Genomic DNA, 72,089 nt, shown 5'->3' with positions numbered 1-72,089 from the left:
GCAGTGCAGAAAGCTCTCCTCAGCTTGAAGTTTGAAGCTTTTGGAGAGGAGTTTTTTACTGCTACAGTCCACGCAGTTATTCCCTGGTGTGCTCGCTGCCGTTGTCCTTCCCAAGCCATGGCATTGTCACAGCACTTTAGAATTGATGGATGATCGCCAGCAACAGTGGGAGAAGAATGCTTTTACATGCAAAAAAAAAGTAAATCATGTTTGCTCTTCTGTTCACATCTTCCCTCACGGGAGATGGGAGAAGGAAAACTGGAGTTCTTGAAGAGGAACAGCTAATAGGGTGGATGATCTACTTGGGGATATGGTTTAATGGCGATTAGGGATAGTTGGACTCGATGATCTCTAAGGTCTTTTCCAACCTAGAAATCTATGAATCTATGAATGAACAGGGAGCCCTGGACCCTGCCAGGGTAGTACTTTTCACCTGGGAACTTACCCACTGTAACTCAGTGAGTGCTCTTCTTAGCATGCTGCTAACTGCTGGCAGATGAGCAGTCTGTGCTGTGCAGTGCAGACTGAGAAAAGCTGAGAAAGAAGTAGCTTTCTAGTTAATTCTCAGAGAGGGGCACTGGGAATGGAGGGTTCATCTCCCTCTGAGCAGCACTGTGTGTTGATGCAAAGGGCAGTGCTGTGAAAGATAATTACTTCATCAGGTTCATGCCACAGGAAAGGTCTGAGAAGCCTGTTTGGGACTCTGTGTTGAGATAGTTCCTGCGGTCGTAGAAGCAGCTTCTCAGTACAGCAAAGTTCAGCATAATCTGATCTGGAGGAACCAGCATGTTTGAAAGTAGCCGGTACATCTCTGCATTGCATGGTGCTGACATGCCCTGATGCACCTAGAAGGAAGTTCAGATACAAATGCTTAAACCACAGCTGTGGTTTAGCTCATCTCACTACAGCCCATTACACCAAAGGCAGCATGAAGACATAACAAGATTTTTCGTAACGTTCTTGTTTTCATAAGATCACTGCATTAATCGGGCACCTCTCATCTCACACACAGAGATGTCTCCTTGTTCTATACTTCTACAGCACAAAGGATTCTTAGATGCTAAAGGAGAAGTGAGCTGTAAACTCAGTCTAGTGCCTCAAGAAGTCTGGGTGGAAGCTACATTTCAGAGAACTAAACAAACACAGACTGCAAACTCAGTGAATAATATGACTACAGTTCTCACATTAGTAGAATATTGCATCCATTTGGAGCATGTTTCCAAGTCCACAGCTTCCAACCTTTATTTGTGACTGCAGGCTATTGGTCTGAAGTCTACATGCTTGTGTTGGAGAAGGAGCTAAAACTGGAATATTCCAGAATATCCTTGAAACTGGAAAATTCTAGAAGTGGAATAAAACAAATATCTTGACTCTATGTGTGGATCAGCCTTTTGCACCCATATTTGGCACAACACTTGGACTCTGCATGGAGAGGGCCCACTGCAAGGTTGAATGCAGCGATGATGTGAGGGAAGGCCTGTGAAGACACAGAGCCGTTCCCTTTTCCTCTCTCCTAGTACATATGCTGTTAGGCCTGGGTGAAACTTCAGGTGCCAAATGAGGCATTAAATCATCCTCGATCAGAAAGGTTTGTAACAGTTGTAATTGTAAGCAAAACCTCACCTGATCAATATTCCAGGCCAGCCAACACATGAATCAGGTACATCGCACAAATTGCAAATGGCTTCAGTCCTTTTGTCTGTGTTCCTCCAAATGCTCCCACTGCACTGTGTTAGTGTGAGCCAAACCCTGGTGCTTTTCTGAGCCATGAACTAAGTCTATACGAGCAACGCAGAAAGTACATTAGCCTTATTTCCTCCACATGTAAAGGTCTCTAGTGCACTTGAAGTCCAGAACTTGAGCAGTGGTCCAGGGATACTCAGCCAGCATCCGAGGCAGGAATCTTGACTTCATGGATCATAAAAATTACACAGATCATTTGTTGGTCATGTTTTGTTGTGCAGAAGGTGACAAGGCAAATGCTTGTTGTCGTTCTCTTTCTCTCTCAGGAAGCAAAAATACTCTCAAGCTGCACTCATCACAGTGTCCTCATCATAGACACAAACCTGTGCAAACTCTCTCTCTTTCTCTCTGTGTCTTTAAAACACTCTCTACTTATTTGGTTTTCTAAAAGGTCACCAGGAAGATTTGTCAACAATTCTTTGCTGTGGAGACAAAAAGGGAGGAAAAACTGACCATTAGCACTTAAAAGCAACTGCAAACTAGGCAGGCTAGAGTCAGGCTAACCAATCAGCTTGTACATGAGGTTTAAGATGTTGTTTCCCCATCTTTCTCCCTGCTCCAGCTGCAAACAGATATGCAAGCTGGATTAATCTTTGTTATAAAAATAGTGAAGTCTGGCGGGGGTCCACAGACTAAGGACCCTTGCACTCTCTTTGGACTGAAGCATCCTGGATTTGATTAGCTCAGTTACACATGGTGAAAGGTTCTTAATGGAAAGATTTTTGCAGAAGGCAGAGATTGCCTTTTTTGAAGGTGAATGAAGAAATAAAAAGATTATGCTGCAGCTCTCCTTGATTCTCTGTGTGCCCATTATCCAGGATGGATATTAACTGTGCAGAGTCACCTGTGGATGCTCTGCATGAACAGCTACACTATTTTCACATCCAAAGAGGACATCTGCATGATACTGCACAGTCCCAAGTGGGACATTGTCTCCGCTGGACATTGCCTTGAGCATATCTGCACTGACACGGTCTCTCAACACATCCTCTTCTCTGTTGTATCCTCCCTGTATGCTCTCTACTCTATTTCAAACGCGTTCGGTGCCAGCTGTCTTACTGCTTTTTGTAAATTGTGTTATGCCATCTGTATCGCTATTACCTTGCATTATCAAGAAAAAACAGTCCTTGGCTATGTATGACTCTCTGTTTATGTGCGTGTGTGCAATTTTTTTGCTGCTGTGTAGCTGTGATGTATTAAGGTGGAGCCAACTGAATATTTACCCATTTAGCTTATTATGTCTGAGGTGGATTTTTATTGGAATGTGATATTTCTATTATAAACTATAAGCCCCAAGTCCAAAATGGGCATCTTCAGAATTCTTGAATTCAAAATACAGTCTCAGAAAATTAATATTTCAGATGCATTTGGCAGTTCTAACACTTGGGGATTAATGAAAAAGCACAGACATGCTGCAAGCCTGATCCAGCCATCATTTCAATCAAAGGAACTTTTTATTTGGCTTTTGTAGGAGACAAGTTGGGCCCTGAACATGCAATGTTTCAACTTTTTTAAAATATTTGAGTGAAACTATAGATCTTCAAGTATAAGCAAGAGGATGCTTGAATGTGGCATTCGAATTCCTTGGCAGTAGAGTTTTGTTTGTTTAGTACAATTTCTAAATAACCAATGCCAGAATATGAAATGGGATCTAGACGTAGTTCCTGTGTCACTATTGTTAGTCAAGTGACAGGTTACATGTATCGTTAACTGAGCACTGATTTAAAGGTGGCAGATTTGGAGATGTAAAAATAACGTGAATTTGCACTCCATATTCTTCATAGTCTCTCAAAGGAGTAAAAGAAACTTTTTATTTAAAATAGAAAGTGATGGGTAATTATAAACTGATTCTTAACCTCATCTCACCTCTACCATTAGTGTACTAGCATGTAAATGAAATTTAGAAAAGTATTTACAAAAGAAAACTACCAAAGCTGAGAATGACTGTCTTGTGCATTCACCTAGTCATGTCAACAGTATAGGGATGGTCATTAGTATGTGATGTCTGCAGGGAAGTTCCTATGGATAAAGCACATACAAGGCTGTACCTCCCTTTGCAGAGCCAGAGAAACAAATCTACATGATTCCCAGGACATATTAATGCACAGGCATGTGCCTGGGGCTCCAGCTCTGCTTTGATGACAACGTCTCTATTTTCATTATTGAGAAATGCTTTTAGCCCTCCTGGCCATGAAGGAAAGCTAGAAATGGCAACCTGTGTGTTAGGGATAGAGCAACATCTGCTTGAATCTGCTGTCAGCGTCCAGCAGAGCGAAGGGCTGTACCTAAAGCTAAATGGAAATTACAGGGACTTTCATTTTTTCCCTAAATAAATAAAGAAGACAGAAACTATTTTTCATTTTTTAAAAATGTGTTTTCATGAATTTCATAAAAAGAGCACTGACGATCTGAAAATGTTTTCATTTTTCAAAACTTACTCCCACAATAATACAGCTAAAAGGAATATTTCAGCCAATTATTTTTAATTTTGGCATCCTAAACTATGAATAAGCTGCAGTATTTGGTCAGAAAAGAAACTCACTGCCCTGTTACATTACTACTAGTGTAGGCAGGGGTGGGAGGAAAGGGAGAGACCCTGCACCAGCTGCCCCTAACAGCCCTCACCCACCCTTGACCAGATTTCTCTTTGGCTATGCAAGGGGGCTTCTCGGTGCCTTGCTTTGGCCATGCACAGCTCAGTTGCTCTGCACTCTGTTGACGTGTGGTGGGGGTAAATTTTCATTTTCTCCTCAGAGTGGGCTGTGGAAATGTTTACTGGATCCAAAAATAACACTACTTTTGTAGTCCTTTTCAGTGCCTCGCCAGTCAGTGACTGAAAGCTCCTCACCAAAGGAGGCTGGATGAGCCGGGAACAAACCACAGAGAGGGGTGATTTACCTAGCAGTTCCTGTCTCTTGCCTTCTGGGCTGAAAAATGCCCTTTGGTCCTTCTCAGAGGTTGTCTGAACCAGGCAATTCTCATTTGCCACCGCTTCCTCCTCCTCTTGCCCCTGCCTGCAGCAGAGTGCCGTGCCACGTGCCATAGGCACCATCGGTTTAGTACCTACTGGGAGCTGTGGAGGACATAAACCATGGACCAAATAGAGCAGAGGAAGGGGGGTTGGGGGCCACAGTCCAGGAAGAAAGAGTTCATGTAAATGAGTCACTTCTCAGGTAATTAATTCATCAGTCCGGCTTGTGAGACAGATCTTCCCACCTTCTGCAGGAGTCTGACCATCTACAAAAACTTTTAGGATGTCCTAATGCATCTGTCTCCTTAATATATGAGCAGAAGCAATCTCAAGTCTAGCACTGCCTTAGCTTTCCAGTACTTGACTCTGCAGCCTCAGCTAATAATGCTCTTTAGACAGACTTTCTGGTATGTGCTTTTATGCATAAAAAGCAGACAGTGCACTTGAAGAGAGGCCAGGTTGGCACACAACTACAGAAAGATTGCTTTCCTGCTAAAAACTGCAAGGGAAAAAATTAAAACCCCAGCTATTTAGCCCAAACAATTTTCATAGCCTGTGGCAGCAGCACATCAGAAAGTACAGAAATATGTTTAAAATGTCTGTGGTTATAAAAACATAAGACAGCTTCTTGCAGGAAATTTATCTGAAGTACGTGAAAGCGACTCTGTTAGGTATCACCCAGAGGAACCAAACTAGGGCTTTTGTGCCTCAAGGCATAGGCGGCTTTAGCAGCTGGAGCTAAACTTTGGCTCAAGAGTGTGTAGTTTGCGGGCCAGACCACAGAAGGACCTGCAGTCAGCTGCAGGTCAGAAATGTCCATTTTCCTGCAGCCTGAGTTCTTGTGCCACGACATGAGTGGAAATGCCATGACTCAGAGAGCAACTTAAGAAGGAAAAACACCCAAACCATACTTTTGCCCTGTAATCAGACAATTTGTTCCAATATGCAACTCAGCCTCCCAGCAGACCACCGTATGCCTGTGTAGCTTTGGAGATGTCCTGCCCTTACCTCAAACCCTAGCGATGACTTGTTGCTCCCATCCAAACATCCCGTAATTCCCTGAGCCACCAGAGCCTCTCTCTTCTCCTGCCTCTGCCACTTCAGCACTTGGCGTTTCTCTGGAGGGATGCAGCAAGGAAGCTCTTAATGGGCCCCCGTGGGACATCACAGGGAAGTCCAGGAGCGAGGAAAAACATCAGGCACATAATTCATGACCTGCCTCAGGCAGAAGGGGGCAAACAACAGCAGCAGCAACAACAACGAAAAAGCTCTTCTCTCTAGAGTGGGTTAAAAGGAGCTCCCGCTGGAGCCCATTAAAACAAAACAAAATGCTGAAAGCTTAGGAATATTGTGCACTTCATCATTTTCTCAGGATCCCCAGGGACAGGATGGGGAAAGTTGCGATGCTATCGAAATGGAGGGAAGGAGCCTGGGAGAAGGCTGGCTCGGGAGGGGAGGGCACTGCCAGGCAAAACAGGCTCATGTCTCCTCAGCAAGTGGATGAATGTCTCCTTTGTGTGCCTGCAGGTGATATTTTTGCCTTCTCTAGTCTGTACACAGATATCTTGTGCTCTCCCAAGATTTTTCAGGGCCTCAGAGGAAAGTTTGCTTGTTTTGCCATTCCGCCATCTGGCCAGCCTGACACAACTGTCCCTGGCAGAGGTTGAAATTTTGATGTATTGTCTAAATTTGGAAGTGACATTTTCTCAAAGTTTTGTAAGCAGAACCAATGAATCACTACAGGTCAATCTCTTGTACTCTCCCTTCATGGAGCTTGACCTGAGTTTTAGCACTGATGAAGATGATGTGTTGATAACACATTGCAAAGACAATATCTCCCAGTCTGCTCTGCTGATGTATCTTGCTCCTGGCCAGTATCTTCTCCTGCTGTCAAGACATTGTTGTCTACTTCTCTCACTCCTCTCACTCACAAAGAGTTTATTCTCCTCTTGGGACTCTCTTTGTATGGCTCTGAGGACACATCTGCATGCCCTCCTGCCATTCCCCTTCAGGACCTATGGAGATATTCAGTAACACAAACCATCCCAGCTCATCCTGAAGTAATACTTAAGGTCTCGTCAGGGAAGAGGTTGCTTGGCCCAGCAGGGCCTGGATCAGGATCAGTTCACTCCCTACGCTTTGTGTGATAAGTAGGGTTTTGGGGTATTCGACAAGAAAAAGCACCAATGATTGCAACTTTTCCCATTATTAATTTCTTTAAAACTGTGTGTCTAGGTGCTGGGAAGCCTGAAGTTTAAAAAAGACAAGTCAACTTTCAGTTTCTTTTGTGCTTTCTAGAATAACTCACCTGAAAAAAAAGGGCTTTAGTGACCAGCCTTTAACTGATTTTAATTTACTGGCTTTCTTTATAGATATTGTGTGCTCTCTGCAGCTTCCTGAGGAGGGGAAGTGGAGAGGGAGGTGAGGTGGTGATCTCTTCTGCCTGGTATCCAGTGATAAGACATGTGGGAAAGGTTCAAAGCTGAGCCAGGGAAGGTTTAGCCTGGACATTAAGAAGCATTTTTTTACCGAGAGGGTGGTCAAAGACTGGAACAGGCTTCCTAGACAGGTGGTCAATGCCCCAAGCCTGTCAGTGGCATTTGAACATAATAACATGCTCTAACTTAATCAGCCCTGAACTGGTCAGGCAGTTGGACTAGATGATCATTGCAGGTGCCTTCCAACTGAAACAATCTGTTCTGTTCTATTCTATTCTATTCTATTCTATTCTATTCTATTCTATTCTATTCTATTCTATTCTATTCTATCCAATTTCTGCTATTCTTTCCCACCCTGCAAAGCTGCAGAAGCCCATATGTGCAAAAAATCAAGGTTGCTCTTGGTGTGTAAACCATGGGGTTTACTGTGTCAAGTAACTGCAGGAGAACCTTTGCATGGAAACCAGGTGGATAAGAGTATCACTTCACATTCTGTGATGCCTTTTCACCATGGGGATGACTTGACTTAAAGTGGAAGACAAGGATGTAAGACAATTTTCCCTTCCCCAACTGGGCTGTTGCAGCCTCGGTGGGCTGTCCCACAGGACATGCTGTCCTTTCCTGCTTGGCTTTGAGAGGTGGAAATGGTTCAAGCAGTGATCACCTAATACAGGCTCTGTCAGCCTGAACATTGGATTAATTACTGGTAACTAAAACACTATTTCACAATACTGTTTGCAAAGCCAATCATGTGAAAGGTGTTGACTGGTTAAAATCCATACAGGGTGTCAGAGTCAGTTGGGAACTTTATGACATGGTAATGCTCTTTTCTTGTGGAAGTCAAAGCAATTTTAGAGAAAGGTAAGGTTGGCAAACTGATACACACTGAAATCTGTGACCATCTCAGACAGATAAAAGCCCTGTTATGAATACAATATAGAATTTCTTTATTCCCACATAAATTATCTATGCAATAACTGCTTTCCAGGATACCTCACAGACTGGAATGCTGGATTTGAGAAAAATAGCTATGGAAATAGAGGAAAAGCCTTTGAAAAAAAGTGGGTTTAACAATATAGTATGACTAGGTAGTTAACTATGTCTTCTGTTAATCAGGACAGACAGCAGAAAAGCATACATAATGTAACTTTTCCTGAATGTTATTTGGCAAACAGTTCATTTTCCAGTTGCATCTAGAAGACCAGGAAACTGAGTCAGCGGCAACACTTGCTTTGCACACGCAGAGTACTACGCCACCAGGCTGGTGTTGTTTAGATTCACTATTCATTTTTTAAAAAAAAAACAAGATTATGAAAATTCTTCCAGTTCTTGAAACATGCTGTTCCAATAGTTTTTAAAAGGTTGTTTTTCCATGTTTGAGATTACTTCTTTATTTAAAAATAAATTTATGTCAAAAAAATAATTGAAAATTCAATAGCAAGACAAAACATGTTTTTATTGAGCTGAGACTAATGAACTGAAAAACCTCATTGTTTTTTTTTTTTTCTTGAGTCCTTGAGAGGTTGACTTTTTGTTCTGGTTTGGTGTAGGACCATCTCTTGAAATTTCAAAATACTCCCAGCACAAGAAGGCTACTTCCCATGAAACCGTACCCAGGAGGTAAATGACTCCAGACCAGTCTTCTCAGGAAGGGGACAATAGCTGGCAGCTCCACCCTACCAGTATGGCATAAACGTTTCCCATACAGCCAAGACACTGATGATCAGCACAGCCTCTCTGACTTCTGCCTACTGCTAGGCTCACTTGGCTTGTTTGCACTTTTTTTCTTATAAGCACATAGAAAAAAGCTGTCTGCCAAAACAAAACAATCCAGTGTACATGTGGTTAAGAACACAGGATGGAAAGGTCAGTCTCACGCTCCCAATCTGTGCATTGCATGGTCAGATCGAAGGGCGGGATGGCATTACCATACTCAAGGCACCTAACTTCTAGATAAGTGATCTAAACTACTTCTTGAGGCTTTCTCTCTTGAAAACTGAGAGAGACAAGTGCCTCCTGAGGAAGGTTAGGAACACCTCTCTCAGGTGTTTTCCTGAGGATAGCTTGAATTGCACGTTTGGAAGTGCCAGCCTCCTCCCCATTGGCAAATGAGACAGCTTGCCATGGCACTGCTTAAAAGATTATCTTCTGCTGAGCATCTCCATAATGGAAAATGCAGCAAAGGCCTAATTCTTTAATTACAAATACCTCTACAAAACAACAGCTGTCCAGCAAAGCTAGATTCCTGGGAGGATTCAGTGCCTTCTCCACATTTGGGTGATGAAGAACCATTCTGGGACACAGGAAGTTCGTTTTCATGCATCACTACGGACAATTATTCACTACCAAATTGCAACCAATTTGAAATAATCAGCTAGAGGTCATGGAGTTTCTGCTTTACTCTGTTATTGATTCTTGGAGTTGGTTTTGCCCCCCTGGAGAATTGTTTGTATTTCTATACTTGTAGCCTCTGTAGCCTTCTTCAGTAGGTGGGGAGAGAATTGTTGTTCTTCCCATGTTTGTGAGGACAGGCTACATTAAGCACATTCCTTCTTTATTTTTAACTTTCTGTCAGCCAAACAGCAGATGGATCAAAGCCAGTTTATAGCCATGCCGGACAGTTCTCCATGGCAATTGCTGCTCAGAGGCCTGAATTGCTATGAAAAGGACAACCTTTGATCTCTCCAGCCCTTCCCACATAGAACAGCTCCTGCTCCGTTTGAAGCAAAGAGCCAGGCTCCCCATCATGGATTAACTAAAGAATTTTGATAGAAAAACCTCTACAAAGGGCTTGAGGGGCCTGGCAGGGGAGAAGTAGCATTATGAAATACAAAAATAGATTAAACAGAGAGTGAAGTTGCTAAAAACCACCTCCAAACTATGTAATCAGTGACCTGGACTCAAAATGCTTGTGTGCTTTCTTTCTTGCTGTCCTGCTGCTGCTGCTGTTATTATTATTTTTAGCCTGGGAGAAATATCTTTCTGAGTCCATTTCACCTTGATGGATCATAATGCCATTTAAAATGTTAATTGATAATAATTGTGCCATTAAAAAAGCATAATAAATGTTATCAGTTTAAACCTACTGTGTCCCTTTTATTAATATTTCTAATTTATGAGCTTGTTGAGAAATCTAGGGAGACAACAGGGCTAATAAATCTGAGGTTAAAAGGACTCCAGAAGGCAGGCTGCATGGACTTTCTGCTAGATCGTTGCCAGCTGTTGAACTTCGAGAAGATCAGAGCGGCTCAGCTGTCATGGGGGAGATTGTCAGAGTCCAGTAAAGCGTAAAGGATGGGAGACAACCTACAAGGACATGAGGCTCCAGAGGTGATGTGGGCAATTTGCAGCTGCTAGCACCTGCCGGAACATCTATGCACTGGTGCCTCTGACTGCTCTGAACAGCTGACTGAGCACAAGCCCTCAGAGATGAGGTAGTGTGAGCTATAGCATCCATGCTGTGTGTAAACACTAGGCAGCTCTGACTCTGAGTCGCATACAAAAGCAGGAGCTTTAAAGGAGATGTTTCAGAGGCTTTGGGTGGAATATTGTCCCGTTATTGTCTTTATACAGAGGAAGAGACCAGTGGGGCAGGAACAGTCATGTGTCCTGACTGATAGCGTAAAAACAATTCTTCTTCCTCTTCGAGACAGGCAATATAGGACAAAAAACTCCCAGGTATTGATCCCAAGTTGATTTCAAGTCCGCACGTCCAGGATTTTTCACTTTCTGAAAGCACATCATAGTTTAAAAGCCTCACAGGTTTTGTGGACCTCTAGATTTGCCTGGCACAGTCAGGACGAGTTGAGAAAATCAAGACGGCATGATTATGTTCTAGACAGATGCCTTCTGGTATAAAGAGTTGCCTTCAGAGCTCAGCAACCCCAGGGGAAGATATGCTTCCTGCCTCAAGGAATTTATAGACTAAATTAGACAGGTAGCACAATAATTGTAACAAATGAGAGTCATCTGCATTTCCAGGTCAAGCAGAAATGTAAAAATATCCCCAAACTACCCTAGAAAAGCCATCGTATTAGAACTTGGCAGAAAAATAACATCTTCATTCTTTGGTAATTTGAAAGTAAATAATTTCTTGTTTTGAACATCAATAATTTGTTATGTTTCAGCAACTTGATCATTTGAAAAAGGGGGTCAACTGAACTATTTTAATTTGCAAAATGTTCATTTGCATTTCAAGCTTCTATTTTTTCCCACTCATCTTTATTTTAACATAATACAAATCAAAGAAATTCCAAACTAGCAGTCATTGCAAAGAAAGTATTTAATTTGTACTTAATGAAATAGCATTTATCACTATTTTTCCATTTTTGTGGTAAAAAATATTAAAATGTTAAAATCTTTTGGTATTACTTTAACATTTTGATACCAAATCTGCATTTTTTTCTGAAGAAACTTTTGTATGCAAAACATGAGATTTATGCATCATTACACTACTGCTTTCTAATCCCTTTTCAAGAGTTGTCACTTATTCATCCCATTTCCTACTTTAGTGCTTGTTGTGGTTTTCCATATAGAAGCACAAAAATATATTTCTGAGTTGACATTGCCTTCAATTTTAATAAAAAGAACAATACAATAAGACAGAACAAAAATAAAGCCTTCACAAGAAAGCTTTCAAGTTGTAAATTCACATGTGCGCATCTCATTTAAACGCACACAGAAAATCAACTTGTCCCTGCAAGCAGCAGGGAGGTTTGAAGCTGCACACTAAGACAGAATAGTTATACAAATACATGCGGTTTGATTTTGTGACATAGGACTGCAGTGTTGTCTCAGCAGGTGCCTACCCACAGCAAGTCGTGGGTGGTGGAGACAGGCAGCACATGTTCTCTGGATATGGAGATGCTCTGGTTTGACTTGATACGTGTTGTCAATGCGATCATTGAATAAAGGTATTTCACTGAGGCAAAAACTTGGAGTGTGCCTGTCTGAGCTGTCTTTTCTGCAGAAAATTTTTAACACAGAGGCACATGTATTTCTTTGGGAGCTGGTGTGAGTGTTCACAGAGACATAACTGCCAGAAGGCTACGGTTCTTCCTTTCAAAACGGTGTGTATTTAACTCAGCAAAAGTGGAGCTGGAGCAAAGAGGAGGGATAGGAGCTGTATTTTTTGCCCTGAGAGTCTCTAGGCTAATTTACCCTGCCAGTGACCTCCAAAGATATGAGTCCTCTCATAAGCAGTGTTGGAACCTATCAGACTTTCCCAGGAAATCCTCCTCCTCCTCCCCCTGCACCAAGAAATTAGCCCCTTGAACATAAAGAGGCTTCAAAAACAAACTAAAGCCAAAGCTTTCCACAGCAAAGGAAAACGTGTCCTTTCTTGGGCTTCACTTGGCAACTGAAGCAGACAAATCCATGGGCTTCACTCCTACACCTACATAGACCCTTTGGAAAAATGGACAGCAGGGGAGGCTTAAAAAACACAGAGGCTCCTGGTCCCTAGAGCTGGTTGTCCTGTGCCTGGAAGCTTTCAGATAAAAGGTAGCACAGTAAACATCGGAGAGTCCAGACACCATCATATATGCTAAATTAATACACTGAAGGCTGGGTCAAGGGCATTCAACTCATGACATCTTGGAAGTGAGTAAGATTTGAAGCTGTTGGTCTATAGGAAGCCAGTAAAAGCTTTTATTTTAAAAGCTTTAAAATAAAAAAAGCTTTAAAATAAAAGCTTTAAAATAAAATAAGTCATTTTACTTATTAAAGTAAAAATGACCTCTTTTTTGGTGCCTTTGGTAAGCTGAGTAGGGAAAGTAAGGCCTTTGTAAAAGAATGCATCGGGTTTCTCCCTGTGCTTTTCATGGATTTTTAATCAGGAATCACGAGGAAAAAGGGAAACCCTGTTATTAAATAAGCAGTTTTCATCCAGGATGTAGATTTAGAGCATTTCTTTCCCTTCCCTCTGCATATAGATGACACAGTCGCCTCTTCTCAGCCATAAATTACCCACTCTCTCATTCTGCCTAAGCAGAGAAGAAGACACCCCTCTTTGTGTGCCCACCCAGAATTACAGGCATGGGCAGCAAAGCAGGAGAGGATGCCTTGGCCAGAGTGGCAAACCCCTGCGCCCATCGGTTGAAATGGCAAGGTGTCCTCTGCTTATGGAGAAGACTGCAAGACCTTTTGCACCCATGCAACAGCTGCCGCTTCATCACACAAGCAGGAAGGCGTGAGATCCTCCTGTACACAGATGGCTCTGCTGAGCCACTGGGCAGAGGGATGCAAATGGAACAAAGAAAATCTCTTCCCACTCTCTACCCCGTGTATTTCAGCAGTGTGAAAGACGCTCACTTGTCTACCCTGTCACCTGGAGAGGGGCTTGATTAGTAAAATCAGATAATTAAATATTCTTCATCACGACCGGCTGCACCATTTTTTACCCCTTTCATTGTTCTTTTCCTCACCGCCCCAACCACTTTTCCAGTATCTCGAATCTGGAAAAAGCTGAAAGCCTTTCATCTTATCAGGTGTGGTTTATTGCCCCCTGGTTACACAGTAATTTTGGTCTCCACTCCATGAAGAGGTCATATGATGGGATATCAGCTCAAGAATTGTCAGTTCATTGGACAAATAAGGCAGGGCCTGCCAATACAATTATAAGAGCATGATAAGGAAGGCGCAGAGGAGAAGCAGCACCAGAGGGAGGCACAACCGTAGCAGTGTAAAAGGTGAGGGACAATCCCAGAAAGTGGCAAGAAATGCCAGTGGGGGCAGGGAGAGGGAAGGAATGGGAGTAGTATCTAACCACACATTCTTCCCAAAAGTAAAAATTAACGAGGAGGCAGAAGTGGCTCAAGAGAGGAATCGCTGGCATTCACCCGCCTTATCCAGGAAATCTTCTCCCCTGTGGTGGACACCTGGCTGGGAGGCGCAAGCGGCTGGTGGAATGATTATCAAGCTAGTTTGCCTCATAGCTCAGGAGAGAAAGAAAATAATGTTTTATCTTTAGGAGTATAGCTGGGGGGTAGAGGGCACTAATTCCTATTCCTAAGCATGTTGCAAGGGCCATCTCTTTTTCTCTTGTGACTGATAAGATGGGATGATGTTGAAAAGCACCTGTTTGGAAAGTTCAGAGGGTTTCCAAAGTAGAAGAAAAGAGAATCTGAACCAAAGCTGATGACTGGGGGGAATGGCTGGAGGATAACCTGGGAATTGCCAGTGAGGGAGGTTTTTACGTGTGACACCTCCTTGTATGCAAGAGAAGTTTATAGGGCATCTCTCTTGCTAGTAAAGGGCAGGAGGGACAAGTATTCACCCTGCCAATTATTTTCTTAACTCCTTAATAGTACAAATCCAGTGGTCTTGTCAGACTTCAACCTGAAAGCAGCAAAGGAGGATATCTGCCCCACAAATAGGATTTACAAACAAGAATCAACCCTTCCAAGGTCGTTTTTCACCTGGGTCTTCGAGGAGCACATCTCCTCCTGGATAGCTGTGTGATAGCTCAGGGCTCTGTAAATCCGCACCGGATGGGGAATGTTCAGCAGTGGGTGGGGTTGGTAAGACTTTTCACCCCCACTTCTAATGCTGTCTTCCCCAGGCACAGGAGCACAGGTCTCAGCCCCACGCTGATCAACAGAGAGGAGCAGGCACGTGTGCTCACTCCTACTCACATAGGTCGCCTTTGTTTTTCCTCCTGGTGCTCCGGCAGGCTGGCTGGGCACAGGTGGGGAGAGACCTGCACCTTCCCATCTGCATGTTTCTTGGGGTGCACCGAGAGCCGGGAGAGCAGGAGAGGGCTCTCTGCCCTGTGGCCACTTTGGCAGGAAGATGATGGACCCCCAGGTGTGTGCCGGCCAGGGGAAGCCCAGCCTGTCCTTTTCCATTGAGGAAATCTTAAAGAAACCTTCTGCCAGCACCGCCCTAAGCAGTGAAACCAGAAACAGAAGTAGCTATGCTGAGAGATCTCCAGCCCTAAAAACAGGGTCACCGCTGACCTTTGGTAAGTACCAGTTATAATACTTAATGAAAATGCTCCTTTCTTTTTAAGAGCTATCCCGCCTGATTATATAGAATTTTTATTCTTTAGCTTTTGTAGGAATCTGGGATTTCCCTAATCAGGTACAAATCATTCATTATATATACAGAAATAGTTTTTAAAAAATAATTTGCTTTCAGCCTCACAGTAGACTGGTCTGTACTGCCAGCCTTTGGTGGGATTTTGTACGTTTTGAAGCCCCAGTGTCACTGGAGAGATGGGTATGCAACCTGTGAGCAGTTATTGCAGGTAGCGCTCTTCAGTATCACTGAGAAGTGCTTATTGTAAATAAATATTACATCCTGGTGTCCTTCGCTTTAAAAAACAATACTCTTGTTATTAAAAAAAGAAGAATCTCCAATCATAAGGAAGGACAGGCATTCAAATTCAGGGAGCTAGCCTAAAACTACTGCAACTTACTGAAGTTGTTGGAGTTTCACTCAAGAGCTGACTGTTGGTTGTCTGGAATTACAGCCAAATTTTGTATCAGTTCTGTTTTCTGATAAATCCTACCACCCCTACTCAAGGTGGAGAAATGGTCTATAAGAGTAATGGTAGCTAAGTAGTGTTAGAATTCAATTGCTGGAAGAAGAAAAAAGAAAGCATTTGTGTTTAATCATTTCTCCTTATCATCACGAACTAAAGAAAACTAGCTAATAGAAAAATAGCATGACTTCGATCTTAGCAAAACAGCAAGTACATTAGCGCTTTTTACTTCAGTTTCCTTAGTTTAGTTACTTTGGCCTTGCGCGAACTTTTACCCCCACAGAAATTGTTTTTTTTTTCCTTAAAAAAAGACTAATGGCCAACGTTTTCTGGATTTAGTATTTCTTCTTCTTTTCCAATCTATGTCTTCCATTGAAAGGAGATGTTTTATGTACACAAACGCACCCACTTAATTGAAAAATGACCTGTAGTTTTGACAGAAAATTTTCACTCACTTCTCGCTCGACTGCTTTCAACAAAGCTTAATACTACACTTTATTTTTTCTAACACAGAGAGATCCTTTCGTGGATCAGGACCCCGTTTCCCAGGACACTGGATAAACCTCCCAGGGAGAGAGTAGTTTTCCAAAAAATCTAGCAGTCCAAGTAACCATTGCTTATTCGCATAGTTTCAGCTACATTTGTGTCCAAACTGGATGCTGACCTGGACTGGAAAGCAAATAAGACTTAAATGGGGAAGGAACCTACAGTGAAGTGAGCACTGCACTCACGAGTATAGCGTTAGTCACCAGCTGGGCTCAAGCCCAGTCCCACTGCCACTGCCCCTCAGCCGCGCTTTGCGCAGGATTTGCACTTTCTTGTTCACCTCTGACACAGAGTGACACCACCCGCTCTGTGCAGAGCCCATTTCCTGGCCACGGGGCAGAGCCATCCCACCACACATCTCACAGCCGTGGCAGGTCCCAGCGTTGGGTGTTGAGTGTACCACCACTGCATTTGTGCCACTGCCAGTGGCTTTCCACGGAAACCCGCGTATGGGGAAGAGGGATAGCGTGCTGCTGAATTTTCACAGAACCATAGGATAATTGTGGCTGGATGGGACCTCTCAAGGTCATCTGGAAGTCCAGCCTGCTGATCAAAGAAAGGGCAGCTTCAGAAGTAGATGAGGTTGCTGACGGCCATGGCTAGTATTGCTTGGCTCTCTCACCACTGGTACTGTTGGATTGGCAGCATTTAAAGGTTTCCTAAAGCTGCCAGTGCAGATCAGACCTGAACAACAGCAGATCCAGACCAAGTTTTAAATACGGTCCTGAAACAAGTGAGAGCTTGGTAGTTTGTAGGGGTGGACAAGGACGTAGCTGATCCTGGTGCAAGTGTCACGGGGACCGTGTGCCAAGGGAGCCCAGGTGCCAGTCTGCCAAGGGAGGGAAACACCAGTGTAAGTTCTGCCAAGTGAGTTTTGGTGAGCTGAGAGTCCTTTCCAGAGGGCCCGTGGCAGTCGCTTTGTGCCACTGGATCCAAAGTGAGACAGATAACACCACTGAAAATGAAGTCAGCGCTGTTCGTAACATGGACCACAGAACTGCATTTTAACCACGTGAGACTCTTCTCTAGGAACAGAGAAGCGAGGCAGAGACAGGACCTTTTTCTATTAAGTCTGTTTCGCGATCAATATGTCGAAGCCTCGTTTCGCTGCGTGCCTTGGCTCAGCATGCCGCTCCGAGTGAAAGGTCTGGAAAATCTGTATGCGGGACGTGGCGGGTTCCCAGGATTGCGTTACTGCACTGCCAGTACTGTCTCATCCCAAATTGCTCCACCTGAGAGTACAGTTAGTTTTTCACCTTGAAAGCAGTGCCGGCAGAACAGTCAGGCCTTGCCTTTGGCTCGCTTCATCGCCCAGCCAGAGACTGTGGCTGCAGCAAGAAAAGGTGGTGACTCTTCCCTCCCCTGCTAGAAAGCAAGGTTGGATTCATATTCTTAAGGCAATGTAAAATGTTAACTAATGAAAATGGTATACATATATGAAGATTTACTTAACTGTCACTGGAGCTGGGAAAACAGGAAAGCCGTAGAGATATTCCAAAATGTTTTTGTACATTGCTTTTGCAATTGGTCATGGATGTTTTAAAAAGAGAATGAAAATGACGCTTTTTCACTGTTGGTTTCTTACTAACAGCAAAGAGATACCTAAGATTATTACCCTTTGCTTTCCCAGCAGAACTGCCAATTTTTGCAGATAAGGTTTATTTATTTCAGAAGTGCAATACCCTATGCTGTACATCTTGGGGTAATTGCTGTATTTCATCAAAGTCATTCAACTTCATGCCATATAACACTGGCATTAAACAAGTTGTGTAAATAGTCAGCCATATCTAATTTGGCTCAGTGCTGGCCAAGGTCAGGGAACTGAAATGAGGTAGGAAACTTGTTGAAAATTCCAGTATGGGACACAAATCCAGCTGCTCTCCCGGAACAGTTCAGCAGCAGCAAAGAAGGAAGTACTACAGGTCAGGGCTGAGGTCAACTGTATGAGGTTCAACAGTGCTAAGTGTTGTGTCATGCACTTGATGCACAACAGTCCCATGCAATGCTACAGGCCTAGGAAAAAGTGGCTGGAAAGCTCTCTGGTGGAAAAGGACTTGGGGGTGCTGGTTGACAGCCAGCTGAATTTGGGCCAGCAGTGTGCGCAGGTGGGCAAGAAGGCCAATAGCATCCTGGCTTGTATCAGAAATAGTGTGGCCAGCAGGACTAGGGAAATGATCGTCTCCCTGTACTCGGCACTGATGAGGCTACATGTCAAATAATGTGTTCACTTTTGGGCCCCTCACTACAGGAAAGACACTGAGGTCCTGGAGTATGTCCAGAGAAGGGCAACGAAGCTGGTAGAGGGTCTGGAGCACAAGTCTGATGAGGAGCGGCTGAGGGAACTGAGGTTGTTTAGCCTGGAGAAAAGGAGGCTGAGGGGAGACCTTATCACTCTCTACAACGACCTGAAAGGCAGGGACATGGTTTAGTGGTGAACTTGGCAGTGTTGTGTTAATGGTTGTACTTGATGATCTTAAGATCTTTTCCAACCTAAATGATTCTATGATTCTATGACTCTATGATGCTATGATTCTATTCTGTGATTCTATAATTCTATTCTATATCTTACTGTGGATTTTAAGAACATTTCCCGCATCCCATGTGGTATGTATCTGAACCAAGCTGTGTACCATACGAGAGCAAGAACTAGCACCACACACATACTCATGGCTACCGCAAAGTAAATACCCAGGCCTGAAATTATCATCTAGCTCGTCTGCTGATCTAGGCAGTCTAGGTACTAAGATCACACTTGTCCTGAAGTCTAAATCTGGCCATTAAGAGCTGAGGAGATGGGTAGGACCAGAGGACTGGAAGATGCAGAATATCGGAAATGAGAAATATAAACAAAGCTTACCCTGGAGTCCTTTCCCAAAAAAACCCAGTGATGCTGAACCAGATGACCTTCAGAAGTTGCTTCTAACCTAAATTATTCTATGGTTCTTTAACAAAAAGGATGTTGTGAGGTACTGTGCCAGCCTCTCATGGAAATCTGGGGCAGGAGACTTGATCACGTATGAAAAGATCACTGGGCCTGACACCTAAGTTCACAAGTTTTTGTCAGTGTAATTTCAGTGGGACTTGGAACAAGGAGTGTGCAGTCTTCCCAAGAGTGTGTGACTTCCCAGTTGCAGTATTAGCCATTTGTGAGTTTACTGCACAAATGTAACTGTTAGATGACCTGGAACTGCAGGTGTTGATCTGAAGTCTATTGAAATTTTTGATTTTTTGAAAGACTCTTACCAAGTTAAAAAAGGAATAGTGAACAAGAAGACATTTTAGTATTCACTCTATGCTTTCCCTCTCTTCTTTTTGTCGCAGTGCCTAGAAAAGGTAACCATGGCCTTTGCAAGGGACACAAATAAACACCCTGCAAATGCTGATCTCCTCCCTAGTGCCAACTCTTTCATTTTAAACAGAGAAGACTAGCAAGTGTATTTCAAAAGAAATTCTTCTTCTGAAATCCCTGGGAACTTGATTTCGATGTGCTTGAAAGTACATCTGAAATAATTGTTCATTAATCCCCCGGTTTCTGCCCGTGAGGTTCCACCAACAGGAGGTCCTTTATCAAGTCAAGGAGAGCTTAGGATGAGGATGTTACACCTGGGAAATTAATAGTAAAAGCAGGAACATGTACAGTAATTTTATCATTCTGCCTCTGTTATTCCCCATTATGTTAAGGATATGCAAAGTAACAGGAATACAACTGCCACTTCACACACAAATGTCAATATGGTGGTTGTTTACTTCACCCTTAGCAACACTCCGCCCAGCTTTATTGCAAAAGAGGAAACAGCTGAAGGAATATAACTGAACAGATACCACCTGGCCAATATCACAAATATCACAAATTCACCCCACCTATTACAAGGGAAAACAATCCACCTAAAAAAAAAAGTATAGAAGCAAGAAAAAAATAGCACAATAAAAAGCTGCTTGCACTTCTCAGAGACAGTCTCTTCTCTGTTCACAGCTTTAGTAAGACCCTAAAATCATAAGCCTTTTGCCTACAACAGGTCTGTCTCTCTTCAGTGATTACACAAAAAGGCTTAAATGGAACTTAGGCCATCTGATATAACCTTCTACTTCCAAAAAGAAATTTTACTATCTCACCTGAAATTTCCCATCCTTTCCTATGCAATTGAAAGTCAAGCCAAAAAGACCATTTTGAGCCACAAGTCAAAGTCATTTCTGTGCATGACAGTAACAAATATCTCATGTTGTGCTAGGCTGAAATGTCATTGCCATCTCTGGGAAAAAAAAAAAAAAAAAAAGAAGAAAATTGCATTCCCTGGAGGAAATCTTACCCTATACCAATTTGTAGGTATTTTTCAGAGCTCTCTGCTGGAGTCACATGAATATGCACTGAAAAATACTGGCTGGCCTAAAGAGCTACCATGTCAGTCTCCTTGCTTGTTCAGGACAACAAGCACAGAAGGTTGCAGTGCAAAGAGGACTAGACCTTGGGGCTCCTAGCTCTCAGATATGGGCTTTAAACTCAGTATCATCTGCCTTCAGTCTTATCCTCCAGAAAACTTTCTTTAATTTTCCAGCCTCTCTTCAAGGTTCATGCCACTCTAATTTGCTTCTTTGATATCAAACAGCAGATCGTCCCAATCCTTTTCACCAGTTTGCAGAAACATTGGTATTTTCCCATCTGTCTAGGACAGTCTTCCGTCCCTCCCTGTTTTCTCTTCTTCAGTCTATGATTGCTCTATCCATGTTCATACGTAAGTTGTGCTAATTGCTGGGGCCTGCGAGCATTTCAGAGAAAAATTTTGGGGAGAAAAGTTGTATATGAAGGATGAGGACATGAAAAGTCTTGTACAACTCAGAAAATGTCAGTGTCATTCTTAGAAAGCTTTAATCACTGCCCATAAAAGCACCTTGCTCAGGTATCCTTATGTTCTCCATTCCTGTGGAACATAAGCACCATCAGCTCTGTAACTTACTCATTTTTGCAGCGTCACATCTAGCAAGGGAGTGCAACTAGTCCTTAATTTAAGGATAGGGGATTGAGGTAGAAATCCTGGGCTAAGAAGCTATGCTGACAATTACATTCTCTTGAGTTCTTAAGCAAATGATTTAACCACAGCCCCATGCTAGTGACCACTGCCAGGTCTATTCTTCTGTATCCCACAAATATTGTTCAAAATCTCACTTGTTTTCTCATCAGAAAACTCAAACCTAGTTGATCCTAAAGGAATTATATTAGTCTTGTTTTGCACAATATGCCTCAAACACAGAGGTGGACCTCATACCAGGTTTTTAAGGTCAGCATGGCTGGACACATGCAATTGTGTCTAGAAGTTTACCCAAAGATTGGTGATAATTTGAAAAGATAACATTTGAACAATCATCATTTTTTGACATGAGGCTTTGGCTAGTTTCCAGAACTCTTGTAACTGCATTTTCTTCATGTCAGTGTCAGCCTTCTGTAAAATTCCTATTGTATGGGCTTTTACTGAGGGCAGAATTGGGTACTTTGTCTCCAGATGTTATAATTATCATTACTCCAAGGCTGGTTACCAATAGAACTTATTTGTTCAGAAAATAAAACTCTGAAAAGTTTAAAAAGTTAGATGCTTTGCCAATGTTAGATACTGCACCAGAAGTAAAATGCATATTAAAAAATTGAGTTTCCTCCAGTACAAGCTGTTGTGGTTCACACCTGCTGCTATTTAAGTTATGAGAGGGGAGAGTGGAACAGCCACAGGTGCTGAAAACCACGGAGCCTAGATGGGGGTCACTGCTCAGGAGTGCAGTCCATTATTGCGTTAAGATTTTTATGTTCTTTAGTGCAATAGCAGACAAACCTGTGCTGTCACATTTGCTTCAGGGTCATGGTAACCATGGAACCTAAATTCCCCAGTGGGTCCGTTATGCTTATGCGTTGCCTCTTCCTCTGCCTTTCCAAGCAAAGATATCCGGGCATGGAGGATTTCTAGATCAAGTTCTAGGTTTGCCATTAAAGCAGCATAGGCCCAGTTATCTTGTCTCTGAAGAGTCAAGCCTGAGCCTTGACTGCATCTACCGAAGCAAGCACATGAAGCACTCAGAATTGGGGCTGACAGTGAGGCTTTAATGCAGAAAAGAGTGAGAAAGAGAATGGGAGTATTTGGTATACCTCTCTTGGGATGCTAACAGCCACTGACAGCCCAGTCCCTTGAACCATGAGGCTTCCCAGCATGTTATATTTCAGTGCATGGCTTTGCAAGGTCCACTTACCTTTATAAGGAAGAGTAAGGACTCATACTACGTTCATTAGGGCAGAAAACTAATCTGAAAGATCTTTGCAGTGTTGGTAATGTCAGCATCACGGCAGAAGAAAGATCGTGGCTTCTGCAACCAATTTCGTCACCACTCAGTGTCAGGTGTCCTAGCATGTCTCCACTGGTTACTGCTGAGGTTACCTTCAGCTCCCACTGAGACCGTTTATAACGCCCATGCTCAAATCTGTCTAACCTTATGGCTGCACTTCATGAAAATGGGCCAATATGCACTTCTCTTACGTTTGTCCTGTCAACAAGAGTGTGCAGGTGATTCCATGCAGATGAGTTGTCTGTCAGTACCTTCCTAGATATCACCAGTGTCACCTGTCACAGGCAGGTGGGAAATGCTGACAGCCTGGGCCACGGCTGCCTTTAGAACTATCCAGCAAGAAGGATTAAGGCCATTTTAAATATGATCAAGTTTAAATGGTGAAGTATCTAGACCCCACCTATGCTTCTTTTTTCACACAAACGGGAAGGTGCACTGAACAACGTCTGCTTTATTCAAAGCTGTCTTGTGCTATGTCCTTACAGATTCCAGCAGCAGGAGTCGATTAGACTGTGACTTATCTTCAGCCAAAATGCTTCTCCCTGCCACCTGTGCAACACCCGTGGCCAGGGCAAAGAAAGTGCAGGCAACTCACTGCAGGAGACCTACTGACAGTCCAGCTTCCCTCCAGGGTGAAGACATGGGACATGAACACCTGGAAGGCAAAAGAAAACACGAGGAAGAGAGAGATCAGCGATGCGATTTCCCAGAGGACCATCCACTTCATGGTGAGTGCCTCTATATCCAAACTCTCTCTCAGAGTGACCAAAACCACAGCTGTTTTCTTACAATGATGTACATGGCAATACCTAGCAACAGACATCACAAATATTCCTACTGCTAAGGTCCTGACTGAGTCACAGGGATGGTTCTTCAGTCTCACCATCAAAAACATGGAGACCCACCCTTTGAGCTAAAGATCTAGCTCAGGCCTGCCAACCCTACCAATTTTAGTGTCAGGGACTGCTCTGGGTGTCTGTTTCCCTCCTACTTGGGGTGGCAATCTGTGGTGTTACCATGTTCAGCAGCCTTGCTCCCCAGGTTGCGCAATGCCCGTTTCCTTGTAAATGGGCATTGCACAATGCAGGGAGAGAGGCTGCTGAACATGCCAAATCAGCTCCATGTGTTCTCTACACCTTGGACCCATGCACAGGTGATGAAGAGGTCAGGCAAACTGTCAATGTGCGATAGGTCTGGCACACAGGATGCATCAGGCGCAATTTTCAAGCCTGGCCATGTTGGTAGGTCTGCTAATTTAATGAGTTGTCAGCACTGGTAAACTGCAGTCTATCTCTCAGCCGAAGCAAAGCACAATACAAATATGCTTTACCAATATGTTGAACAGAGACTTTAAGCTAAGCAGGACGCATGGTACCTGAACAAGACAAGTTCCTAACAGACAGACTGCAAGTAGCATGTGGCAAAAACTGCTTGAAGTTCTTTGAGTTTTAGGAAAGGTTAATACAGATGATCATACTACACTCCAGAAAACAGGTTCTCAGTAGCAGCAGTAAGGTGTTTCCTGAATAGCTTGTTATTATTTACTCCTTTCTGAAAGAAAAAAAAAGCAATTTCAATTATGTCCACTGAAGACTCCTCTAATGGGCTCATGTGACTGCAGACGCAGGGTTACTCAGCTGTCTTTGCTGAGATTCACACATCTTCCTCCGCCCATGCTCGGCAAGTTGGCAGAGGAAACATTTATTTCTGTGAAATACATTTGAAAGACAAGCCTATTCCCGCTGCTACTGCTACAGTATACGTGAGTCTGGTGACAAGACGCTGTCATCTCCTCCTGCACGAGACGGTATCTGTCTTGATGCAGAGAGAAGCCCTACAAGATAACAGGATATTTTATCCCACCTCTACCCTGTAAGCCACACGCAGCTGATAGCAGCAGGGCAAAACCATGTCACCTTCTCGCCGAAGAGCCAGGGCTGTATGTATCTGGCACTTGGAGATGACTACGAGTGCTGAGAAGGAGTGTATTTCATGCAGGAGGGAGTCCCCAGTCATGGGGATCACACCGGCGCTGGGAAATGGCATTCCCAGAGAGACAGAGGAGAGAAGCGACTGTCCCAGCTCAGCACTTTTAGCCTCATTGACCAGCGCAGTGGTCGGTACCGGCCTCGTCAGCAAAGCCGGGGGGGAAGCGTGTAATTATCTGCACAAAACCGAGCCAAGCTGAGCAGGCCCTTTCAATGACAACTTATATTTCAAAGGCATTTTAAACGAAATCCCTCTGTTCCCTGGTGGCAGTGGGGTTTGGAAACCAAGCAGAGGTTTAATGATCTGCCATTTTCTAGGCTACTGGTTCCCGCAGTTGCGGAGCCTTTGATAGAAACTGGCTGAAGGAGGGGGGAGGATCCTAAAGCATTGGATTGGCATTTTCCCCGCAGTGCAAAAACAAAGATGTTTTGGATCTTGTTCACGCACTGTGTCATTCTTAGCAGAGAGCTGGAGGCCCGGGTTTAAAATCCTTTCCAGCATCATAAGCCTCAGCCTCCTTCCTCCACTTTACGTTGGAGGGGAAGAGCTGGCAGCTCTTCTCCTGTTTCTGGCTGTGGCTGGAGTCATCTTTCCCGGATGAGGTCAGCAGCAATGCCTGCAGGAGAGGTAGACTGCACCATCCCTGGAAGCAGTCTGTAATCCTTACAGCTTGAGCTGATAGCAAATTAATTTCTGTTGCCATGCCTATCGACTCTGTGGTACTTGAGACGTGCTTTTGGCATGATGGCTACAGGCTAGTTACTGGTCTTCCAACAAGGCACCTGGTGACACACATGCAAACCCTGCATTCCCTAACTCCATGGAAATTAGGAATAATAGTGTCCCCAGAGGGGTGAGATGGTGATATTTGGAGTGATCCTGATGACTATGATGAGAGAAATGATGACCCCTCGTTCCCCTCACTTTCCTCTGAATATGAGGCTAGACCCATCGTTAAAGCAGAATACCTTCTGATTTCATTTGGCCCTCGATGACAACTGGTGAAATTTCTCATAGGTATGGGAATACAAATTTCAATACTAATGCAACAGGATGCCGAGAAACTGGATATGTGATTTGGACAGCAAAGAGTTCAAATCACCAGAGTGAACAGAGCAAGTGTAATTTGCCGAATCGTAAAAGTTAATTTATGGCTCCCAGGCGAGAAGCACATGTCCACTCGCTTCGCAGCTAAAAAGCACAATGAAAATATTTCGAGTTTCAATGTTTTGACCGGTCAAAACTAGTGCTCACCAGACAGCAGCGTGTGGTTCTTCGGTACAAGTACTGACCCCAACTCAGTACAAATTGGGATGCTACAGTACTTGTACTCCACGCAGCCCCTGCACTCCCCAAATTCAAAAATTACCAGTGTACCACAGTATCCAATTTCTGCTGATGCACAAAAATGGAATTTCTGATATAACAGCAGACTTGGAAAAACAACACATCATTTCCAGAACCCAATTCCCTTACAATTCACTCGTTTGGCCAGTACGAAAGCTGGATGGGAGATCACAGAATCATAGAATCATAGAATGGTTTGGGTTGGAAGGGACCTTAAAGATCATCTAGTTCCAACCCCCTGCCATGAGCAGGAACAATTTCCACCAGATCAGGTTGCTCAAAGCCTCATCCTACCTGGCCTTGAACACTTCCAGGGATGGGGCATCCACAGCTTCTCTGGGCAGCTTATCCCAGTGTTTCACAATCTTCATTGTAAAAAATTTCTTCCTTCTATCTAATCAAAATCTCCCCTCTTTCAGTTTAAAGCCATTGCCCCTTGTCCTACCACTACATGGCATCTAACAATTGCTTGTCAGTGCCTAAATGCCAACACAGCTCTGCTAATGGCTGCAGTACCTAATATTGCAACTTTAACAGCCACAATACAAACAGCCACGTAGCCACGGATGGCAGTGCTAGATGTCAGAGAGATGTTCTTAATGGTCGCCTTGCAGGAGGAGGATAAAGAGAAATTTGCTTTTATTTGGAGAGGTGTGCAGTACACCATTAACAGACTCCCACAGGGGTATAAACATTCACCCATGATTACTCACACCGGCACCAAGGATGCCTACGAGCGCCCAGGGGAGCAGCACCAACCTCAGCAGCAGGAGAGCTTTCTGATGTGAAACACATCAGAAGTCCTTGTCTGGGCGTTCCTTCACCTCTCTCTCACAGACCGCCTCTCTCTATATGAAACACCTAGGGCACTAGGCTCTGACTAAGCATACACAACCATATAGTTGTCAGGGAGCAGAAGAAATCGAGCGTGCTATGCAATCACCTCGGAGGCGGGAGGGCTGGGGTTTATCTGGTGCTTTTTTGTTTAGGAGGAGGAAGATGATGAGGAGGCCATAATGATATGCCCTTCATGGATATATTGAGATAGAAAACGCACACTGACTGTGACCCTGAGCGTGGATTTGGAGCATATTTCCAGGCGAGCCTGTAACACTGTAGTGTTCCTAAAAACTTGCTTTTCCCACAAAATGGCCTCTGCGACTAAGCTGTTTAGAAATGCAGTGTCATTTGAACTAAATAGATTTATGCCCTTATCACAAACCATTACAGGAAGCAATGCCTCTTGCACTTCGAACTTAGAGGCTGCATTGTAAGCAAAAAAAGAGAAAAGCCCTCATATGCTGGAGATATGCTGACAGTGGCATTTAGTTTTGCTAAGCCCTCGTTTGAATTTGGAAGCCTTCCTTCTGAACATTGAATGCTTTCACCTGTGGCCTTCTGCATGAAAAGCTCAGCAGAATTTTTTTGGAAAATCTGGTTCTTGGGAAGCAGCACTGATAAAACCTGTTTTAGAAGGAGACTGTTCTGAAAGAGGCCTTACTTTGGAGCTGTGGGTCCAGGCTCTGCTTGGGCCACCCCTCTGTGAAATGATTAATTGCTGCTGTTTTGCTATGTGCAGCCACAGTCGCTGCCAGGGTCTTCAGAACTTAAGAACAAGCAGGCAAAACTCTTGTGGCTGTTGGTCAGCATCACAGCAATACGTCCGTGTAAACCCTCAAGTTCAATACTGACCTTCCATTCTCCTTTTAATTTCTTCTCTCTGCTCCATGTGACACCCTTAGGACTTGACCAGTTCAGGACGGCTGAGCACGAGCCTGAGCGGATTACGTGCCCCCATGCCTGCCTGACCTTCAGCAGCTCCTGCTGCAGACTGCCACATGCCAGACCCCAGCCCATCATCCCAGGTCCTCATGGGCAATTCTTTGATTGTATACTTTTGTGTGTGCATGCAGTAACTATTTACATCCAAAGGCAGCGCGTCAGTGTGCCCAGCGCTGCTAGTATTTCATAGGCTTTTAAGCATGACTAATGGTTCCAGTCCTCTGCTCCAGCGAGGGAGCAGTGCCTTGGAGAAGCCAGATAGCAGCATCACCTTAAGACACTGGTGGATGCCCGGTCTGTGGGATTTCTTCTCTAGGCAATTATTCAAGTACAAGGTAGATCAGACTTCCTTAAGGGGAGCTGGCTCCTAATTCCACCATAAACTGGGGCTTTCAGGCCATGGGAACAACCGAATAATGTTATTTCTTGCAGCCCATGTCTCCATTATTCACTGTAGAGAAGGCTGCCGTAACGAGTTAACATCATCCCAATATACCCATAGCAGAAATCCCCTGCGCGTTGCTGACCAGGAGCTCAAGGATCTTGTTATTAATCTAATAGTTTTATTATCATGATAGCATCTTTGAGCCCAAAGCATATTGACAGATTCTGGTGGCAATTATCATAGAGACAACAGGAAATATAGAGGTGATCTCAGTCCTGGAGACCTTCCAGTATAAGTCATGGCTTCTCTGTATTGATGCCAGTGTCAGGCATCTTTAGCTTAGCATTTATGTTTTCTCTGAAACCATAAATTCATTTGTACTGTTTATTTGTGGACAACATGGTCCAATCCATGTACCCCTGTGAAACAGCATGGTTTATCTCTCGCAGAGCACTCTTTTCTCCAATATGCTGGCTTATCTTAAAGCATTTATAAAACACACAAGAGACAATGAAGCATTATGTAATCATAATCCCAGATAAACATCGGCTGCCCAGAATATGCCAATGGGACTGAGAGAAAGGGCACAAGCATCCCATTGCCCTGCAGAACAAAAAGAAGCGATTCTAAATGAAAAGGAAAAGCAGGAGGAAAAAAAAATAAATGCCTATATATTACAATTTTGCTGCCATTAGCTGTCTTACCTGTCTTCTGTTTGTCAGCATGAGTAGTCCCTGCAGCCCTGTGTCTCTGAAGTGCAGTGTTCCTGTACACGTTTAGAAACGCAGCAGACCATTGACCTTGTTTTGGTGGGTTTACCTGAGGCATTTGTTTTTCTCCCTCTTTGAAGACTGACTGTTTATAATCACACCCTGGCTATTAAATGAAAGGCATGAAACCTGAATCTTTTACTCCCACCCTTCAGACTATGTTCATATAGAATTCTCACTGATACAGGTAAGCACTGAAGAAAGCAAAGCTGTCAGCTGTTGGGGGACTATCATAAGTTCTGTTCGTGTTGTTTCTTGATATTTTTCGGGTTTGGGTCTTTTTTTTAGTTAAAGCAAATGTTAGCAGTAGACGCTTTCCTCCAGCAGCTCCCTCTTTCCTGGTACTTTTGGATCCAAAGGGTATGTTACACAGATCCCAGAGGTTAATTTGTTCCTGCTAGTCAAATCCATGTAATGTGACCACTTGTAAAGTTGATGGCACATCTTGATAAGTTTATTTCAAATGTCTTACAAGTACTTATTGACTTCTCCTAAATCGAGAACTTTTCATTACATCCTTGGGATTTCATGCTTTTAATTACTGTTCCTTAAAATTGAGGGCAGGCCTTCTAACTACTGTATTAGCAGTATTTATGCTCAAATGGGAAACAGCAGTGACTACGCACTAAAACAGTGACAGAATTATCCTTTCTTGGAGGGAAAGCAGACTCTGAGGCAGGGAGGCCTGATTGATGTCTAGAGGTTTACAGGTACAAATAACCACAAAAGGCAGGAATAAAGTAGAAAACAGGCTGTCTATGCAACCCGCAATAGACTCAGCCTTCTGCACCAGCAAATGGCTCGTTTCTGACAAAGGTGGTTGACCAGAGAGCATGGGGAAAGTGGTGAGGAACTTGTTTTTCTTGATGAAAACCATTATTGGGTTAGGCTTGTCGCTGCTCTTTCATCTTTAAGGTGAAGTTTGGCAATGGCTGAACATTCAGAGAAAGTACATTTCAAGCCTGAGATTTAGCTGAATGGGGAAACTACACATAAATCTACCCTAAATTCACTTTGACCTGAAGAAGTACATGAAGGTGCAGGTCATTTAGCCTGGGTACAGAACTGATATCAGCTGTTGGAAACTAACACACGTCCATGTCAGTTGGGATCTCCCAAACCATGGCCTTCACGCTCCCTCCAGACATTCGTCTGGCTGCTGGCTGTGCCACAATTAGGCATGATACCGTCTCAGGGCGGCAGCGCTTTTACACACCATCATCTCTTTGCTGGTCGATGAGAAGGGTTAAATCCAGCAGGGGCTCGGGTTGGTGGTGAGCACCATCCTCTACAATGAACTGTCCACATGAACGGTTTCATACCTACTGCCTGCTCCTTGCCAACTCCTATGACAAGCAGACTAAGAAACTCCCTGGCTGCTGCTCTGCAGCTTGTTTAAACAGCTTTCTGTCCTGGTATTTTTAGCATTCCTGGTCACATCGCCAAAAATCTGCACCTCTCCATACTTCATCCGTGCTGTCAAGTGACTTGAGGTGCTCTACTCTGTGCCAGGGTGGGAGCAACTCTCTGTCAAGGAGTTTTGGACTGAAGGGAGGGAAGTCAAGCCTTTAAAAGTTCAAGTCGTGCTGCTCTAACTTCTGCAACGCCTGAATGACCAGCAGCTGGGTGCTAAATGCTGCGTTTCGCTAGCAGGAGGCTCTATCCGGAGCACATTGTACCTATCCAATTAGGATTGGTCTCGCTGGCTATGCCAGTCCTTCTTCACTAATAAAGATTAGCCACACTGCCATACTCCCACCTAAATATTGCAGCACAAGATCTTTTGAAAGCCGTGTGCCACCTCTTTAACTAGGGGAGGAACTGTCGCGGGCGCATCTCCGTACGCAGTCAAGCAGGTTTTGTCCTGATGCCACCAGCGCTCTGTAATAACTCTTTGATAGGGTCGCAGTTGTTCTCCCTGTGGGCTTGGCTGCCATAAGCAGAATGTCACCACAAGAAAACAACGTTCAGAAGAGCTACAGGAAGGAACCGACTGGGAGACCCACATATCTGTAATTGGCTAAATTAAAAAGAAGAGAGAGAGGCACTTCTTTTAAAGAGTCTGAAAGTGGAAAACAGAAGTTAACTAGTTATAATGAGGCTCTTTGTCAACGCTCCTGAGTTTCTTTCTGAGAAACAAATGATACAGTCATCGACTTTGTTACAGAGAGAAAAATATATTTGTGAGAATATGTAGCTAAAGCCACTTGCTCTTTTATGTAACTGCTATCTCTCTTCTTGTCAAAGAAGAGAGAAGCAAAATCTTTGGATCTGGTTATCACATACCAAGAGAGGATATCTGTCCAGAAATGACAAGGAGGATTGCAGCAAGATAAACTGATCTTGCCAGATTTCATCTACCTAGATTACATACTCCAAAGCAACAATGTGCCAGCACTGACTTCCAGCCCTTTTCTTGGGTTTTCAGTTCCTTATCACTCCTGTGTATGCACTCTTGTGATGAGACCAAGTTGCCTTGATACAGTCTTAGCCTGCTAATGGGCTAAGTGGAAACGGGAGATGCAATTGCAGAGATATCCCCGAGGTAGCCTCTATCCAACTGGTTCAGGTAGGCAGAGCAGCTGGGAGACAGCAGTGTGAGGTGTACCATAGGCTATTTGCCTGCCACGGACTGCAGTCCAGAATGAACTTGCCAAACCATGGCATTGCTGCAGCTGCACACTTTTTACTTAGCAAACGCGGCGCTAGTCTTTGGTATTGATTTGCTCATACCTCTAATATCTTGAAACTGTGTTATACCGGATAGAGGAAATAAGCCGTAATACACTAAGCTAAAACTGTGTAAATAAGCAATTGCAAATCAGATTCCTTGAGCTGTGTGTAGTTTTAAAGCCTTAAAATCCCTTGCTTTTTAGGAAAGGAATGTTGGAGAGCTTCAGTCCAAGTGGATGTTGGAGGTAAGGCATCACATAATAAAGTAAGCTGGTAGGGACCTCTGGAGACCATCTTGTCCAACCCCAACACTAAGCAGGGCCAGCTTAAATCAGGTTGCTTAGGCCTTTGTCTGGTCAAGTTTAGAATATCTCCAAGGGTGGAGACTTCTCAGCCTCTTCAGGCCCGTGTTCCTGTCTCAGGCTACCTTCACGGTGAAAACATTTTTTCCTGTTATGTGATCAGTATTTTCCTTGCTGCAACTTGTACCCATTGATCTCATCCTTTCACTGCGCATCTTCAAGAAGAATCTGTATTTTGACAAAGTTCAAACATTTCAACTTGCTCCAAGTCTGACCTAGTAATAAAGCCAGATCTGCAGAGGACAAAGGATGCCTGTTACTGAATTTAAAGGAGCTATACTGCTTTATCAGCATGGAGAATCTGGCCCTTGCAATGTCAACAGTAATGCAATGTATAGACAGCTGTATCTCTAAGCATCTGCAAATGCTGACGTATTTAGCTGCCTGGTATTTTCAGGTTTGGTTTCAGCAGTCAGCTAACCTGCAAATGACTTTCACAGACCATAAAAAGCACACTTGAATATCCCCAGATTTTACATAGAAAATAGCTCAGGAAATTCAGGCAGAGTCTTATTTCCCCAGAGACTCTAGAGCCACGTTTGTAAAGCCAATGTTACACTTCCAACACTTTCTAGTCTTATATCTTCCACCCACATTCTTTATTAGACTGTAATTCTGAATGCTGTTGTTTGCTATGAGATCTCCAAGCTAAGATCCCAAGGCAAAGGGAAGTATCAAAGCTACAGTCAAAGAAAGTTTCGTCTTTAAAGGGAAAATGTTAACATACAGTCCTAGATTTTTTTGTATTTTTTATAGTTGTGGTTTTTTAATTATTTAACAAAAATAGAATGACTGATGACTTACAGAAAAAAATGCACTCCTCTAGATTTCCTACTTGCAAAAGCCTTGATTAGTTCACAGGATTCTATTTTGTTAGCAGTTTAATTTCATTTCCAGTTGAAATCAAAGCCTGTCCTTCAGTCTCTACTGGCCCATAGCTGACCTCATGTTATTGTATTTTGTTTAATCTGATGAGTTTCAGCTTTGAAAAATCTGATTTCAGTAGGATTGACACTTCTGAGCACTGCATAGATCCTTCCCTTACGTAAGAGTCTCATCTGTAAAACTGTTCACCTTTCAAGAAGGAAAAAAGTGGAGGATGTGAGAGTGAATTGATAGGGAGTTTCTTTTACCTGTCACCAAGTTATCTGGGTCATTTTCTTACCAAAGCAGCTGATATGAGATACCAGAAACTCACAAGCCTATTCTCTTTGAAGCCAAGCTCTCTAATTCTGGACACTTCTTAGCTGCCACTGGGACAGAGTACAGTAAAAAATTACCTGGCAGATCCACTCCCCATCCCAACTCCAGCACAATTTAAAATACTGTGTGGTTCAAGGCTATGGATCCAGCTCAACTGAAAGTTTCTTTCTAAACTTATACCAGCTGTGCACAGCCTTTGTCTTCTCATTCTGATATATTCTTTGCAGGGTAGACTTCGCGACTCCTTCTAGACTCATGATCTTCACTACTGAGGTTGTTCCACCCCTTGGCCCTGTAGAGTGGTATTGCATTGCTTGTAACAAATGATTTCTTGAGTTTATCTAGGTTGACTAATCCAATTAACTCTGCACCAAGTCTTTTGCCAGTACGCACAACTTCTTAAGCTGGTAGCCAAGGATAGGTATCCATATTATCATCTTTGTCTCTGGTGTGTACGAACACACTCTCTATGGAAGAGTCCTGCAGCTAGCGCAATCTGATACTGTAAACCATTCCTTTCTAGCTCAGGTAGTATTCTCTGGTTTGGGCACTAAAAGTCTTGTCCTTCGCTTCGATTCCACAGTACAAAGAGGAGATGATGGCTGTCATCATCCGTACTTACAGGCAAGAACTAATGATTGCTGTTTGTATGGTGCCCACTGTGATGAGGTCTGATCCAGCTGGTCTTTGGCATTCACTTCAGTCCCATCATGGCCCAGTTGAGTCATCCCAATTCTGTAGAGTCTGGTTAATGTATGAGACAGAAGGGTCTATACTGAACTAAATCATTATTTACTGTATTCTGATGGAATACTAAAATACACCTTTTACATACATTATTTGATGGGACATGTTAGATTTTAAAATATAGACAATGTCTTTCTTGCTTTGCATAGTCATGAAATTATATTTCAGTTTATTTATCTGATATATATTTTTCAAAAATATATGAGTCCTTTTTTTTTTTTTCTAATTCATTAATCTTCCAGGAGTTGGATAGGTCTGTTCTCTTTCTCCTGAAAGCTTTCTGATTGCTATAAGGCACTTAGACTGCTTGGGCATACAAAACCTGGCAGGACAAGAACCCTGCCAGCATCCCACATGTTTATTTACAGTTAGGACCACAGGAACAAGGAGGTGGTCACTGTTTGAGCTTGGATCTCTTGCTCCACTCTGCAAACGTTGGAGGTAGACTGTAGCTTCTCTGAGTTTTGTGGAGTCAGTCTCCTACCATGGCAAGAGGCAGGAGCTCAACTCAGTGTTCAGGGCGATATACAGGACATCTCAGGGAGGCCTCAAATTTCTGAGACTATGACAAAGTCAGGACAAAATCAACTCAGTGTCTGGATCCACTATAAGAATTGCTCTGTGATAGAGATATATAGGTACTATACATTGTAATGATACAAATATAGGAGAGAGATTCATTACTTATGGCAGAACATGATGTGCTTGACAAAGCATCACCTTGGAACTCAATCTTACCTGTCTGCACTATCTCCCATGAGGATACGGAGGCCAGCCCCCACAGAGAGGTGTGAGGTGAAAATCTTCCAGACAAGAGACACCATTATGAACTGTTAGCTCTGTCACATCCACAGGGAATGCAGTGTCCTGAGATTCATATTCTCGGCACGAATAGCCTATATTTCCCTTTTAATCCGTATAGCAATAAATCCCCCTTACAGCCATCTTTTGGGAAGGTTCAAGTCAATGTAATTTTGTAATCAGGGCTTCTAGGAGAGGGTGCTCATTGCTATCTTCAGCATAAATGCACGAAAATATTTGTCATTTCATACCTCTGCCCCAACAGTGCCTGCAAGATTCAATGTAAATAACATTTTCCCTTGGGGCTGCAGTCTAATGAGTAGTATTTTGATAGGCCAGTGAAAAGTCTAATGATACGGATTTAACTGTGTTGGACATCAGTTTTATTAGGCTGTTTTTGAGATGTGGGAGTATTGACAGTGCTCATGGTAAATGATGCTCCTCAGTTATTCTTCTGTGATTGGTTTCCTTTTCAAAGTACCTGAAGGGTTTAGAAAACATGAAATATTCACAATGGAGTATATTCACTTAGTGGTGCCCAGATATTGTGTCCTAGGTATCTTCCTACCAAGTCAATGGACAGAATTTTTTATTCCTTATTCTCTGCATAAACAGAATCACAATGAAGTTTCAATTACAGAATGAAAAATGTCATTTTCTGGTTGGCGCAGAGCCCAATTTATATTAGCCAAGGAGGAAAAGTTTGTGCTAATGATTGAATAAAAGGAGAAAAAAGTACCAAGCCTCCTTGAGGGACTAAGCTAACCTTCTCTGGCTAACTGTTCCCATTAGGAAGTGCAAGTATCTTGTTAGATAGTATGAATTGGTAGATTTCACCAGACCATGGAAGACCAAAAGCAATTAGAGCTCACTTCTGCTACTCCTTTCTCCTCCTCCTTGCAAGACATCAGCCCTTCAGCATCATTTCAGAGCAACCTAGACCTTCTTCAGACTTACACCGAGCAGCACATAGAGTTCATGATCTAAATAAAATACGCTGGTGTAGGAGGGCATTTTCAAAACAGTGTAGGAGTGCTGAGGGTAAAGTCTTTTAGTGTAGTCACACTGCAGCAGGTGAAGGAGTGGAGCAGCCCAAGAGTCCGCTTAGGAATTCAGAGCACCCAAAGTTCCTCATATGCTGCTCCGTGAGTTTTAAGGCCTCGTAGTTCTTAAGGTTAAGCTTGTCTAGAAAGTCCCCACACCACAACAGTGCAGTCAGGAGAATACTATGACTTTTCTTTGTAAGGTAACGTTTTTGATGTCACTGTCACACTACAGTGGAACTGCTGACTATAGCTAAATACTGTTGAAGGAATGGTATGAGAAGAGAGCAGCAGTCAGTCAGGCTGGAATGGTTGATCTCCCTCCACAGTATTCACACATTTTGGGTACTCTTTGATCTTGCTGGCATACAGGTGGAGTAAATTCATCGAAAATGGATAGAGTGGTGATGGGCTAAAATAATACATCAGAGCTTGAGGAAAGCTTAGTAAGGCCAGTATGAGAAGAAAAGATAGGGATGAAAAATTTGTGAGCTGAAAGAAAGATGATGATTAGTTACAGGCATGAGAACAGCACCAAGAGAAAATGGAGTATCTCCTCTTTCTTTCCGTTCACATTAAGGGTTTCTTCACAAATAGTTAATAAGGGATTATGAATTAACACCAGATGTGTGCATGTGACAGACATGAACAAAAAGGGGTCAGAGTTTGGTCCAACACTAAAGGACTTTGATGACAAACTCATTGCAGGGCTAGTGTGGTCAAAATACTTAAGTTTTTGTAGCTGTTGACATGCAGTGGATCAATGTAATTAGCACTGCAAATGGAGACTTTTTGCTCACTCCTTGAGTGATAAAGGAGTTCATTCACATTCACTGTTGGGTCAGAAGACAGTCACTCATGGTAAGTACATTTCCAGAAGGTATTGGAGATGCCATTCCAGCTGCATAGCAATTTACAGAAATTGCTGGGTCTCTGAATCTTCTTGTGGCCCTGTGGCCCTTTCCTGTAAAATATGATACACCTTTCCTTGTTTGCACAGTTGAGAGGAAAGGGAAACGGAGAATCCGGACAACGTTCACAGCTGAGCAGCTCCAGGAACTGGAGAAGATTTTTCAAGTGACTCATTACCCGGATGTCCATATTCGCAATCAACTGGCAGCAAAGATAAACCTCCCAGAAGCCAGAGTTCAGGTACAGTGTGTCTCCAAAAGGCTAAGCTCATTGCACCATTTCTTTATTCAGAGTACGTTCTTAATAGTTTATGCATGGGTAACAACGCTAATGAAATACGTGACCTCTCTGCTACCTTACAGAGGAGGCTGGTATCACTGTTCTCCTTTTACAAACAGGGAAAAAATATCTGTCACCCAGCTGGGACTAACTAAATGAGATTAATCAAGGGGTTAACAGAAGCTCTAAGCATACTAAATGCATAGCAAATAGGAGTTACAGATGGTTATGAGCAACCTGTTGGACTCTGTAGCGACAGAGCAGCCAGTTATGAAAATACTTATTAATAATTTATCAACCTTTTATAGACTAAGGTACATCCAGTACAAACTGTCATGCACATCCATCTTTTACAGGGTCTCACAAAAAGTGAAAATAACTGCCCAAATGAAAATTCTTTCTTACTATTCTGTATTTTGATATCACAGACTATAAATGCCCTGGCTGTAATTTTAGTGCATGGAAACTAATCCAGTTCCCCCCAGTTGTAATGTAGTCTTGCTGACTGAGCTCAAAATTGACCCCAAATGTTTAATGCATATGAAATCTGCTACATTAACATATGCATACCACTGTGTATTGGAATTCGGTGGTGTTTACCAGGCCCTGTTGTGATGATTTTTGCACAAGGCAGTTCTGTACTTGCCATAAAGTTGGAGTCATCAGTGTATTTCTATGCACATATCCCACTCTAACAATCAAAGTTCAACACAGAGCAGTTTATTGACTATGACATGCCTGAGACTATCAACTAACCATGATGATATTGCTTCATAGTTAGGTGACAGGGAGAATTGGAACAGCATAGTCGTAATATGCCCATTAGCAGTATCAGTGCACCCACAATGCATTTCCAATGGTATAAAGCACAAACTGGGCTACTAGTCAGTGTTCCCAACAGAACAGCAAATCGTATGAAAGAACAGGACAATCTTCTGTTTAAAGAATAATTTATAATCTGTAAAGGGGAAAAAAAAAAGAGTTATCATGGGAAATATCAACCTGAGCTGCACGCAAAGGAAGTAAAAAGCCCCTTGTGTGTGAATTACAGATGGCAAATTCCCAATTCGGACGGTGTTACACAAGACACAGGAGATTCTGTGTTTGACCTGGTCTTGACTGATAAAAGCCAATTAAAAATTATCAGTAGCTATGGTACAAGTTACAAGTTGCTATAATTTTGATTGATTGCATCCGTCAAACATAAACAAAATAGAGTGCAGAGAATCTGTATACGTTCTTGATACTTTGAAATAATAGTTTTGACAAAGCTAAAAGCAATATAAGTCAAATCACCTCAGAGAGATAATTTAGCCAGGAAAAAAAAGAGTGAGCAACCCTTGGGTAGCCAAGTGAAACATTTCATAACAGTGCAAAAAGCTTGTGTCCTCCAATCAAGAAACCAAGCCATGACTGCTGGGAAACAGTTTAAGTGCATGGATGGAACTATATCCCTGCATGCGTGCATGCCTACGTGCAACACAAAATGAAGAGTACTGGATGAGTAAACATTAGAAACAAGAAATCATAAAAAATGAATAAACAAAGCAGAAGGATAAAGGCCAAAGCTTTGGTAAGAAAAATTAAGGATCATCAAAAATTCAGTAAAAGTCCATTAAGATCAAACAGAAAAAAGTGAACAATTACATTGATCTGTTGCTTTATAGAAACAGTGGGACTGTCAAGGATCATGCAGAAATGGCAGAGACATTCAGTCACAATTTCTGCTCTATTCTTGGAAATATGTCAGATAAGGTGGTGGTATCACACGATGATGATGAAACACTTTCCATAAGGACAATGTTGAACAGTAACTGCTACAGACAGATATATTTAAGTCCAGCCATCTAGGTGACTTGCCTCCAGTAGTTCTTAAAAAGCTGCTTGAGAAGCACTTTGGGTCATCAGTGCTAATATTTAACCAGTCCTCGAGCACAAGAGAAGTTCCAGGGCCCTTGAAGAAAGTTAATGTCGTGTCAGTATTTAAAGGATAAACAGGATGACCAGATAATGACTGGCCTGTCAGCCAAACATTGATTTTTTGCAAAACAGTGATGGAGCTGGTATCAGTCTCTGTTAATGAAGAATTAAAGAAAGGGTAATATATTTAATGATTATCAACACTGATTTATAGAAAATAGATATTGTCAAACTCATCTTTTTATGATGAGATTATCGGTGACAGTTTTAAACTGAGAGGATGGATTTATTTTGGTTATAAGGAAGAAATTCTTTACAATGAGGGTGGCAAGACATTGGCACAGATTGCCCAGAGAAGTTGTGGATGCTCCATCCCTGGAAGTGTTCAAGATCAGTTTGGATGGAGCTTTGAGCAACCTGATCTAGGGGAAGGTGTCCCTGCCATGGCAGGGAGATTGGACTAGATGATCTTTAAAAGGTCTCTTCCAACTCAAACGAGGCTATGATTCTATGTTTCTATGTATTTGGTTGATGAAGGTAATAACATTGATGGCATGTCACTGTAAGGATCTTGCCTTGGTCCTACACCCTGCTTAGATTGAGAAAACAGAGCAGATCAAGACAGCGTGTGCTAGTAGACAAAAAGCTAGTTTGTAACAGGTGTCCAACTGCAAATGAGGATATTTCAAAGATGGTCTCTCATAGGAACTGTCTACTGATACGAAGGTGCATTTGAACAACATAGTCAGTAAAATCTTTAATGATAGTGCTATGAAATGGTAAGAAGATTAGAGGACTGGAAAATAATGAAAAGGCTGATTCTTCAGTACAGCAAGCCCTGAATCATTGGTCATGCATCTGCAAGAGAAAAACAAAGGGACAATCTTATAGAGCAACAGAGGCTGTTCCTACAACATGGGGCATGCCATCCTCCCTCTGCCCTCTGTTTTAGTCCTTGTTTCCTTGGACAACCTGGTGACCCCTGAGAGGGCAAATGAGTCTTTTGTGAAGTCTCAGGCAGGATTAAGGTGGCACTTGTCCCTGGCTTTAGCACTGGTGTGACTTTTGTGAATACATATGGGAATACTGTGTTCTGTCTCAATGCCATAGCTCAGGAATGCTGGAAAATTGAAGGTTAGTGGTGTGCGGAGAATAAATTATATCAGCAGCTTGATATCTGTGGTAGACAGAGCATGGAGAAATAGGTTTAAATCCTAGTAAAAGAAATTCAGGGTGAACATTGAGAAATCATTTTAGGGGTAAAGGTGCTGGAGAGCTGGTTGGGCAAAAAAGAGCAGTTCAGTGTGTGAATACAGCTTCACCTTTATTTGGAAAAAAAAAAAAAATCCCTGAAGTGAGGACTTTATCCCATGTGCAGACTTTGGAAGGAACACTTCAGAGGTTGAATTTTGGCTTCAGTCCCCCCTCCGCCCTGAATCATTTTGTCAGTGTTAAAGAGGAGTCATTTTTATGATGCTGTTTCACCATATAACTCCTGCATGATAGGAAGGGAATGGAGCACTTCATACAGACTAAGCAGTTCTCAAACACATGCAAACCCAGATAAACAAAACTGTCCTTTCAGTAACCTCAGATACTGCTAACTATCAGCAATATAGCAGAGGGCTCCTGACATTCCCGTTACTTCCTGGGCAAGAGATGCAGAAATAATTGAGCTGCTCATTATTTGGTTTAAAATACATGCATATTTACATCCAGCAGCATCTGGTTTTGATCACTAACACCTTGTGTTTGCGTGAGGCACTTGCTTGCATTCAAACACCAAGTTCCTAAGCCAGCTAGAAACTTCAATGGAAGGGGGATTCAACTCTTCACAGCCGTGCTACAAGATGCACTAGTGTGGCTGCACAATAAACATTTGTGTGCCTCATCCAGAAACCAGACTGGTCAAATCAGCTGATAGATGAAATAAACTCCCCTGAGAAAATTAGTTGTCTATTTTCCAGAGCAAAAGAGATGGCAGATAATATGCTTAGACTGCTGAGTGATTTAGAAGATTTCATCCCCTTGGGTCTTTTGCTTAGGTCTCTTACATGAATTTCAAAATGTTACCAGCTAAATATAGCAAGAATCCTGTTACTGACTCTCCAGTGGTGACACATTTTTATTGCAGCCCAGCAAAACATCCAGGTGGGTCTTTTCCCAGACTATTTGCTTGGGAAGAGGGTGAAAGATCCCTGTCATGCAACAAATCACACCCCCTAGGGAAAACAGAATGCTGTGTGCCTTGACTGCTGCAAAGCTTTGTCCACAAAAGGATCTGCTTTCCCAGGAGAGCCCTGGAAGACCTGCTGCACCCTGTGACACTGTCTTTCCTTGAACTGGGAGATCCTAGCTCTTCTGTGAGCTGCGAGAGAAAAGAGGTTGTCATGATAGTCCAGAGATCCCACCTGCTGTGCAAGTGTGAAAGGTGCTGTGTCCAACCCAATGTTTTCCTTCAGATTCAGCCCCTGATTCTGAGCTGGAAGTCAATGTTTTCTGATGCTCACTTAGAAAGCAGGGAGAGTAGTTGGATGGGAGCAGTTCCTCCTTCATCTCCTGTTCATTTCCGTGCCTTCTCTTTCTTGCCTGTATGCAGATCTGGTTCCAAAACCAGCGAGCAAAGTGGAGGAAACATGAAAAATTTGGCAATTTTGGTGGTCTTCAGCATCTGACAGAAGTTGATTTCATTCCTGCTCCCAAGTCAGATATCACAGTGAGTATCAAAGGCTATGTATAAAGCCACTGGGGGAGAGGTAGCTATCCTTCACCAGGTCGCCTCTTCACATGGGACTATCCCAGCGAAGGACTGGAAAAGACAAAAATGGCAATATGATGAAGAGAAATCTCAGCAGATATGGTCAAATAACACATTTCTGTGTTTTACCTGTTTTGTAAATATGCTGTGAGGTTTCTCTTGCAGGATTATCCTTCCCCATTTTACTTCTAAATCACTTCCCTATAAATCATACTTTGATTCAAAATATCTTTACCATCAGAAATTTTCTGAACAGGAAGAAATACAACATTCACAGCCAAAAAGCCATGCTTCTTTATAGACAGTATCTCCTTACAATGTCCAGCCTTGGTAGACTGACCAGTGCTTTTTGCCCTTGACCCATGTCCTTGCCAAGTCCAGGAAATTAATATTATCTGGGCTGGCACACAGGCTCTTTCTCTGTCAGGAGGTTTTTTATGTCTAGAACAAAGGGTATTTTGCCTTGCTCCCTGGGTGACAGCACACCGCTGGGTTTTAGGGAGTCTGTTCTTCTAAAGTTTTCTTAATTACTGAGCACCAGGGAAATGTATAAGGTTGATCTTAAATTGTATCTAACTAAAAGTCTGTATTGATTCACCTGAGTCTGCATTTTTATTCTTGAAAGGCTCCTAGCTTGATGCCAAGAAAGCTTGCTGCTACCATCCCTGCTGTGGGATACTACTCACCACTGCAAGGGCACTTGGCAACTGCCTGGCTGCCCACCACGCTCTCCTTCATCCCCCACCACTTGGAGCTGCTGCCCTTCCAAAAACCGTACTTGCTCTTCAATGTCGTCCCCCCTTATGGCATGCCGCTACCCCACAAGTTGGAAACGAGCAGTATCTGCGCCAGCTCAACATAGAGGAGGATACGGGAGAGTGCAGGACTTTGGAGGCATGCTTTTCTCACCCATGACCATTTTGGAGGTGTGTGGTTCCTCTTCTCGAATAAGCCTCCTGGGACAATGGGTGGCCTGTGGTGCAAGGTCAGCTTGCTGCAGGAGTGTCACCACCAGTCACCGCAGCCTAGTGAACGTGGATGAGAGCCACCATGGACCAGGAAGGAGCTCCCCATCTACCTGAGGAGCAGCACGCTCTATAGAGACCCAACTGCTCAACTGAGAGCCTCTCCTCAGGGGATGGTGCACTGAGTGGCCCTGCAAAAGGACTGGGGTTTTACTCAGCCTTGAGACAACGCTGGATGACCCTATTGTGCTGGTGGCTTGGGGCAGGCAAGGTGCCTGCGATGAGGTGTGCATAGCCCCAAGGTCCAGCCAAGAGGGATTTCCTCTGCACGTTTAGGTCGCTTTCCTCATAAATTCTGGCCCTCATGTGCTGGCGGGGGTACAAAGAACATGTTTAGGTCAAAACTCAAACTTCCAAGATACGGGGGTTTTTTGAGTAGCCAATGAAGGAGGGGGTGGGTTTGATCTGCTGTCTGTGTTTGTGACTTGAATAAAGGGGCACAAATGCAATTTCAGCCAAAATATGACAGTCTGAGAGGGCTAACAGTACTTAGCTCTGGATTTGCAACCATGAGTCTCTAGGGGCAAGAGAATTCTTCAGCTGGTTAATTAAAATGCTTATGAGGAAACCTCTCATTTTTTGACCTGAATTAAGAAAACTCCAAAACTCCATCAGAAACAATAACGAAAAGAGATAGCCTGCGTTTAATCTGCGAGACGTAATAGGATGGCATGACCCCACAGTTTGGTTTAATTGTAGATCAATAATGAGATCGGCCTGTCCACTTACAAAGTGTCTGTATGCCTTATTATTTACATAATTCTCATCTCCTTCCAACATATGGTGCTTTTTATTCAGGGTCTAATCCTGCTTCCACTAATGTCTCCACTGACTTTCACAGGAAGCGCTGTTGGAAAACACTGTTTAAAGGGTTGCACCGTCTTCTGTCTCGCAGCCACAGCACATACTGCACACTATCAGGGAAAGCTACTGAGCAAAGCCATTAAAACCGTGGTCTCCCTCCGAGACATATCACTTGTAAGGGTGGCCATTCGTGACAGAATCCAAAAGCAAAGCAAATCGTGACCCGAAGGCTTGCTGGGAAGGCTGCCCTGTGCACATGGGAGTGCAGGTAGGTTAATGACTCTGAATAGGTTGCTTACTTAAGAAATCCCTCCGGCCAGACTGCAGCTGCCGGGTCTTCAGCCTTCTTCTAGCCACTAATTGTTAGTTACATAGTGCATCACAGTGAGTCAACAGCTTTCTTGTTGTCTGGCCACAGTTATTCAGCAGAAGTCAGATATACTGTGTCCTTCCTCTTACAGGTCTCACACAAGACCTTTTTCCACACCTGCTTAGATCTTTTCTTTATATCCTCTTTATCCCTGTCATCTTATCTGTCATCTGAAGGACAGACCAGTCAGATACAGGACCAAGCTTCAGCTCTAACAAAGGGGTTTAAGAACCTGACTGATTAAAATCAACAGCAATTAGCTATGGTGTTCACCCCATGCAACTTTAGGTGACTGCATTGCAGCCACGCACACCTGCATTAAGCACTCTGGACTCACTTTAAAGAAGAAGTGATATTCTTCAGGGTTCAGTACTGGGGCCAGTGCTATTTAACATCTTTGTTGGTGACATGGACAGTGGGATCGAGTGCACACTCAGCAAGTTTGCAGATGACACCAAGCTGTGTGGTGTTGTGGACACACTGGAGGGAAGGGATGCCATCCAGAGGGACTTTGACAGGCTGGAGAGGTGGGCCTGTGAGAACCTCATGAAGTTCAACAAGGCCTGGAAAAGAGAAGGCTCCGGGGTGATCTTACTGCAGCCTTCCAATACTTAAAGGGGACCTACAAGAAAGCTGGAGAGGGACTTTTTACAAGGGCATGTAGTGATAAGACAAGGTGTAATGGCCTTAAACTGAAAGAGGGTAGATTTAGATATAAGGTAGATTAGATATAAAAAAGAAATTCTTCACTCTGAGGGTGGTGAGGCACTGGAACAGGTTGCCCAGAGATGCTGTAGATGTCCCATCCCTGGAAGTGTTCAAGGCCAGGTTGGATGAGGCTTTGAGCAACCTGGTATAGTGGAGGGTGTCCCTGCCCATGGCAGGGGGGTTGGAACTAGATAATCTTTGAGGTCCCTTCCAACCCAAACCATTCTATGATTCTGTAAGTGTTCAAGAAAAAGTGATCACACTAAGGTTTCTTGGTTAGGTCCAATTCCAGGGTGTGAATTGTCCCTATGCAATGATTAGCTTGGATATAGACACTGGCACTGTAGTTATCTAAAGCTAAGGGAGCATGACTCTGCACAACTAGACCAGGGCTGCAAGCAAGCACCTGCACTGGGACAGTTTATCCTGTGAGAATATTCGTATAGCATAGAGGAGGTCTCTGGGATGATCATAATGTGACAGTTTTTCTTTGTCAGGATACGGAGCGTTTAAATTTCACCAGACTTTTAATAGGAACCAAGAAGCTTTCCAGGGTTATAGTCCACTCCACGTTGTCTGTCTGATAACCCCATGGCCTGGGCTCCTACATATCATGATGCCTGCTCAGAATCTGGAAGCTCTGCTTCATGCTTCTGAGGTCCTCTAGAAGCCTTGTTTTGTACCAGAGAGGTGAGAAGCAGAGCTGCTGAGCAAACTTCATCAACTTCATCTTGAAAAATCAAAGCCTTAGAATTCCTTTTTCACTAGCAGGTCCAGTACTTGGAGGGTTTGTTTTGATGTAGAACAATTTTGCTTGGGCTTTCTTGTTTATTTATGAAGTTTCAGAATTTCCCACTGAACAGAATATCTAGGTTTCAGGATATGTGTAGCATCTCCATCCACATGCAGCTGGTCAAATCCCAGAGAGACTTAATATTATTACCTTGGTTTTCACCAATTTCATAATTTTATTCTAAGGTGCAGTCAGAACAAATTAGCACGAAGTGGAATTAGTTTCTGGTGTTGGCATCTTGTTAAACTCCAGCAGCTCCTAGTCTTCCAGTTTTCATCCCATCTGATCTAATAGTGGCATCTTTCCCTTCCTCTGCACCTCCTACCTATCTTCAAAGCAAGAATTAAGAAAGTCCACTTGTTTCATGGCAGTACTTGTCCTCAGAATGCTATTTTTGCATTGTTTTATACTCTGATTTTTCCACAAAATGACAGGTTGGACACACCAGTCTTTGGGATACCCTAAACTCCACAGTCCTTCAGACATATAGGATTGCTTTGAGCGTGAATGAATATAAATAAATGCTTTGGGTGTCTTCTGCTATGAAACTGAAAGAGAGTAGATTCAGATTAGATATAAGGAAGAAATTTTTTACAATGAAAGTGGTGAGGCACTGAAATGGGTTGCCCAGAGAAGTTGTGGATGCCCCATCCCTGGAAGTGTTCAAGGCCAGGTTGGGGGCTCAATGAGGGCTTTGAGCAACCTGATCTAGTGGAAGGTGTCCCCTGGCGGGGGGGCTGGAACTAGATGATCTTTGAGGTCCCTTCTAACCCAAACTATTCTATGATTCTATGGTTCTATGATTCTAAATGTATCTTATACCTGCCAAATGTTTCCACGCTAGACAAACATGCCATCCAAGGAAGCTAGTCACACACTAGCAAGACCTGTGCATAGGAAAGCAGTTGTAGTTTTGTCCTAACTTCAGAGTAATAGTCTGTGGTATTCCATGAGCAGATGGCTGGGAAAAAAAGGGATCAGGACATTCACCATTGGAGTATGGCTCCAGCTGTACTGCCTCGCAGTGAACTAGTCCGTCTGATCTCTCGGCACATGTATTCCACTTGTCTCAGCCAGAAACACCCTGACCCTCTCTCAGCAGACTCATCTCACTTCTCAAACTAAAATCTGTGGTTGTCATCTCTATCCAAAGGGCCTGACACAGAGCTCAGGCTCAAATCCAGTCATGATAACATTTTATTCCCTTGACGGATGTGAATCACTTCTCCAAGGCAGCAGCATTGAGAGGTGACAGGATGGAGCTATGTGCTCCCTGTCCATGGACATCCTGGAAGGCTACTGCCACAGTCTGCTGGATCAGGTCACGTTAGTCTAATAGCATCTTGGTAATGAGTGATGGAAAAGCCCCATCTTGTCCTAGTCCCTGACAAAAATTAAGGGCCATTATTCATGGTAGATGCTAAGAGGTTTTGCCTTATCTGATTTCAAGTGACTCAAATGACAGGGCTTACAGCCCCCTCAGGGGAGACCCCTCTGCAGTCTCACAGCTCTCCACGACACTCCGCTTACATTTCCCATATGACAGTTTCATCCTATAATCCCCCACAAAACTCCTTGTAACCTGAACAATTCCTCCCCCCATCTCATGGCCCTGATTTCCATTTTCACACTGAATTTTCTCAGTGAGCCACTGATTTCAAGAAAATTAGTGGTCTTCAGCATGAGGAAGACACGATCCTACCGATGATGTTTGCACACTGCAGACACCTCTGAGCCCTCAGACCACCCTGGTTTGTTCTTTAGCTTATCTAGCTATCTGGTGTCCTTAATCTTTCCTCATAAATCTCTCACATAGATATTGAGGGCAAAATTCTCAATTGGATTAAAAACAATTAGATGGACGACCAAGGTCCGAGAACCAACATAAATTAGCACCAATCAAGAGGGCGGAGGCTGGGACAAAGTTCAAAGGGGGTGGTAAATGCACATCAAGGAGAAGGGGATGGGGATCATGGTGAGTTGGCAGGGTTGGGACCAGCTTTGCCCATGCATCAGCTACCTGGGAGAAGGCGTCCTGTGCTGCTGAAGGGGAAGAGAGTGTGACTCTACAGGAGGAAACCTAGGCTTAAAAAGGACCCCGCATATAAAAATGGATGATGAGGCTACCTGGCTCTTACTTATTTAGACAATTTAATGTGGAAAACTTCCTGCATATCAGACTAAAGTGTACATCAGAGGGCAGAGCGAGAAGACACGTGTGCAATGATTGCTCTTCTGATCAAAAGCTCATTTTGGGGGTATTTTTTTACTCTTAACTGGAGTTTTCACATTGGATGGCTTTTAAGTGTACCGCAGTAAGAGAGCCCAGGGGCCTCTAGAAAGCTTTTCTGTTATTGTTGCTGCTGTTGTTTTGTGGAGGCAGCTAGAAAAGAGAGATGTGGTTTGGAGGAGGTTGTTTACTTTTAAAGATTTCTTTTTTCTTTTTTTTCACTGTGATTACCACGTACTCTGATCACAGTCAGAAAAGGAAGGTGCAGAGAGGTTGCTGCTTGCATTGCAATTCCAAACAGGTATGCACTAGACCTTGGGTCAAAAAAGCTGTGATTTAAAGCAGCCGAACATCTGGTTCTTCATGCTTGTTGACCAAGCTGTCCGTCCTTTTCCCGCTCTGTGCTCTGACCTGACTTTGCTAAGCGACCGCCAAGTGTCCTCCTCTCTTACCTCAGGTCTCCCCTCAGTCTGGACTACAGGTCTTGCCTAAGTGTCTAATTTTATTTTCTTGCTCTGATCCCTTTTTGCCCCTTGATAATTTGATGTATTTTTGTGTCATGAAAAAATGCTATCACTTCTAGCTCAGGGACCAAATGATCCCACACCTGTGCATCTCAGGGAGATTGACCAAAAAGACTGCGTGTAAATAGAGGCTTAATTCAAAATGTAATGCTCAGTGAAATAGTTCAGATGGGCTTTTATCCAACCAGGAGAGCTTGACTCTTCCAAGGTCTCTTATGGCACTTCCTCCTTGCTTGTGTCTTCATGCAAACCTGCTCTGTTCCTGGGCCGATTTTTACCCCACTTCCACTTCCACGACGTGTTCTTGCTTTTGCTGAAATCTGTCATTTACAGTGTCTGTCCAAACATATCTACACAGACTAATTTTATTTTCAAGTGGCTAGCAATAAAACCTCACCCTCTGATCTCCTGAAGCCCAGCAGAATAGAGAGGGTGGGAAGAGAAAATGCCTTTCATTCCAGCTCTTCAGAGCTAGAGCTTCTGCAAGGACTCCAGAGTTCCATCAAAAACGAACCTGGTGTTAAAGCCACAAGGTGGGTAGAGATTAAAAGCATTGAAAGGAAACCTGAACAGATTTTATTTTTTTTTAATCAGCTCAAAGAAAAGAGAAAATCTGTGTCTCAAAGTAGCAAATGTCTCATTACTCAGATAGCCATTTTCATTGGCATTTTGGGGAGAGGATGTTCCCCCACAGGGTAGCTTGCATTGGCACTGCGACCCTTTCCGGGACCAGCATATCAAGTCGTACATGTTGGCCACCTGAATGATCTGTTAAAGAATTAAAGAGCACCAGTCAGCAACCACGTGCCAGGAATTCACAGCAGCTGTCCCTTTTTCTACATTTCAAAACTCTCATAATCACATTCTTTGCTATTGCATTCCTTGTCTTTGTTGCATGGCTGATGTCGAGCTTTACGGGATAGAAATTCACTGAATCCTTCATCATCTTCAATTAAATATAGACGCGGCTATTTACAGCCTTAGAGACCCCCAGCCTTGTCAGCTTTCAACGGTTTCGAATGCTTCCAATAGCAGAAAAGAGCCATTTTGTCTGCTCTTCAACAATAGGAAAAGTCAATTTAATGCTTTTCTTTCTTTCTCTGCAGGAAGCACATTCCTGACTCTGGAACGCTATCCTTTGCTTTATCTGTGTCTGCTGAAGCTAGGAAAATGTTGAGGGCTCTCAGCGATATCAACCTTGCCTGTCACCAATTTTCCACTCTCTGAAGCTTTGCTATTCCCCCTCTCCTTTCTTCTGTCTCTCCCACACATTAACAGAACAAACGCTACTGCTACTTTTGCTTTATTCCTTCGGCTAATCTCTTTTTGCTGCTCTGAACTTAGGGCTGTCCCATACAACGCTGCCAGGATTTCCCAGGTGGGAATAGGTGCGTGCTGTTTTAGGGGCAACGGGCAGTGCAAAGCACCTCTTTATTGCCATGCAGTAGTTGCTGGGGTAGGGAGATATTCGGGAGAGGCTTTCTCCTTCGTTTGCCTTGAGGAGGAGTAGATAGGTGCCTGGTGTTCAGAGGAGTCTACCATATGATTCCCAGGGTTATCCTTATAGGTAAGAAAAAACAGGTCCCCACTAAATGGTCTTAAATCTCAGCCTGTGTCGCAGCTGTTTGGGCAATCTTTTATTGATGTCATTTTACAGCACTCCTCAGTGCAATTCCCCTGCTCTCAGATGCTTTGAATTTCAACTTTCAAAATTTAACGTTTTTCTGTGTTATCTGTCTGCCTTGGGCCAATGTCTTAAATCTAAGCCATTCGAACCTTGAGGCTGGGGAAAGCATGCTCTTTTGCTCATGGTGACAAAATTCTGGTACCCTTTTGAGAGCAGAACTTGGAGCAGGAGCTTGAAATCTGGCATGGAGGTGGCCTTTTCTGTTACTTGTGCTCTTTGCCATCATTGTCACCAACTACTGTCATCTGGCCAAGGCATCGATCTTGGAAAAGTATCGGTTGGCACTGGTTTATTCTGCGTCCTTCAGATTATAGCAATCACATTCCTTGTGGAGTCAATGCTCCCTAGCAATGTTTATTCTCATGGCTCAGCACAACTTCCCACATAAGCTCAGTTCTCAGCTTGCTGTAAACAGCACATGGCCCAGACTCTCATGATAGCCACCAGAGCCCTTTTCCTCTGGTCTCTGAATGCCCCACCAGTTCAATTGCAGGATCAGGACAGCGGAGTAACCTCTTCAAGCCTAATAGTGGGAGCACATTCCCTGGGGATGGGATGACAGCGAGGGGTTGCGGCTGGAGAGGGAAAGTAGGAAAAGGCATAGGCCTAAGAGGCTGGCTGGACCAGGAGACTCTGCTGGAGAGCCAGGGAAGTGCAACTGGAGGTGATGCTGGTGGGTTCGCAGAGCCGGGATGGGTGGGTAGCAATGGACTGCGCAGGGAAAAAGAGCTGATCTGAGGTAGGGTGAGGGGCAGGTTTAGCTCTACCTGTTCCTATGCGATGCTCAGCTGGTGGCTCAAACTGCAGATTTCACTCATGCAAGGCTCCTTTTCCACATGCCTGACTTGGCTGGATCACACTACAGCACTATTTGGCACTGCCTGCCTGCAAAAATAAGATCCTCAAAATCTGACAGCAATGTGCCGAGCTCAGGAGTCCTCCTGCCGGCAATACAGGGATTACGTACCCTTGCAAGACATGAATCTGTGGGGCTCAGGCACCCCCAAGGTGGAGCGCTGCAGAAAGCCTAGTGGACTGGGAATGCTTCTAACACCAGAGCAGGCAGCAGCTAAGACCTGAAAGCTCACAATTAATAATAAAGAGAATACACCTAGTCCTGCCTAAGGCCTGTTTTTCAGTGATTCCTTCCCTCCTGTGCATTCAATGAAGTCTGATCCCGCAGGGAAAAAAGCATCATGCAATCATTTAATTAAGGACTCTGTCACAATGCCAGCACAAAAGGGAGCAGAGATGAGGATTCACTCCACCCTCTTGGGGTTTCCCACCCTTTTCAGTGCCCGATTTAGCTACTTTGATAGCTTTTTCTTTACTCAGCTTTTGCCTGTGATGTTGTACAGAGCATCACTGGAGAGGGGTGAATGGTGAGGAGGGTAAGAATTCTTTGTGCCATGCAGAGCAGAGAGCTATGAACTCTCATTGACTAATAGAAAAAACTTGACCAGACTAGGAGGTATTTTATTATCTAGTTATATCGTATGTTACTAAAAGGCAGCAATAGAATAATAGATAGATAGCTATATCTGATGAGTCTGTGTGTTTTAAATGTGAGCGTATACATATGTGTGCATTTCTTGAATGAAACTGTTTAGAGTCTATTGGGCCAAAAGATAAATTCCACTGATAAAACTGTTTATTTTATAGAAACTGAGAGCAAAAGAACACAAAAACTGCCACACTGGATCAAACCCCAAATGAACACTCAGTGCAGTACCAGAAAGCGCTCAGATGACCAGCGCTGGATGTTTTCGGCATGTGCTATTCCACATTGTATTCCGTGCATCAGGTTATTCCTGTGCATTAATCCAGCTCAAGCAAACAACCCGACATGCTGTCATTTCTCAGTGGCAGCCTCTCTGTCCTTGGCATCATCTTGTGATGCCAAGTTGTGAGAGCTGTGTCAAGTGAGACAGTTATGGTGTCTCCCCAGCTACCAGAAACGCTCTATGACTGAGACCATCCTTTTCCTTCTCTGTGCAAAACACTCATTCACAGCCTCCTCCCTATGCCTATTTCAGAACAAAAAAATCAGAATATCTCCTCATCCTGCACAAGCACCCACCTCCCTGGATAGTCACAGTCCACCCACATTTCACCCACCCTCTTTGAGGACCAACTGAAGTCTGAGGTGAATGCAAGGTGTCTCATGCGAAAAGCAGATCCATTTTCAATTCCCAAATATCCAAAACAGTCTCCGAGTGTCATGAGCCTTTTCTGACTCTTGAAGCCCACAGACTACACACAAAACCAAGGAATTTCCTATGACCAGTCACAAAACAAGTAGGGTACTATGTGGCAAACTGCCTTCTGATCTACACCTCATAAAAATTCACTGTTCGGCTCTTTGTAACTGGGTGCCAGGGATGGCTCCAGGAACGATAGTGAGTCTGGTTCGGTCCCAGTTGTTATCAACAGGAGAACAGAAAAACATCCACCATTTTTGGCAGAACCAGAGGTGGATGTATGCTGGAAAAAAAAAAACAAACTATAACACCTACTCACTGAACAAAACTACAGCTGGAGGCCTGTCAATGTTGCACAGGGAGTTACTCAAGTGCAGACCAGCATTAGCACAGCATCCCAGGACTTAATATAATTCCAGGCATTTTATTGCTCTCCAATATTAAAGCTGCCGTGCTTATGAAAACAACAGCGCATGGTGGCATCTCATATTTTCTATGTTTAGCTGAGCTACCTTAGAAATGCTGCTTTAGTGAAGTTGAACTTGTACTCATGTTACAATGAATGATAATGCTGAAGGAGCTATGAAAATTAGTTCCTCCTTCTGGAAAGCCAAGTCTTCCCATCTCTGGTGGGATCTGTTGTGGCACACAGCACTAGCCCTGGAAATGTTTTATCGCACTGTTATGCAATAACTGGTTCTTACTCAGTGTAAGTGTTTACTAGAAGAAAAATTGATCTTGTACCTCTGTTTTCCATGGAAAGGGTGCTGGTCAGGGAGAAAACCTCAGTCCTGCTTCTCCCAGCAGGAGACTACTAGATCCTGGTTGGGCTCTTTGCTGTTTGCTCTCCTTCTGGCCCCACAGCCTTTCCATTGCTGCTTGCACTGTGACCCAGACTGAAAAGGGATTACCCTCTTCCCCCATACCAGAGCTCTGCGTCCCATCTTCCTCCAGGCAGAGAAAACTCAGGGCCCACATCCTGGTGAATAAAAGCTGTGATTGATAGGTCTGAGGTCCAGCCGTGGCTTTTTGCAGCAAAGGTCACACCCTCAGTGCTGGTGGTGGCAGATACTCACAGCGATGGTGGCTGCTCCCACTTCTGAGACGGATTATGTGCCGTGTTTAAGTGGCAGGGGCTTTTGGACTTCAAGCGTGCCTAAATCTCTCCATAGAGTCTATAGGGAGACTACCTAATTCAGGCAGCCCAGATGTGGCCACAAATCTATGGCTCTGCAATGCCTGTATCGGGGATGGGCTGGATACTGTCCTCAATGTAACATGTATCTTAACAATACTAACCTTCTTAGAAGGCTGTCTTCACCACCCAGCATGGAATAAGGAATGCAGCACTATACCTTTTCATTCAGGCTCACAGAACACCTGCTCCTGAATCATATGTAAAGAAAGAAGACACAAAAAATCTTTTTTAAAAAATTAAAAATCAGAAGAGGATAGCTTAATTAAAAGATAAACACAAATGAAATCCAAAGAATCAATGGTAGTTGAACTCTAATTGAATTTTATCATCAGTAGAGCTGCTGTTGTTTTTTCCTTCCTCCCAAAATGAGAAGCTCTGGAGAGGAAATTTCCCTCATCAAATTTCACATTCAGTTGATTTAGTCTGGGAATCTTTTTAATATTAAAAAAAACCCAAACCAACCCCCCAAAAAAAACCTTGACAGAAAACTCTTTAATTCCAGCCAAGGCCCTTAAACCAACCACCCTGACTGTTCAGTGAGGGAACTGGAGGGGGTCAGCACTAATCATCTGCCCTGTTCTCTGAGGGTAAGTTCTGCATGTGTCTCAGAGCTGGGGGGAAGAGGCTCTCAAGTCCTCCAAGGAATTGGATTGTAATTCTGATATGATGACATCAGCTAATTAGCAGCTCTAACAAACCTCACCTCCAGCCCGTCTCCGGATTTTTCTCCAATTATGGCCAAGAGTGAAGCCTGCGAGGAGGGGAGGTGAGGGGAGTTGTCCACGGTTATTGAAGGTTACACAGCTGCGAAGAATAAAAATGACTGCAGTATTTAATGACACTCCTGTTTAATTCTGACAAACAGGAGCATTAGCATCCTGCAAATAGGGACAAATTAACGTGGAGGATACTAAGCAGAGACAAGCCCCAAATCCCCTTCTCTGGCCCTTTGCACGGAGCTAAATTTTACCATTATCAACGTAAGGGACTTGGCAGCCTTTGAACATGATTGCTCCTTTACATATGTGTGTGACTATAAATATGTAATTTCCTTGAGGTTCTGCTTTATTAAAATTCTGAACTACAGAGGTTTTCTTGCTGCACTCTTTTCTCATACATATCATGCAAAGCAGCAAATACTGTTTACCGCAAAAAGAATAATCACTTACCCGCCAAAGGCAGAAAACACTTTAATTGCTTCTGTCCTCAAAAGCTTTCTCTGCTATGCTCAGAAAGTTTGGGTGTGTTTTTTATCCCTCGGTGGCATTGGAAAACTCTCCCACTGAAACCAGTGTAGTCCATTTTTTCACTGAAATCACAGCACTTCCCAACTGCCATAAAATGACGCTATTTTACAAACGCCGTAAAATCGTGCAGAATTTTACAAATGCCATAAATGTGGCCATGCAAAGAGTGAAAAATGTTCAAAGCGTGGTCCCGTCTCTTCCAAATAACTGTGGCACCCCTGTCACAGTACAAAGCTTTGGAACAGTTATATCGCTGCACATGGCAATGTAAAGTGCAGATGATGATACCAACAAATGCTCAGTGCTGACACTTAAAAGAGCAGCTGTAAAAAATAGCAGACCATGATAAAAAGCGCAGCATCAGCCATTGACTTTATGCAAAATATTATTTACTGTACAAACATACTGGGCTGCAAAATATAGCTAATAAAATAAGTGATTTGCCTGCCTGCTGCTTCCAGAATCACTCACAGTCTTCTCCAGTAGGCATAGTTCACTAGGGGTGATGGAAAGTATTTTCTAACAGTAGACAAGAAACTCTTACTGTGTTTTTTTCTTTTTTGCTGGCAGGGAAGAGCTACCCTTGAAAATCTGATTTTAACTCACTAAACTCATTACAAGTTCCCATCATAAAAAAATTAAAAGCAGGTGTGCGGGTGCTAAATAAATCAAATAGATTACATCTCCCAGGGATGGTACCTGTTCCTCCGGCTCCAAAATAGCCAAATGGCACACCGACACATTTACACAGCATGGAGCACTGGCACTAGTCACGCTCCTCACAGTAAGCTGGTGTGACAGTCAAGGCATGCTTCATTTTGGCTGATGCAAAGCAATAACCTGGTGAGACACCAGCCAGGTTCAGCTTGTACTTAGAGTACTTAGGCCCAGGAGCTGCACCTGAGCAAAGGCATCCTCCTCCCCTTGGCTCAGGTGGCCCATAGACATCTCCCAGGATGCTGCCTGTGCATGCCTGTGTCACACATACTTCCTTTTTTACTCCCTTCTTGCCTGTGCTTGAACCGAATAAAAACTCTCCCTGCACAAGCCATCAATTTTGAAATCTATGTGCCAGCAAAGATCAACTTGAAAAAACACTGGGAAGGTCAGGCAGGCCTCAAAGTTGCTCTGTTGACAATTATGAGTTTTGCTGCCTAGATACAACACAGGCGGAAAGCTTTCTGGTGGTGTCCAGGTCATGCTAACTTCTGAACAGAAACAAAAGTCATTTTCCTTGGCCGATCCCCAAAGAGTCTTGTTCCTCAGCCCCCAGGCTGGTTGCCTGCGTCCTGCTGACGGGTGGAGGTTCAGAAGAAATAATCTAGATAAGCTTAGGAAAAGGAAAGTTTCTCCAGAAATGCAGCAACCACGGTGCCCAAGAGATGAGTAGCTGGTATATAGATATTACAGGGTTACAAGTTACTCTGCATGTGCTCCAAGGAGAAGTAACTGTCTGTACTCTGGTCTATTAACTTCTTCTTCCTAACAGGTCTGTATTCACTTTCATGGGACATCATCCCCACTGTTTAATGAAGCCTTTCACCAGAGATCCAAGCTCCAGGCTGGAAGAGGGAGTGGTGGGCATGTTGGAAAGAGTTTCCCCCAACCAGCTCTTTGCTACAGAAAGGCAGCCCATGTTCACCAGGAAAGTCAACCACCTACGCAAACTGAGAAGCATTATACATGATTTGGGTGCTGAGTTCCATTCTCAGTGACCTCACTCTTGCACCACTATGTGGACAAGGATCCCTGAAAATGGGAGATGGCATTCGCCGAGCGCCTGGGCTCTGCAGAGGTGCACAGCACATCAGCACTGCTTCAGCTCAGCTTTTCTCCATGGAGAGCTGCCTCACCTAGGAAAATAATCCAAGTACTTGAAACCCACCAGGGAGCTTTCAGGGTTCCCTACAAAGCCTCCTGGAATGACGATGCTGTAAATCAACCTCTGACATTTCAGGCAGAGTCTCCTGGGAGTACTGAGGAGTTAGCGCAGAACAAGGGGACAACAAAGTAAGTTTATGGCATAAGAAATCTAAGCAAAAGCAAAGCAATGTCCTTTCTGGATGGTCTTTCTCAGCCAGACTCCATTTTGTACACTTAGGGGTTTCTTTGTTGATTGTTTTAAATTTTTTTCACTCTCCTCATTTTAAAATGCCAACACATTGACAGATGTTTCCCATATATTTCCATCCCATGATGTATTAAATCTTGCTGCTGAAGCAGCTACAAGCCCTTCCAAGGGATTACTTCTTTCATGGTTACACCTGGGTCATCTGGAAATCTGAGGGGAGAAAGTAACGTTCTCCGCTGGCTCTGTGATTAAAATGATTTATCTTGCCACATCTCGCGGCATCACAATGAGCAGAATGCCACCACCCAGTGGGAATGCTAGCTCCCGCACAAGACTCCACTAATGGCTTCTTTCCCCCGAGCAGGAATGGCTTCAAAACCCCAGAGTTTTCTTCTGAGGCTAGAAAAATACCTGACGCTCAAAGCCAAGCTCAAATGGAAGCACCATGTTATGCAGTATATTAAAAACTCAAAGCAACCTTATTCTCCCTTATTAGCTGGGTAGTGTAAAGGCAGTGCCTGGGCTGGTGACAGCAGGAATGTGTTCATTAACCGAAGGCATCACAGCTGCATTCCTATTGCTGAGCTCTGCAACTGCATGCAGTTCTCCCACCCAGAATCAATGCTGCTTTGGTAATATGGTTTAATCTAAGCATTGCCCTGTTTATCCTGTTATAGACTAAAGTTTTATCTTACTTTTTACATCACTTATTTTCCCCTTGTGACAAAATTTAACTAAAAGTGATGCTAACTTTAACACTTGCTCTGAGTTTCCTGCTGTCTGAAAGGACATTGGCCCGGGTATCTGCCCCTCAGTGGAAGCAGAAAATGTGTGCAATACCTCTGTGTCTCCTCACATACCAAGAAACATATGCCAAACACAACCTGGACAAAAAAAGATCCTACCTCTGGACAGATGCTGTTCCTAAATATCTCAACGGGTGAGGCTGAACACTTATAGGGGACTGGAAGTCCTTGGGGAAGTTTGGTGCAGTCACACACCCTGAGCACTGCTGGGAACAGCATTATGCGTAATGTACACCCCATGGGTCCTTGTTTTTACATTCCTTGAGCAGCACCACTTACAAGCTGTGACCCTACCTTATAGCCTGGCTTCACTCCTGCAATTTTTTACCACTTCCCTATAGTGAAAAGGATGGATACACAGGTCAGCACATGGAGCTGGACAGCTAGTTGCCCCACGGCTTCCCTGTGGGGCAGCCCTACCCTGCTCTGCCCATCAGGTGAGAAAATAGGGAACAGGGAGCTCATTTCATCAAATTGCTCATTACACAGGCTTTGCTACCTGAGAACAGCTCAGGAGGATCCCAGCTCCCTCTCAGCCCAGCCGACAGAGCAGGTGCTAATTAGAAAGTGCAGTTTAGCAATGACCTGCACGTGCCTTACATTCTGCATGGAGCTGCACTTAAAAGTCCTTGGCGGTGCCAGGGTATCAGGAAATAAAGGTTGCAAAAGCCAAATAATATGAATTTGCACAGAGGCTGGGAAGCATGGCCGAGCCGGAGGGAGGGCCTGGTGTCCATGCCCTGCTCCTGAGGGTAAGCATCTCCCAAACTCACTGAACAGCACCAACCTATTAAATAGCTCAAGAAGCCAGTTAGCTCCACAGGCTGGAAACAGGTATCTGACCAACCAGGTAGGCCAGTGGCCTTTGCATTTATTTTTTTTTTATCAGCCATCTGCTACATGACCCCAGTCCTGCACTGTACACATGGGATGGGAGCAGAAAGACCTTCCTGCCTATCCGTATGAGACAATCGAGTCATTTAGCAGCAATTAGCCTCCCAACTAGCTTAACTCATTTACAATTATACCACAGCTCCTAACAGCTCTGGAGTTCCAAGACATTATTTGAGGGAGATCTTAAACCAGTCGGGGTGTTGGTGGTGCTGAAATGGAGCATGGAGCTAAATAAGGAAAAATAAGGTGGCTCATAAAAAGGTTAAACCCTCAAATGCCTCAATGGGAACCACTGCTATACCATTTCAGTGATAAGTGAGACACATGAGAATAGAAGAATCATCCCCTTTCCACACCAAAGAATATGGCATGAGCAGCTGACCAGCTTTTCCAACCTCTGCTTCTGTGTCTATACGATAAGAAAAGTTTTCCTGTCTTCCTTAATGAAGAACAAGTTAATTTCTTTAATTCCCTAAGAAGCAGCACCATATAGTGCATTCTTTGCATTTGCTGTAACTGTGATGCTATTTGCATTCATCTACCTGGTATTTTTTAAGTATGAGGACACCAGGACTCCTGGAGGTGCTGTGGCTGGCACTTAACCTCACGTATTAGATACAACTTCAGGCTCTCTCAACAAGTCTTGCAAAGACGTGGGCTCTGTTTTAGTTGCTCTAAACCACCACATACAGAGTCTTTCCTGATTGCAGAGGGAACTTATTTTTGTAGGCTAAATTGACCCATGGCAAATTGCTTCCTTAGGAATTCACCACAAAGAGCCTTGCAGATGAGGGGATTAGATACCTGCTCTCCCACCCATAACGCTTTCTTCTTTTCTCCTTACCAGCGTGTTGTCCCCCTGTATCTGACATCTTCAGGGCTAGAAACTGAAGCCCCCTCAAGCCCTCACAACAACGTCGGTAGCCCTGGCCTATGCCACCTATCTCCACCAGCAGGTTCTAACGACCAGGGTAGTAAGAGCTACTGCTGAGCTGGTAAGGTCTGATCTTCTGTGCTGTCAGCAGCTCGCTTGCTGGCTCACAATGTCCTGGGGGACAATGACAATGCGGATAAAATGCTGCAACCAATTGTTAGTCTGCTTGGATCGGTGCTAAATTTGTTCTATAAACATTTGCCCTGAGCACATGAACCATCGTGCATGTGGTGCTTCTTCTTGGCTCTTTATGAAGCTGCAGGAGATGTTTTGTCTCAGTTGCCTCATGCAGTAGTGCTTAGAGAGTGGAGCTGTTCCTCTGGGAAACGAGGCTACCTGGAGATCCTGGGGGGAGATGCAAATTACGGATAGCTTTACTTGTCTTCTTCTCCCAAAGTACAGTCTCAGGGCACCTGACTGCACTGAAAAATCTTACAGACAGCTGGAATATTTTGCTGAAGGAGGTTAAAAGCATATATGAGAAAAAGAGGGCAAAACCACCAGTAGGTAACTAATGTCAGGAAGCAAGTAGTTATGGGTTTAACCAAATTCCTGATGAATGCAGGGCCAGGCTCTCTGTTGCTCTGCAAGGGCCCAGTTCTGTCAGTGCTGGTACAGTTCAGTCTGCTTGCATCCCTGAAAACAGCGCTCGGGATCTTTTCCCAGGAAACTGTCCCCTCTACATTTAACCTGCTGTCGTGGTTTTAGGCTGATCCAGCAACTAAAACTCACACAGTCTCTCCTTCTCCAATAAAGTAGAGAGGAGAGAAAAAAAAAAAACAAAAGGACTGAGGGTTGAGGCAAGAACAGAGGGAGCACCCACCAACCATGGTCCTGGGCAAAACAGGCAGAGCTTTTCTCAAAGCAAAACAGTTTATTAATGATTACTTAGAAGGACAAAGGGAAATAAAAACCGATTACTCGAGAGGACAGAAAGAAACAAAACCAGATCTTAAAACCGACACCTTCCCCCCCCCACCTTCCTTTTCCTCCCGGCTCTACCTCCTCCCCCCAGCAGCACAGGGGGCAGGGACTGGGGGAGTGCAGGTCAGTTCATTCCGTGCTGTTACTGCTGCTTCTTTCTTAAAGGAGAAGGAGTCCTTACACCCTTTTCCCCTGCTCCAATGGATCCCCTACCCACGAGGAAAAATCCACAAATTTCTCCAACGTGAGTCCAGCCCACTGGAAACAATCCTTCCCCACAGATTGCTCCGGTGTGGGCTATACCACAGTCTCGGGTACTTAGGGAGCTGTAGCCACTCGCTCCGGCGTGGGTCGTCACGAAGACTCCAGATGCCTTTCTGCCTTGCCGTGCCCCCAACACGACCATCCTCGGGCTCAGGCATCTTCTCCCCACGGGCTGCGAGTGGGTCGCTGCTCCACCGAGGCCGTCCTGGTTGCAGGGGGGCAGCCTGCTATCTCACCATCAGCCGCAGGGGAAACTCGGCTCCGGCAAACCTCCTCCCGCTCCATCCTCACTGACCTGCTGTCGATGCAGCTGTTTCTCTCAGATCTCAGTCCTCTCCAGGTGAACTCAGCCCAGTGGGCACCCTGGGAGTGGGGTGCCCCCGAGTTCCCCAGCTGGCTCCGCCGCCGCCATTCTCCGTGGGCGGCGCCGGCCCGACGCAGGCAGCTGCCCGGCCGGGAGCCAGGGAGCGGGGGCAGTGCCCTCCTCCCTTCTCTGGTCGATCCTGGGCGAAGCACCTTTTCCGGTTCCCTTGTCCTGACTTAAATAGGGCAATTCGCAGAGGCGCCCTATTGGCTCAACCCCGAGGGGGATGGCAGTCTGATCCGGTGGCCAGAACTAAGCCTAACCCGGATCCAAAACCGGGGAGGTCGCAGGGAGCAAAATCCCTCTCCTGCCACCAGAACCACCCCCCCCTCCACATCAAACCATGACATTCCACCCCTCGCCTCTGCGAATTCCATATTTAGGCACAACTTTAGTTACAGAAAGAGAACACAGAGTTACAGAAAAAGAACACAGTATCAACAACAACATCGAAGAAGAAGAAGAACACACATTTTACAAACAATCCACCCCTTGTCCCTTCACCAGTCACAACAATCAAAGTTTCCCAAGGTCCTTCTGTTTTTCAGCACTGTGAAGTCCATGTTTTGCCCGTTACCTCTCCCAGTCACTATTCTTATCTCAAATTCCTCGAGCCCCACGTTGGGCGCCAAAAAGGACTGTCGTGGTTTTAGGCTGATCCAGCAACTAAAACTCACACAGTCTCTCCTTCTCCAATAAAGTAGAGAGGAGAGAAAAAAAAAAAACAAAAGGACTGAGGGTTGAGGCAAGAACAGAGGGAGCACCCACCAACCATGGTCCTGGGCAAAACAGGCAGAGCTTTTCTCAAAGCAAAACAGTTTATTAATGATTACTTAGAAGGACAAAGGGAAATAAAAACCGATTACTCGAGAGGACAGAAAGAAACAAAACCAGATCTTAAAACCGACACCTTCCCCCCCCCACCTTCCTTTTCCTCCCGGCTCTACCTCCTCCCCCCAGCAGCACAGGGGGCAGGGACTGGGGGAGTGCAGGTCAGTTCATTCCGTGCTGTTACTGCTGCTTCTTTCTTAAAGGAGAAGGAGTCCTTACACCCTTTTCCCCTGCTCCAATGGATCCCCTACCCACGAGGAAAAATCCACAAATTTCTCCAACGTGAGTCCAGCCCACTGGAAACAATCCTTCCCCACAGATTGCTCCGGTGTGGGCTATACCACAGTCTCGGGTACTTAGGGAGCTGTAGCCACTCGCTCCGGCGTGGGTCGTCACGAAGACTCCAGATGCCTTTCTGCCTTGCCGTGCCCCCAACACGACCATCCTCGGGCTCAGGCATCTTCTCCCCACGGGCTGCGAGTGGGTCGCTGCTCCACCGAGGCCGTCCTGGTTGCAGGGGGGCAGCCTGCTATCTCACCATCAGCCGCAGGGGAAACTCGGCTCCGGCACACCTCCTCCCGCTCCATCCTCACTGACCTGCTGTCGATGCAGCTGTTTCTCTCAGATCTCAGTCCTCTCCAGGTGAACTCAGCCCAGTGGGCACCCTGGGAGTGGGGTGCCCCCGAGTTCCCCAGCTGGCTCCGCCGCCGCCATTCTCCGTGGGCGGCGCCGGCCCGACGCAGGCAGCTGCCCGGCCGGGAGCCAGGGAGCGGGGGCAGTGCCCTCCTCCCTTCTCTGGTCGATCCTGGGCGAAGCACCTTTTCCGGTTCCCTTGTCCTGACTTAAATAGGGCAATTCGCAGAGGCGCCCTATTGGCTCAACCCCGAGGGGGATGGCAGTCTGATCCGGTGGCCAGAACTAAGCCTAACCCGGATCCAAAACCGGGGAGGTCGCAGGGAGCAAAATCCCTCTCCTGCCACCAGAACCACCCCCCCCTCCACATCAAACCATGACACCTGCTGCTCTAGAACCCAACCCATCAACCTCTCGTCGCAGGCAGGCAGCAACTCTTGGTCTATGTGTTTCTCAGCCAACAGTCCTCTCCAGACAAGGCTCAGAGGTGCTGCCGTGAGAAGAACTGACACGTAATGGAGGATGGCACACAGACGGAGGGACCAAGACCCTCCCGGCAGCCGAAATGCTGACTTTCCCTGCCTTCCAAAGAACTGACTGTGCAAGATTACTCTGTGCCTAGCACCTTTTCTCTGCAGGCAAGGCTGCATGAGCTCTCAGAAGAGGTCTGTGCTGGGTACAGCGTGGGGGCAGTCCACAGAGATGCCCTTTTTCCCCAGTCGGTGACCCTGTGCTTGCCTTCGGTGACCTACCCTTGAGGAAAGGGCTGGGCAGAGGAAAAATACCTCACACTGGGAGTTAGGACTACAGGAAGAAAGAAAGAAACAGCCCAGAGCGTAAGACAGAAAGAGGAAAGGCAGAGGAAGCGAGGCAGGCAGAAGAAAGTGATAGGGCCAGTGCGTTAACTGCCTCCAGAACTAAAGCATCCTCCGATGTTTTTCCAAACAAACCCAAAAAGGACAGCCTGGCTATGTGAGAAACCCCTCGCCTGCTCCCAGTCTCCCCCAAACAGAGCAGGGATGTCATTCTTGCTTTCACCAGTGAAAGGTTCCAATGCCTTCCTGAGCCGCTGCCTGGCCATGGCCTCCCCTGAATTCCCCCGGCAGCTGGTCAGAAAGCCACTACGGGCAGCTCGCTCCCCGCTGCCATGTTTGTACCGGGAACGATGGTGCGTTTGCATGCGCAGCAGGGCTAATCGGATGTTTGCTAGGGGATTTGCTTTTCGGCTGCCTGCTTCAGGGCAGGGGTATGCAAACACCACAATGACAAAATGGCAGCTGGTTTTAATAACAGCATAGGCAGTTTAGATAAGTTTTATGTCAGGGAACCTCTTAAATTCTCAGGAGAAATGTGAGTGTTTGATTGGTCTTGAGGAAGTGGCAATATTTCTTCAGATATGCCAGTAACTGGGGCTTGTTTGGGAGCACAGCCTTGATTCTCTGTAAGTAGTTTAGATTGCCAAGGCTAATTAAGTTGAAAAGTGTCAAGGACCAAGAAATGCTGAAGTTCTTGTGTTGCACATATCATAGCTATCTCCTTTCTGCTTTCCCTCTGAGAAATGCTCCCTGAAGAAATCGAGTCCTTTTTTATTGAAAGAAAGTAAGCTGTTTAGTAGTAGCTCTCACACCTTCTAATAATTTATTTTTTATAAAATAATTACGAAACGAAGCATAGGGCAAAGTTATCTTCTTATCCACTGAGCAACCTTATAACTTATTATCTGCCTCCATCATTAGGTCAAAGTTCAGGTGGGATGTTAAGTAATGCAGCAGCAGAAGCAGAGCTAACAACAGCTGTGGTGTTCCTATGTGGTTCCTGTCTCAGTGTTTTGGGCTAGCACCACATGGCAAGAGGGACCTGGAGTTTAGGGTCAGCCCCTTGATGTGCTTCATGTGATTTCTGAGGCCTGGATTTTAGTTTCTTTCATTCTTGAACCAATAAGCACAGAGGCACAAGAAGACAGACTCAATCTCTTAAGGACAGAGCAGGCATTTTATGCTTTGGCATGGTGAAGACATTTAGCATAGCTGTTGCCCAACTAAGAATGGCTACATGTAGTAAGTAGTTGCTAGAAAGTGCTACTTGCTAGAAATGGCAGAAACTGCAATATAAGCAATATATATGTAAGCATTTTAAGGATAATGTTATCTAAGTCTACTAGGTGCCCATAAAAAGAGTGCCCAGGCTTGCTCGCGCCACCTGTTTCCCTCCAGGTAATGACAGTGTTCTCCATCTGTGATGCACTGTGTGTGCTATGTTTCAGGTAGAAAGCTGATTCCCTCTTTGTGGGGCTGAAGGGGCACCATACAGAAATTTGGATTCTTGTTGCCTAGGCAGTGACCTTTTCAATCAGTCCTCACTGCTACCCCTCTGAATAATGTGACCTGTAGAAAGTGCACTTAAAAAGTAATAAAACTGAGCAAGTCATGAACACAAGAATACAAGTGGGGCAGCTAAGAACAGTTCTGGGCTTTTGTTAGTGGTACCATGTCAGTAAGGGATTTTCTCTTTGTCGTAGGAAACTGCCAGGAAATGATTTGAGATGCTGAACTTCTGAACTTCTTTCACCTGTATTTGAACCCTGCTAAATGATTTTACAACTATTATTGCTTTATAACCCATGACTGTAAATTCTTCCATTAGGTTTTATTACTTAAGGATAAAAATGTGTGCCTGGGGTTTGTGTTTATATTTAATAATATGTGTATGCGCTCACACACGAAGTGACTGATAGATAAGATAGACGGGACGACCGGTGGTTTGCATCTGAGAACCGCGGCGTCCCTTGGTGGGAGCCCGTCTCAGGGCTGCAGCGGGAGATCTGAGACACCCAACCCCAGACACCTCCCCAAAAGGCCCTTGGAGACCAGGAACGCTTCACGCTGGTAAAGGAAGGAAATACCAGTTTTGTAAGCCTCAAGCAACAAGCAAATTATGAATCTGGCCCTATAAAATCTCTGGAATGTTTCAAAGTGTCATTTGAAACATGAGTCGCTTTTGGTTCTGTTCTGTTTTCTGAGGCTGTAGGGCTAACAATTTCAGGCTTTCCTCTATCATCTGAAGGGCTAGGCTCTCTTTTCATTTTTAACAAACCCTGAGATTATGCTATAATAGCAGGACTCAAAGGGGTACAGCTTTATGAGGAAAAAAAAGAAAAACGACGTTGTAAAACAACTGTGATAAAAATTATGGGAATCGATATCATTGGGTCCTCAATGCCTGGGTTTTTTTATATGCACTCACTGTCTCTTATATGATGGACTTTGGCAGGACAAAGCTGTTTCCTTCCTTTGGTTCCTTTATTCCAGCTCAGTTTTCGTGGGTTGTTTCTGATTAGAAATACTCAGAAAAGGTGAATTTTTCTAGCAGTCTCTGGCTAGGGAGTCCTCAGAGTGCTGAAGTCCGAGCGGGGAATTTTCTTTTCCCCTTCTCTGTCACTTGGCAGGGAGTCAAAACCTTGCCAGGTACAGATGGGAGCCCGGGGGAAGGAGAAGCAAAGGCGGATGCCTGCAGCAAACTGCAGTGTTGCAGCCACGGACAAACAACCAGGGTGTGCAGGGAACGCACGAGAGATGGACAGCGTGACAAGCAGACAGCCAGACGCACAGCAGGCTTAGCCTTTGCTCATCTGACAGTGATTTTGCCACTGCTGGGGCAGGGCTAGCTTTGCCTCAGGACAGTCTGACATCTTTCAAAGGCCTCCACTTCACCTCCTTAAAAGGACGCCTGCAGGGGCTCTGGCCAAAAATATCCACTTCCACTGACTGAGGACCAACTGTCCTCCAAAGGTCTCAAAGAGCTCGCTTCAGAGGGAGATCTGAAGCACAGAGAAGTTCAACTTCAACCCTTTCAGGGAGGGAGGAGGGTTTCTGCTCTTCCCAGAATAGTTCTCTCACTTCTGTCAACACTTCTTTAAGTTGAAATCAAGTTGAACAAAAGAAAAGAGTCTCCATACGAGGCTTAAAAAAGGAAGAGTGAAGAGCGGCTCCAGGAGAGCCGGGAAACTCCACTCCTCGCTGGACAAAAAAAACTTAGGAAAGGACAGGAGTCTGGATGGACACTGAAAGTTTGGAGAGTGCTTCAGGGTATTTCAAAATCATCAGCACACGGCTCCTGTTTCTGATGATGCAGAACTTGTATTTCACAGTGTGCTCCCTGTTTCTCCACCTCATCTGTCTCCATTACTCAATTGTTCCAAGTAAGACTCTAAAGATTTTGCTCTGCAAAATGAAGAATTGGTTTGCAAGATCCCAAAAGACGAGAAATGTGCGGTGATGGCATTTTTAAAATGGTATTATCACTCTGCTTTAACAAAGTTTAAGGCAATTAACTCCCTAAGAGCCTCAGGTGGCTGATTTCCTGATTACTCAGCCAGAGGGAACGTCATTGCAACTGCAGCAATTAATTAATTAACTCAGACCAATTGATTGGAAGAGTCACTCCATTATAAAGCCCTTGCTTCAGTCTCTTGTTGCTTTTCTGACACTGCTGGGAGTTTTTTTTAAGGATTTCCTGAGATTTTCTTTCAGCCCAAAGGCAGACTCCTTTGAAGAGTTACAGTCAAAGCAATATGTCAACTTTTTCCTTGCCCGAGGATAAAAAAGGCCTGGGCATACATATCAGGCAAGCACCAAGTGTGCTCAGATAACATGACTAAGTACTTACAAATCAGAAGAAGTCACCTGTAGGGCTGCATGTCCAGCTGAGATCGATCATACTGGCCTGTGATTTCTCACCATCAGATAGCAGCGCAGGGAGCAAAGCAATGGCATTGCTGTCAGATTCCATTCGGCTCCCGGAGGCATTACCTCCTGCAGCTGCCGAGTTCATCTGAGACAGCGAGGTGAAGAGACAGAGCTCCCCATCCACTGCTGGGCAGGTTTGGAAAGCATGGGGAGGCAAGGTGGTCAGACGTGCCAGATCGGGCAGCAAGGACATCAGTTTCCCCTCAAGGGTCAGCAGAAGGATGAGGCATTTGTCTCCAAGCTCCTAGCTCCTCTCCGCTGAGCTCTGACAGCATTTGCTTTCTCTGGGAAGTTATCTGAGATGCACAGGCACTCGGCTCCTGCCAAGAAATAGCTGTGTCAGGACTGCGTGCCATAATTTCTCTCTTCCTTTCTTGTGCTGATGGCAGATTTCAACTTTTTGGGCTCTTCTCCAGCTGCTGTCAAATTTCTTTGGGTTTTAAACAGATTTCTTTGTTTTTTCCCCTATGGAAAAGGGCAGCACAAGGAGCACAGGCAGCAGAGGTCTGCAGTCCTGATGCAAGCACTGTCCCAGGGATGGTGCCACATCACCAAGCAGAGATGTCTCCACGCTGGCCAAGGACTGTCGGTGACAAAAATACAGTGCACTTCTACTGACTTTGAGTTTGGGGCTTTTTTGCAAGTATGCAACCAAAAATGTTTCCCTCTAAATTTTCTGTAGACAAGACGTACTTCATACGTGGGTGGAGTGCCTGGAGAACCCGTGCAGCTCTGCAGCACCTGCTCCTCCTCACCTGGCAGCTGGAGCCTGCCCCAGGGTCAGATAGCACTGCAGACAACCTGCACAATCACTGCTCTCCATCACCAGGTCCTTCACAGTGGCCCTGGTGATGAGAAGATCCCGTGGGCTGCCCCAGCGTTGTGCCCAGGGCCAAGGCAGAGCGGGATGAGGCTGTGATGCTAAGGACTGCCCACTCTCCTTCACAGACTGTGCATCCCACATCAGGCAGCCCAAACGGTGCTGGTTATCTCCCTCCAAGCCTGCTCACTGCTCTCATTTCTCTAGCCATGAAACATTGATGATATGTAGCATATTACTGTGAGTTTGGCTGATGAGGCTTTGGCTGTCAATTCGACAAACACCAAGGATTTTCCTACAGGTCTCAGTATGGCTCACAGTCCAGAGGTGATCGCATTCAGACTGGACAAGGCTTGTCCAGTGTTCCATGAGGTCCTGTCTTGTTAGTATTTCTCCTCACCCCAGCTGTTCATCTCCATCTCTTCCCTAACATCCCTGGTGACTCTGGCAGGGAAGGCAGGGGGCCCGTCCTCCAGGGTGTGAATCTTCCTTAAATGCTCTGGAAAGCCAAACTGAGAAGGATTCCTAATGCTCCTGGAAATCATGGCCCTGCCATTTCAGGAAAATTGCAAAAACTATCCTCCCTAAGGTGAGGGAAGGTTACAAGGTGGCCTAGACATGAAAGCAGCAATTCTGAGTGAGTTCTCCTCTTGGCACAGCTGCGTGTTCCTGCTGTGTCTTTGGGAAAGCCACCAAGGTCGCATTCAGATTTGGGGGTGGATGCCCTTCCTTAGAGCCATAGCCCTGCAGGTGTCCAGTCAGGAGCCATACCAGAGCACGTAGGGGCTCCTCTCCGATCCAGGGCTCCCCACCATTGGGAACCAACTGCCATGGGGAGGCTATGCATAAATTTATCCAAGGGATCAGTGAGCAGTCAGAAATGATGCAGGTCAAGTCATGCGGCACTATCAACACAGTGCAACTTGCAAGGATCCCCGGCACATGGGGGTTTTAAACATCAAGGTAATCTTTGCAGGGATTGTCCAAGATTTGTCACAGAGGTCTCACTTTCAAAGTCATTTGCCCTGGGTGCTAGAGAGCCAACCATTATCCGTCCTATTTGAGAAGTCATGGCAGTCCAGTGAAGTTCCCACTGACTGGAAAAGGGGAAACATAGCCCCCATTTTTAAAAAGCGAAAAAAGGAAGACCCAAGGAACTGCAAGCCAGTCAGTCTCACCTCTGTGCCTGGCAAGATCATGGAGCAGATCCTCCTGGAAACCATGCTAAGGCACATGGGAAAAAAAAGGAGCTAATTGGTGACAGCCAACATGGCTTCACAAAGGACATATTATGACTGAAAAATTTGGTAGCCTTTTATGATGGAGTTACAGCCTTGGCGGGTAAGAGAAGAACAACTGAAATCATCTACCTGGAGTTGTGCAAAGCATTGACACTGTCCCACACAACATCCTTGTCTCTAAATTAGAGAGACATGGATTTGACAGATGGACACCCAGTGGATAAGGAATTGACTAGATGGTTGCACTCCAAGAGTTGCAGTCAATGGCTCGATGTCCAAGTGGAGACCAGTGACGAGTGGCGTTCCTCAAGGGTCGTTGTTGGGGCTGGTGCTGTTTAACATCTTTATTGGTGAAATGGAAGGTGGGATTGAGTGCACCCTCAGCAAGTTTTCTGATGACAAAGCCATGTGGTGCTGTTGACATGCCGGAGAGAAGAGATTTCATCCAGTGGGACCTTGACAGGCTTGAGAGGTGGATTCTAGCGAACCCCATGAAGTTCAACAAGGCCAAGTACAAAGTCCTGCACATGAGTCAGGGCAATCCCAAGCACAAATACAGGCTGGGCACAGAGTGGATTGAGAGCAGCCCTGAAGAGAAGGACTTGGGGGTGTTGGTTGATAAGAATCTCATCATGAGCCGGCAATGTGCACTGGCAGCCCAGAAGGCCAACCATATCCTGGGCTGCATCAAAAGAAGCGTGGCCAGCAGGTCGAGGGACGTGATTCTTCCCTTCTACTCTGCTCTCATGAGACCCTACCTGGAATACTGTGTTCAGCATTGGGGCCCTCAACACAAGAAGGACATGGAGCTGCTGGAGCGAGTCCAGAGGAGGGCTACGAAGATGATCTGAGGGCTGGAGCACCTCTCCCATGAAGACAGACTGAAAGAGTTGGGACTGTTCAACCTGGAGAAGAGAAGGCTCCAGGGAGATCTTATAGCAGTCTTCCAGTACCTAAAGGAGGCCTATAAGAAAGCTGGAGAGGGACTTTTTACAAGGGCGTGTAATGATAAGACAAGGGCTGATGGCTTGAAACTGAAAGAGGGTAGATTTAGATTAGATAAGGAAGAAATTTTTTACAATGAGGGTGGTGAAACACTGGAACAGGTTGCCAGAAGAAGTTGTGGATGCCCCATCCACAAGATGTTCAAGACCAGTTTGGATGAGGCTTCGGGCAACCTGATCCAGCAGAAGATGTCTCTGCCTGTGACAGGGGGGTTGGAACTAGGTGGTCTTTAAGTTCCTTTCCAACCCAAATCATTCTATGATTCTGTGATTTAGGATCTCATCCCAAACTAAAGCCAGGAGCTGGGAACCACTTCAGAGTCTCAAAGCACAGACATAACCTCAACATACCCTTGCTGGTCTCTGACCATAAACTAAGGACCTTGCTTCCCTCCTCTGTGCTGGACCAATAAGATATGTGTAAGTGTGAAGGGTTGAGCCAGTCATATGGGGGATGCCTCAAGTAGATGCCTAATGATGTCAGTCCCAGACTTCGCACAGGTAATTTGTGATTGGTCCTATATGATACTACAGCTGTGGCAGTAATGATTCACAGCAGGGTTCGATCCAGACTGCTTCATTGCCATTCTGTGAAACTGTTTTGAGCTACTTGCAGCTTAAGTCTTTCCTTGAAGACAGCACCAGGGACTAATTAGTCTTTTTAAATATAATATGTCAGTGAATGCTGAACTTCTTACTCATGACTGAATCGGTCCTGAGAGATGCCTGGAAGTCTGTCCCATGAGAGTGGCACCAGACACTACCCGAGGTTGCACTGACTATTGCCAGTGATGGTCTCTGCTCTACAACTCAGTTCAAGCTTCCCCAATTCCCTCCTTCCTCAATTGCCTGTGTGGTCACTAAGTCTCCAGATTGGCCAGTTGGCATTTTCATGCCTGTTCCTAGTAAAAACACCAAGCCTGTGTGAATGAAGGTGACCTGCAGTACAAGAACAGCACATGAGCAATAGTCATATGGAGGCAGTGACACAAATTACTTGAAATAACGTCAGCCTGGGAATCCCCATCTCTGGCAGAGATCTGTTGTGTGGCCTTGGACATATATGTGTCTGCTTCCCTTGACATGATTTGTTGCTTTTAACCTCAAGTTTATGCTTTATCCCTTTTAACCTCAAGCTCCTTAGAATCATAGAGTCATAGAATGGTTTGAGTTGGAAGAAACCTTTAAGACCCTCTACTTCCAACCCCCCTGCCATGGGCAGACACACCCTTCACTAGATTATGTTGCTCTAGGTTGATCAGGTTGCTGTAGAGTGAGGATTATCTCCAGCTTCAGGCTTGTAAAGCTCTTAACGCAACTTGATCTTGTCCAAAGCTTCCAAGCACTCTAATCTAAGTAATAATAATAATCTATTCACGGAGCTGTACAAGCATTAATCATTTTTCTCTGTCCTTTACAGAAGAGTGGTTGCTAGAGGAGAGTTACACTGCCCACTTTGCGGTAGAGTTGTATTTCAGGATGCTATCACTATACTTAATTGATCATTTCTTCAGCACCTGAAAAAAGGAGTCTCTGCTCTTTTAATCTAACCCACTGTATTTGCTATACTTGCAAACCCTGTTTGCTGCATTGTCAAAAGCCGTATTTAATTTTTATCTTTCTAGATCATAATAGCACTTAAGAACATCCATTACAGAGCAGGACTCCTGTGCTGTTGCATGAGCACGGGAAAAAAAAGCAGTCTTTGCCCCAGAGACAGATATAAATGGTTATAAAAACAGTGATAATTCATTCTTCTAACACTTTTGTGAAGCAAGCAAATATGATTATCAACCTCATTTTACAGATGGGGAAGTATGTCACAGAAAGGTTAAGTGATTTATCTAATACCATGCAGCATGTCAGTGACAAGAAAAGACTAGAACTCTTGATCCCAGAACCAGACGCAGTTCTCTAGTCTATATGACAGGTCTTTAGCAGCAAAACCAGAAACAGGGACCAGAGTTTCTGAAACAGGTGTTTAAAAAATGCCCATCTACTTTTGAGAGAGAAAACTATGAAAGAAGAATTTCCCAAGATTATTTTAATCTTTTGTCATTCAAGTTGCTGAGCTGAGAAATCTTGGATTTCCAAAAAACGTTCTCAAGTAAACCCATGCCCCCTCAGTGTGCTGCTTCTCTTCCATTCCTCAGTTTTCCTCATTTCAAAACATCACATCTAAAACTATTTACCTAAAGTAGCAAATGTTAACCCCTCCCAGATATTTGTTTCTTATTTTTCCTGGTAAGACCCAAGCAGCCACATGTACTCTAAGCAGCGTTTCCAAGATGTGTCC

General features: G+C 44.5%; 1 protein-coding gene across 1 annotated transcript; it reads left to right on the top strand.

The window, feature by feature from the left end:
• Positions 1–14,943: 14,943 nt before the first annotated feature.
• Positions 14,944–42,337, top strand: ISX (intestine specific homeobox). Its single transcript, XM_086611002.1, has 5 exons — positions 14,944–15,115; positions 22,990–23,232; positions 36,607–36,758; positions 41,317–41,433; positions 42,101–42,337. Exons 1-5 carry the CDS (start codon positions 14,944–14,946, stop codon positions 42,335–42,337), a joined length of 921 nt encoding a protein of 306 aa, XP_086467128.1.
• Positions 42,338–72,089: the final 29,752 nt, after the last annotated feature.

The sequence above is a fragment of the Tauraco erythrolophus genome, chromosome 4 (genome assembly GCF_009769465.1).
Source record: "Tauraco erythrolophus isolate bTauEry1 chromosome 4, bTauEry1.pri, whole genome shotgun sequence".
Taxonomy (NCBI): domain Eukaryota; kingdom Metazoa; phylum Chordata; class Aves; order Musophagiformes; family Musophagidae; genus Tauraco; species Tauraco erythrolophus.
This window is presented reverse-complemented; position numbering and strand designations above follow the sequence as displayed.

What these genes read in the sequence shown, in the direction of transcription:
- ISX (XM_086611002.1), top strand. Translation starts at nt 14,944, where the DNA reads ATGATGGACCCCCAGGTGTGTGCCGGCCAGGGGAAGCCCAGCCTGTCC. An exon ending in AGGGTCACCGCTGACCTTTG is followed by an intron (nt 15,116 to 22,989) that starts GTAAGTACCAGT and finishes ATGTCCTTACAG; the next exon opens with ATTCCAGCAGCAGGAGTCGA. An exon ending in AGAGGACCATCCACTTCATG is followed by an intron (nt 23,233 to 36,606) that starts GTGAGTGCCTCT and finishes TTGTTTGCACAG; the next exon opens with TTGAGAGGAAAGGGAAACGG.